We start from the raw sequence: 60,948 nt of genomic DNA, 5'->3' as shown, positions 1-60,948 counted from the left end.
AAATAGAACTTTTTATTAAGCGAAAAAAGGAAGCAGAACTACCCGAGATAGAAGGAGTGCGACGTAGGGAAGGAGACAGGAGGCGCGAAAAAAGGGGGCGGTTGTGCGTGCCGCGAGAGAGGAGACCAGGGACGGGGAGGAGCCCATCGATGGAGAAGGCGCCAGGATATGCGCAGAGAAAGTGCGCGTCGCCGAAGGAGGAGATCGTCGCAGAGAAGTGCACAACACGGGAGAAGATGAAAGCGGTCACAGATGAGGAGGGAGAGGCGCTGCAGCTCTTGATGGAGTGAAGATTTTACTAGTAATTTAAGATGGTATAAGATTTATTTTAGAATTTTAAATTCAAAATTTTAAATTCTAACTAATTTGATTTTTGGATGTGTATTTAAATTGTAATATATTAATAATTAAATATATTAAATCTGAAATAAAAATTTAAAATTTATATTTAAATTTTAAATTTTAGTTTTATTTAGTTTATATTTTAAATATGTATTTAATTTTAAAAAAATACTAAATCTATTTATAATTTTTAGATGTATTTATTTTTTTTAAATTATTGTAATAAAAAAACTGAATATTATACAATTTTTAAAAGATATCTAGTTAAATTGATCTTAATAATATCATAAGCTTCGCCGAAAGTATGGCGAACTTGGTTGAGTTTCCAAAAAAAAACGAAATTTAAAATTTAAAGTTAAAATAATTTATTTTTAAAAATAATATTTTATTTTACCGAACGCGCCGCCATAGCGGTTCGATTAGGCATCAAAACGCAAAGCTTCAAAACAAAGCATCGTTGCTCTTTCAAAATCCTCTTTTCACCGTTTCTCTCAGCTCCGAAACTCTAACCCTAGAGTCCGGAAGCTTCTCTTATGGCGTACCAAGCCCCCGATCACGAACCGGACTCCGATTCCAAGAAAGAAATCCGCCTCTACAACCCATACAAGGACCTCGGGATTCCAAATCGAAACCTCTACCAGCTCCCAACTTCGCCGGAGTACCTCTTCATCGAGGAGGCTGAACGTAAGCGTCGATCCTGGGGTGAGAACCTCACCTTCTACACTGGCTGCGGTTACCTCGGTGGCGCCATCGGCGGCGGCGCTCGAGGCCTAGTAGACGGCGTCAAATCCTTCGAGGCCGGCGACACGCTCAAGCTCCGGATCAACCGTATTCTGAATTCTTCCGGCCACACTGGACGTACTTGGGGGAACCGTCTCGGCATCATAGGGTTGCTCTATTCCGGGATTGAGAGCGCCATGATGGAGACGAGAGACACCGACGACGTGTGGAACAGCGTGGTGGCGGGGCTGGGCACCGGAGCGCTGTATAGGATTTCGGGAGGCGTGAGATCTGCGGCCGTGGCAGGCGCAGTTGGAGTAGTGGTGGCCGGAACTGTCGTGACGGTTAAGCAGGCTTTCAAACGCTACGCACATCTTGCGTGAGCCTTTAATTTTTTTTTTTCTTTATTTCATTTTGGGTTGCTTCTATCAATTTTGAGCGGTTAATTATTGAGATATATTCGTGTTTAAAAAAAAAATATAGATGATTACAGCAAAATGTGAGTTGCAACGGTGTTGCTGTTGAAAGACTGTTGATATCCTGAGTTTAATTTTTTCCAGCTTGATTAATAGCTAAGGCTAACCATATAATTTCTCGAATCATCTCTAATGAATAATATGGACGGCTGTAGAGCTGGATTATATATATATATATTAGCATAGAAAATTTGTCGTTTGTGTTGTGGGATTGTGCTTGTGTAGAGTATGATTTAGTTTCTCTGATGTTACTCTTAATGCATAAACTTTGAATTGTATGTCTTGATGGGCAGCAGCTAGGAAACAATGTTAATCCTTATTTTAGTATCTATTTAATTTAATAGGCAATTAAGTTTGCATTTAGGTGAATCGTGATTAGTTAGAATAAGGAAATGGTTCTCTATTATATATCGAGACGTTTTTGTTTGTAAGCGTTAACTAGTAGAATTTTAGAATTTTCATGTTTTAGGAACCATTTAACAGAGAAAATAATGTCGGCACATTTAGTGTTTTGCAGGACTTCAATATCCTTTTAATGTGATATTGTGCCCGAGTTTGGTCATCCATTTACAGATTCTATCTTATATCTAACTCTGTTAGATGTTTGAGCTCATGATTTGAGTGGTGCTAATTATTTTTGTGCAGCACTTGGAGAGCGCCTGTGTATTACTTTGTTAGTTGAACAAGTTTTCAGCTCAAACAGAAGCAATAAAAGTATTAACCAATGTAGATGATTGTTGTAGGATCTGATGGATACTCGGGAATTTTTCGTTTGCACGTATATGTTCTATATCTTGTGTCGGCAGTTTGGTTTCTGTTCATCCTCTTGCTATTTCATGATATTTGGTTGTTTCTGTTCATCCTCTTGCTAGTTCATGATATTTGGTTCTTGTTCTATCAGTTTGAATTCCAAAAATTTGTGTGTAAAGGAAAGCCCGTTTCCCATTTTCTCGGATTATCCTGAACCTTACCCAAGTTAGTTTGCTAGTTTTGTTTTAGCAGGTTCGTGCATAAACTTGGGGAAGTGTTTTCTTTTTTCTTTGATATTATGGTATATATGGTCATGTTTCCTTGTAGCTTAAAAAATAATCACAACGGTGGTTGATTATTAACAAATATTAGCAAAGACACAAGAAGAAGGTGAAAAATGTATTGTGTATATTTTTCGTTGCTATTCTTAAATTCTTGTATATATATATATCTAAAGGAATTTTATCTACAGCTCGTCGTATGTATCAAATCTTCCAAAATGCAAGAATCTTAATAGAATGATATTTACACTATGAGTCACTAATTCTAGAATAATGTAAAATAACGTGATAGAAATGAATTGAAGAAAAAGAATGCAGCTTATTTTGTGTGGGTTTGTTTGTCGTTTGATTTCTTTTGGGCCAACGGAGATGGTTGGTTCAATAATTATGTCAATTTGCATTTCTGACAACGTTCAACTTAAAATTGTCTCTAAATTTAATGTGGTTCGTCTTGAGATATTTTTGCGGTGAAATTATCTTAAAATTATTCCCGAAAATCACGCTGGACTTGTATTTTATCAATCTCGTCCCTCATCAATCTAAATCTTTTTATTCTCTTTGGTGTTGTTTTTATCACCACCATCACTACCACTATCACCTCTTGTAATTGCTACATAATATAGCCATTAGTTGTCCATCGTGGTTTCTTTTATACACGTCATTACTCTTTTCGCGAATATTCGTCAGAAAATATCTTAGAAACGATCGTTGTTAAGTTCAAGGATAATTTTGGAACAATTTTAAGTTTGGAGATGAATTTAAAGTTCAATTGCAAGTCAGAAACTATTTTAAGATTTAGCTCAATGAAAAATGAAACTTGAAACTTAACTGAGATTTGATTTGGCTACTTAAGTACATATACGACGTGGTTCTAGCATGCCATCAAGAATATTTAGTAGCACATTGTATTGGCGTTAAACTCGTGCCCTATATTTATTATGCGAGATCCGCAGCATAGTTTGTCTAGAACTATTGCACATTGCAGTATTTCCCACGAACAAATATTAAATTAAAAAAAAAAAAAAAAACTTAGAGGACACAGGAAACGCTCTGTTTAATGGTTATGGCAGAGAATTCAGTGTGTTAAAAACCTTAATTTCCCCATCTTAGTAAGGAAAATTCAAATTTACTTATATATACCGGTCAACAACTTTTGACATTGACCCCTGCCTTTTTACTTTTTCTTTTGCCTTGGTACGATTGTAAAGGATTATGAGGAAATATTATGGAGGTTGGTTTTACTTTTTACAAGAGCATGATTTCTGGATACAGCGTTTGAATGATTTCAATCATTCGCGGCTCCAGTTACACGTGCATCACGTAAAATGCAAAACGTAGCAAAGATCATTGTGAAGAGAACACGAAGATCAGCATATTGTCTGTATTCACACAATGAAAAGTTTTATTAAGAAATTCAACAGAGGATAATAAGTTGGGATCATACTGATACTGAGGTCTGAGGCCACCCAAAGAACGGGACAAAATTAACACCCAATATATATATTAAATGTGAATCTCTACGTAAAACAATTTTGCACTATGGGTTGGAAAACAATTCCCAATGAGAAATAGAATTGTTTATTATTGCATGCGTAGGGCATGGCAAGTGCTTCTTATCTTATCCTCTTATGCATCAAGTGTGTTTGACACCTAGCACTTGCATGCATGATCATTTCCCGCCATAAACACCAGTGCCTATCAATCTTGCTTTCCTCATCCTCCTCCTCCTTCTGAAATCTTCATACAGTTCAAACTTCAAAGATGTTTTCAGGGGTAGCCGGAATAATGCTCAACCGAGGCCACAAGATCAAAGGGACTGTGGTCTTGATGCGCAAGAATGTCCTGGACGTTGACACCTTTACTGATATTGCTGCCACCGCCAACATCGGAGGCCTCATTGGCACCGGCATCAACGTCATTGGCTCCACCGTTGACGCCCTCACCGCTTTCTTAGGCCGCAGTGTCTCCCTCCAGCTCATCAGTTCTGTTAGTCTCTGTGATGTGAAAGTACAATATACAAGGGGTATATATAGGTGCCAGAAGAATCAAAGTAATAAAGGTATAAAATCCTACAATTAATACACAGATATACTATAAAAATATAAACGATACTAACTGATCTAAAATGATTCTAATGATTCTCTAATGATTCTCTAATATCCCCCCTCAAACTCAAGTGGGAGCTAAGGATACCAACTTGAGTTTGGATAACAAAATCCGAAAACGAGTCGGGTGATGAGCTTTCGTGAAGATATCAGCAGTCTGATCCAGTGTTCCAACAGCAATGAGACGAACAGCATCAATAAGGATACGTTGCCTAACAAAGTGACAATTAATCTCAATGTGTTTGGTGCGTTCATGAAAGATATCATTATGAGCAATCTGAATAGCACTGCGGTTGTCACAAAAAACATCAGTAGGGGATGACTGAGGAGCACCCAAATCTTTGAGAAGCCAACGAATCGAGATAACCTCAGCAGTGGTGTCAGCGAGGGCACGGTACTCAGCTTCGGTGCTTGAGCGAGCAGTGAACGTTTGCTTCTTAGCACGCCAAGAAACAAACAGTAACCAGTAGTAGAACGACGATAAGTGGGATCACCAGCCCAATCAGCATCGGAGTATGCCTGAAGGGTCAAAGAGGAATGGGCAGAAAAATAAAGGCCATGAAATAAAGTGCCTTTGATGTAGCGAAGAATGCGAAGAACTGTCGCATAGTGAGTAGTACGAGGAGCTGACAAGAACTGGCTAAGTACATGAATGGGATAGGCAATGTCTGGTCGGGTGACAGTTAAGTAGACAAGTCCTCCAACTAGCTGTCAATAGAGAGTAGGATTATCCAAGACAGTGCCATCCATAGGAGTAAATCGAACATTAGGCTCAAGAGGAGTAGACTCAGTGCGACTATCGGTAATTCCGGCTCGAGCAAGGAGATCTGAAGCATATTTAGCTTGAGAGAGATAGATGGCATCATCGGTGGATATAACTTCTAGACTAAGAAAATAGCTGAGAGAACCAAGATCTTTCATCTCAAAAGTATGCTGAAGGGACGCCTTGAGATCAGAGATACCATCAGCATCATCTCCAGTAATGATCATGTCATCAACATACAGAAGTAGAAGAACAACTCCACGTTCACTTTTACGAATAAAGAGAGCATTCTCATGAGGACTGCAAGTGAAACCAAGACCGTATATGGTAGTGTTGAACTTGTCAAACCATTCACGAGGAGCTTGCTTAAGCCCATAGAGTGCCTTGCGAAGTAGACAAACTTTGCCAGAAGGACAAAGATAACCCGGAGGGGGTTTCATATAGACTTTCTGTTTCAAATCTCCATTAAGAAATGCATTCTTCACATCCATCTGACTGAGAGACCATCTTTTGACCGCAACAATGGCAAGAAGAGCTCGAACAGATGTGAGACGAGCAACAGGAGCAAAAGTCTCTTCATAGTCAATACCATACTCTTGCGTACAACCCTGAGCAACCAATCGTGCCTTATAACGGTCAATAGAACCATCAGAGCGAGTCTTGATCTTGTATACCCATCTGCTTCCCACAATTTCCTGATTTGAAGGAGAATCAACCAAGTCCCAAGTGTGTGCCTTTTCAAGTGCCTGTATTTCTTCCTGCATTGCTTGTTGCCAATTTGGATTTGTGGAGGCTTCTCTGAATGACTTAGGTTCATGTTGATGAAGAATAGTAGAAAAGCAATGATAATCAAGAAGATGAGGAGGTGGATTTCTCACCCTGGAACAGCGAGTGGAAGGAGGCGGCATGACGGTAGGAGTAGGAGCGTCGTCCGGTCCAGAATCATCGAGAGATGGAGAAGGCGGAAGAACAGGAGGCTGTGGAGGGTGACTCGAGATAGAATCTGTAGAATCATCACTAGGAAAAAGATCAACATTGGAGTTAGTGAAAAAAGGTGACTGAGTAGGAGGAATAGACTCAAAGGAGGAGAACCGAGAAAACATGTGATGCTCCCAGAAAACAACATGACGAGATATACAAATACGTTTAGAGAGAGGATCCCAACAACGATAACTCTTGTGTTCAGTGCCATAACCAAGGAAACAACACATACGAGCCCGAGGTTCAAGTTTAGTATGTTCATGAGGCTGAAGAAGAACAAAACAGACACAACCAAAAACTCGAAGAGAATTATAATCTGGGGAGGTACGATAAAGACGCTCAAAGGGAGTAACATTACCAAGAACAGAAGAAGGGATTTTATTGATAACATGAACAACAGTAAGAACAGCTTCACCCCAAGTACGCTCAGGACACGAAGAAGAAAGAAGCATTGCACGAACAGAGTCAAGAATGTGACGGTGTTTGTGTTCAACTCGGCCATTTTGTTGAGACGTACCAGGGCAAGAAAACTCAGACAAGGTACCCTGTTCTGCAAGAAAGGTTAAGAGTTTGGAATCACGGTATTCCATAGCATTATCACGGCGAAAACCTTAATGACCTTGGAAAACTGAGTTTTAATCATAGTGGCAAAGTTTATATAAATCTGAGGTAACTCATGGCGATTGGTCATCAAATAAACCCAAGTAAAACGTGAATAATCATCAATGAAAACAACAAAGTATCGAGCTCCTCCCATAGAAGCAGTGGGAGCGGGACCCCAAACATCAGAGTGAACGAGATCAAAAGGAGAGCAAGCAAGAGATGAATTATTGTGAAAAGATAAAGCAGGTTGTTTGACAGTTTGACAAGAAATGCAATCAAAAGATTCATTAGGAACCTGACCCAAAAACCTTGAGACACAAGAGGACGCAATTTTCCTAAGGAGCTGTGGGCAAGACGTTGATGCCATAAGTGAAGGGTAGATGGAGAAGAAGCAGCACATATATTTGGTATAGGAGGAATATAAAGATTCTCGACTTCAAACAACCTTCCAACCTTACGTCCAGTCCCGATGACTTGTCCCGTCCGACGATCCTGTACACGACAACCAGAGAGAGAAAAAGTGACATCAAAACCCAGATCAACAAGTTGACCAACAGAAATAAGATTAAAGCTTAAATTGGGAATAAAATAAGTATCAGGAAGATGAAGAGTCGACTGGGAGATAGAACCCTTGTGTGTTGCATGCAAGAGGGAACCATTAACAGTATTGACAGAAGGTCCATTTGTAGTGGTAGACAGAGACGAGAAGAGATTTCGCGACGGAGACATGTGATTAAAGCATCCCGAGTCAAAATACCATTTAGAATTATCTGGAGGAGTCGAAAGAGCAGCAGGGGTATTACCAGAAAGGGAGAGAAGTCGTTGAAGGAGAGACACAATATCAGATAGAGAGACAGAAGACGAGGTGAGAGGAGCAGAGGTGGTAGATTCAGGAGTAGCATGAACAACAGAAGCAGGCATACGACGTGGTGGGCGAGTAGGACAGGTAGTAAGCAAATGTCCCGAGAGCTTGCAATAATGGCAGAATAGTTGTGAACAATGGTAGCTAATATGACCTTTCTGATGGCATGTGCGACATTCAACAGAAGGACAGACGGAGAAGTGGTGCCCAAAACGGTTACAATTTCGACAGAATTTATCATTTTCATGTGTGGTAGCAAAAACAACTGACTTTTCCATAATAGTAGATATAGAGATCATGAAGAGGAGAGAAAAACTGCAACTTGTAAGCCGAAAATGAGAAAACGGAGGGCAAAATCGGAAAGAGCTCACCAAAAAACCTTAGGAATGGTCCCACTTGTCTGACACGTCAGCGACACGTCAGCGCCACGTCAGCAGGATCGTCAGTGCCACGTCAGCGATGTTACGACACGTGGCAGCACCTGAGAGGCGGAAGGAGACACGCTGGCGACGAGATGGCACGCGGGTCAACCGTCGGGTCGGGTCGGGCGCGCAGGTCGAGCTTGGGCGGGAGAGCAACGGCGTGACATGTGGCAGAAGCGGAGCCGTGGATCTGGAACGCTGATCCAACGGCGCTGGATGCGTCTGGAAGGAGAACGGATGAACGCGGATAGGCAACTTTGGGCGGCGCGTGGCGGCGCGTCCGGCGTCTTCTGGCGATGATTCCGGTGGCGTTGGAAAGCTTGCAACGAGGAGAAGGCGAGGGTAGCAGCGGTGACGAACCAAAGCGTCGTGAAGGACTCGAAAAGTGAGCACAAAGTATTGCCGATGAAACAAGATAAAGGAGCCAGAAACCAAATGTTTCTGAAAAAAAAAACAACCTAAACTCTTAATACCATGTTAGAAACAAGAGACCAAACTAAAGAAAGTGTTTTCTGTTTTATTCTGTGTAATGTGAAAGTACAATATACAAGGGGTATATATAGGTGCCAGAAGAATCAAAGTGATAAAGACATAGAATCCTACAATTAATACACAGATATACTATATAAATATAAACGATACTAACTGATCTAAAATGATTCTAATGATTCTCTAATGATTCTCTAACAAGTTCTACTCAATCCGATGGTAATAATCAATAACGAGAAACTCTTGAGACCTAGCAATTTTTTAAAAAATACGAGTGTAAACTGTATTGTTTTATGCGTATAAATTTTGGTAAATATAAGAGTAAATTATATGCAAAATTTTTGTAAATATGAAAATATGAGTACAAATTATGTGAAGTTGATGGCCGAGAGTCGTTAGATGGAAATTTAGTCAAACTAGTTAAATCATCTAATCGCAATCAATTTCACGTAAAGTCGACTATATCTGAGTTTTCACCATAAATTATTACTGGTAAAAAATAATAATATTTGCTGATCATATAACATTATTCATCATTCTGATACAGAGAATGGCAACGGAAAAGTTGTAAAGGATACATTTCTGGAAGGTATTATTGCGTCGTTACCAACCTTAGGAGCTGGAGAATCTGCATTCAGCATTCATTTTGAATGGGACGATAGCATGGAATCCCTGGTGCATTTTACATCAAGAACTATATGCAAGTTGAGTTTTTCCTCAAGACCTTAACTCTTGAAGATGTTCCAAACCAAGGAACCATCCATTTTGTTTGCAACTCTTGGGTTTACAACTCTAAACTCTACAAATCCCCACGCATTTTCTTCTCCAACAAGGTACCTATCTATTTAATCATCAATTATCAAATTAATTCTTGAACTAATGTAGATAAATGTATGGGGTGCAGCCATATCTTCCAAGTGAAACACCAGCTCCACTTGTTAAGTACAGAGAAGAAGACTTGAAGAATTTAAGAGGTGATGGAAAAGGGGAGCGTCAGGAGCATGAAAGAATTTATGATTATGATGTCTACAATGATTTGGGGAATCCGGATCGGAACGAAAACCATGCTCGCCCCATCCTTGGAGGTTCTACCACTTTCCCTTACCCTCGCAGGGGAAGAACTGGTAGATATCCTGCAAGAAATGGTTGGTATTATTCTTATTCTTGTTATGCATTTTGCTTTTGATTCAAATTTTAATGCCCTGCAATTTGTTAAATAAAGTAGACTATAAAACATTTCAGTACGATACTTGATCGCCACTCAAGAATTGTATTCATCATCAGTCATTTCACTGCATTAAGCTAGCAATTACTAGCTACTTCTCTGAAATTACGTATGATGTCTTCCTCAGTTTCAAAGATATTGAACTAGACATCTTACATTTGGAAGAGAGTTAGAGAAAATAAATACAAAGCTTATGTATATGAATTCAATTTGGTAAAAATAAAGGGGTAGGTGAGAATGATAGCAATTCCAATGAAGGGGATGATGCCAATCCTTTTCATTATTCTCCTGAATTTAAAGAGAGACTCCAACCCAATGATTTTATGGATTGGGTAAGTCTTTTAACCAAAAGCAAGTTGAGACATATATAAGAAGTAATTATCTACTTATATTAAAATATTAATATATATTATATTAAATATGTCAAATTATTCGATCGATATCAAATATTATTTTCGCATAAAAATATTTTTACTTAATAGTCTTTTTCATTTCCTTATCTTAAAATAAACTCGAGTCTTTTTTTTTTACCAAAGATAAGAGACTCGAATCCGTAACCTCCTAATTGAATATGGGGAGACTATGCCTTGCGCGACAATAAAATAGATATAATATTAATTTAAAATTTAATAATTATAAAATTAAATGATGTATTCATAAATTAGATTTTAAATAAAATTACAAAAATACTTAATTTAAATTTATTTATTCAATTTCATATTATTATTTTTATTCTTTTGAATAGTCACTATAATTTATTTTTTTTAAAATTATATCTAAATACTATAGTATAAAAAGATTAAAAATAAGTTCTATTAAGAGGCTATTTTGAACTCTGTTTAATATAGTATAAAAATTCAATTTTTTTAGAATAGTTATTATATGAATATAAATGGATATTTCAAAATTAGAGATATATATTTAGATTTAGATGTATACATATCTATGTTATTTCTTTTTCTTTTTTTTTTTGAAATAAAGAGAGTTCAACGCAATACAGTGGAGCAATGAGGGAAAACTACAAGCAGCAACTCACTACCCAACACCAACCCACCCCTAGTCATCTTCGACATGGCCATCAACAACTAAAGGGGTCACCACCACTCCAATCCTTAGAAACCTTAAACGACCTGGTCTCTACCATACTTGAGGCCTGATCTCGGAAGAGCCCCGCATTCCTTTCTAGCCAGATTGTCCAGATAATAGCAAAGAACTCAATGAACCAACTCTTTCTGTCATCCTTCCTTACTGATAATTGCGTCCAGCTTTCAAAGTGTTGTTTTAGCGTATCTGGAGTGCTCCACTAGTCCACTCCCTTCCAAAGGCACGCAGCCACGCACACCACACCTACCAAGTGATTTCACACCCAAGAAACAAGTGAAAAGTAGTTTTCACATACTTACAACAGAAAACACACATATTGTCGTTCTGGTTAATAACATGTAATCGACACAGTCTATCCTTGGTATTCACTCTGCCTATCAACACAAACCAAGAAAACAGCTCAATTTTCGGTGGGACGAACCCTTTCTAAACAACACTAGTGAAACTATAACTTGTAATTTTTTTCGATAGGACTTCCACCTACACCACCTGCACAAAAAAATTAGTTGAATAAACACCATTTTTTTTATTTATGATTGTTAAAGTAACAATTATAGTTACTGTTAATATATAAAAGATAATTGTAAAATTTAATTATCCTTATTAATGTCAATAACACTAATTCATTACATAATAAAATGATTAAAATGATTGAATATAAAAGACAATTGTAAAATTTAATTACCCTTATTAATGTCAATAACACTAATTTATTACATAATAAAAGGATTGAGAAGTATTTTAATTAGAAATGAAAGGATTAAAAGATAATTTTGTCACTTAAGCTGACATGTCATTATGGTAGAGAATTATGCTAAAAATTTGACTAAATCCCTATAATGGTCATTCAGATTCAGCCCGTGTACTGATTTAGCCCCTGAGATTCCAATTGCACTATTTATGTCCTCCAGATTGCGCTCCGGGCAACATAATGGTCCTTTGGTGAATTTCCGGCGTGACTCAGCGATGGCGTTGCTTGTGTGGCATAGCCACTGCCACGTTAGACGTCAGAGTGTACGTGGATTGTATTGTAAAATTCCCCAATGTAGTCCCTGTCTTCATTTTTAAACCCTAAAACTTTGTTGGCCTCTCCTCAATCTGGTTCTCTCCATCAACGTCTCCTTCTGCATCAACGTCTTCATTGAATTGATGTTTTTTATTCTAAAAATCCTTTCAAACATGAATCATTATCATAAAAACAGGAATCAGTAGTCAGAAAGAAGTATTAGCTCTAATCAAAACCACTGAGCTGGTTCATAGCAAAAGCATACATAGTTATTCCCAATCTCGGAGAAAAAATGAACATGCATAATTGAGAAATGAGTCTTACTGTTAGGTGCAAGTGTTAAATGTTGATGGAATTTTAGTCCTGCAACTGAGGGTTACAGCTTCTTACTCATTCATTAATGCCTTTGTGATGTGGAAGAAGAGGGTCATGGGAGATTTTCGTATTTTCTTTCAAATAATCTCTTGTAAAAGTATAGTTACATTCTTAGTAATAAAATTCAAATATCAATGCTTCGATTGGAATTAGGGATGAAAAAAGTATTTAAATTAGTGATTTTGAATCCCTCGTTTATTATAAGGGGCAAGGAGATATTTTTTGGAGGAAAGCTTAACCCAACTTTAAGATTACAAGATATATCTGTAGTTTCATTTTATTTAAATAATATATAAAACTATTTTAGAAAATACCTTTCAAATTAACTAAGAAAAAGAAAAAAGAAAAGCACATTTATCTTGTATCTTTTTGTCTACTCTAGCCTCTAGGTTTTATGCCTAAAATAAAAAACTCAGCCCAATACAAACAAAAGTGTAGTTGAACTTGAAAGTTGAAACCATAAGAAACTGATGGCAAGATTTAGCTAACAAAAAAAATATACCTCCATGATCCATTACCATAGCTAAAGGTACAAGAAGACTAGTTTGCATGGCAAAGATATAAAATCTAATCCTTAATCTCTAACTATTAGAACCATTTCTACTGTTCTTGAATAAGGGATAATAGAATGACTATGTCCTAAATTAAACTCTAGACTCAACACAAACTAAAGGGTAATTGGTGCAGTTCCTAAATTCTATGCTAATGTTTATGTTGTTGCTGTGGTGGTTGTGGCTGCTGAAACTGTTGCAAATGCTGAGGTTGATGGTTTTGGAATAGCTGCTGTTGATGCCGTTGCTTCCGTGAGCGAATTTGGAGTTGTTGTAACTGCTGGGCAGCTAAAATGGTGTGCATCGACTGATTTTTGGATTGGAATTGTTGTTCTCCTCCAACTGATGAAGCAAAGTTCATAGGTGCTCCTCCATTTGGCAAAGCTTGTCCGGTAAGGACTCTCAAATGCTGAATTTCCTCTTTTAATGCATCGTTAAGCGCTACATACGAAAATATAAATGAATTGATTCTTATAGCAACTGAGATATAAGATCAGATTCAAGATCAACTACCTTGGCACATTCAAAATTCAAATTTGACTTTCATGGAATGGTTTCTAAAGTGAAGACAATAGTATAACAAGTGTATCAACTTCAACAAAATTCCAATTTCCAAGTAGTAATACACAATACATCAAAATGTGCCATAATAAGTTAAGAAACATTATAAGGTTGTTTACAGCATGAGCTTACCATCTTGCAAGTGAACTTGTTGCTCTATCGATTGCACCCGCACTTTCAGCTCATTGTTTTCGGCATTCAATCCACCTGTATCCCTCTCCTCATAAGATACCAAAATGAATTGATTATTTTTCCTCCAAAAGAGCTTTTCAAACAGAAAGCGACATAGTAAATAATGACAATACACACCACTGAGAAGATAGAAGTTTAAACATATATAAATCACAGTCGCAAGTTGATACAAGTGGAGTAAAGTAGAAAATACTGTAAAATCAGATACAGATGATTAGCTAATACACATCTGCAAGATAGTTAATTGTGCAGACAAGGATGTTGCTTCTGATTGCAATGTTTGTACCCTCTTTTCAAGCTTGGTGATGTAGCGCATCTTCCTTTCTTTTGACCTAGCAGCAGACTGTCTATTTGCCCATAACTTCTTTCTGACTACTCATTCCTATTTTTATGATAATGATTCATGTTTGAAAGGATTTTTAGAATAAAAAATATCAATTCAATGAAGACGTTGATGCAGAAGGAGACGTTGATGGAGAGAACCAGATTGAGGGGAGGCCAACGAACTTTTAGGGTTTAAAAATGAAGACATGGACTACATTGGAGAATTTTACAATACAATCCATGTTATCTTTACACTCTGACGTCCAACGTGGCAGTGGCTACGCCACATAAGCAAGCCGTCGCTGAGTCACGCAGGAAATTCACCAAAGGACCATTATGTTGTCCGGAGCGCAATCTGGAGGACATAAATAGTGCAATTGGAATCTTAGGGGCTAAATCAGTGCACGGACTGAATCTGGGAGACCATTACTGAGATTTAGTCCTAAAAATTTAAAAAGTTAAGAATGAATGTAGAGGCTATCTTTAGCTGTGTTTTAAACTTTAACACATAGATAATAGAAGGAAAGAGTAAAAGATTAACTAGAGCAGAAAAATTTACATACCTGGACACCATCCCAAAGCTTTTCCAACCTGCTATCCATCACCAAAAGTTTGGAAAAATTTCAAGTGTACTAAAACATCAGTGTTCCAGTTGTTTTAACAGTTAATTTTAATTAATATATATTTTATATAATTTTTTATAATTCAAATCAACGGTTAAAATAACTGAAATATTGGTGTTTTCGGTATACTTGAAACTCTTCCCATAAGTTTAACAAGGTTTTCAGTACAAAAAGATGATGGCAAAGATTTCAAATGGCACACGCATTCCATTCAAAAAGTCTCAACTCTTCTGAAAGAGACTCAATACCTTGAGGAACACGCAACAGACATTCCCCGTACCTCGTCCAAGAACAACTAATTCTCAAAAACTGAATTTCCCACTCTTCTTTGCTTCTTCCATAAACTTTTAAAGCCAATGGATTGCCATTAGCATAGTTAACCAGCTTGATGGTTAGCTCAGCATGAGCTTGGTCTCTTTCAATGTCATGGTTTTGTTTGAAGGCATTCAAATTAAAAAGCTTGAGAGATTCATCATCATTCAATGGCTTAACCTCATGTATGTGATCAACTTGTTTAACAAGTAATACATGTTTATCCCTAGTTGTTACTCAAATCCTCTCCCACATAAATCTTGCAATTGGTCTGGATCATTGACATCATCAAGAACAAGAAGAATTCCCTTTCGACTAAGTCTTCTTTTGGCAAAATTGGTTATTCCATCAGGCATGATAAAAGGGTCTACATGTTTTTCCTCTAGTAGTTTAGAAAGAAGCTCTTTCTTCAAATGAGTCATGCCATATCTCTGAACTCTCTCCCTTACATTCTCCAAAAAAATATATACCTTGAAATTCTTGCTGAAAATCTTACTTGCAAGAGTTGTTTTACCTTTTGGATCATGAGTTCTAACAAATTCTTTTGGATCACATTGGTATGCTTGGTTCAACCTTTGCAACACACGTTTCACAATTTCTTCAATGAATTCAGCATCATTCCTGTGCATCCAAGCACCATGTAGAAGAAGCATAGTCTTGGGAGAATATGATCAAAGAGATTTGAGATTGTTCAATGGCTGTGAGGAGTGAGTGTGATATTTCAGTTCCTTCCCTCAGCATGTAATCTACATATGTTTCAATTTGCTTTTGATTGAAAGCCTTAGCCAAATGGCTAAGAACACATCATAAGTAATGGAAGGAAAAGAAGCCATTTTAGTTTCTTCTGCAATGAATAATAATGGTAATTGGATGCTGCAATATCATTATTTCTTAATTTCTCATACAAATTGATAAAAACTACTCCAAATAAGCTCAAATTTAGCACAACATTTTCTTACCAACTACATTTAAATATATCATCATTTTTGGTATTTTCATTTTAATTAATTTTTTCTTTAATTATTTGCAAACAATAAATTTTTACAGAAGTAGTAGTGAGCATTACTATCTACTATTCAATCATAATCCCCATAAGTACCCATAAATTTTTCTGTTTTGGTAACAACATATTATTTGGACGCAGGTTTCGGGGTCAGGGAAGAAACAGAGCAAGTTAAGGAATGCTGAGACCAATAGCAACACCACCACACCTACCGTCGCCTCTTCATCTCCGCCGCCAGATCCCTCCCTCCCCCCGCCACCACCAACACTCACACTCACCCCAATCCCCAACTCCCAATACCACCGCCTCCTCAACTTTCTCAAGACGCATCTTTCCCCACCTTTCACCCCGGAATCTCTCCTCCATTTCCTCAAATCCAAGCTCCATCACCACCCTTCCTTTTCCCACTACGACTTTCACGTCTTCACCTGGGCCTCCTTCGTCGACTCTTTCCGCCACACCCACTCCACTTTCCATTGGATGGCCCAAACCCTAGCTCTCTCCCACCGCGTCCACCACCTCCGCGTCCTCCTCGATTTCATCGCCTCCAACCCTTGTCCCTGCTCCGACTTCATCTTCTCCTGCCCCACACCGAATCCATCTTCCGCTTCGCCATCCACGCTTACTGCAAAGCCGGCAAATTGGACGAAGCTGTCTCCTCGTTCCGTTCCATGTGCAGGTTGATCGACGGTAGGCCTAATGTTGCAGTTTGTAATATCATAATTCATGGATTTTGTGAAATGGGGCATGCTTGATAGGGCTCTCGAGTTTTATGATGAGATTGTTAGGGTTAGGGTTAGGCCTGATCTGTTCACTTTTAACATTTTGATCAGTGGTTATTGTAGGAATTTGAAGTTTGGGTTGGCATTGGAGATGTTCAAGGAGATGAGAAAGATGGGCTGTGAGCCAAATGTGGTTACTTTCAACACTTTGATTAAGAAGATGTTTAGGGAGGGAAAGGTTGAAGAAGGGATTGGGATGGCTCATGAGATGATTGACTTGGGTTGCGAGTTCTCCAATGTCACTTTTGAGATTCTGGTTCGCGGGCTTGGCGAGAAAGGAAAGGTTTTGCAGGCATGTGAGCTGTTACTTGATTTCTCCAAAAGGGGAGTTTTGCCTAAAGGGTATGATTATTTTGATTTGGTCGATGCTCTGTGTGGGAATGGAGATGTTGATAGAGCACTGGGGCTAATTTATGAGTTGTGGGAGAAAGGATGTGTGCCGAGCTTGATTGCTTGCATTGTGATGATTGATGGGTTGAGAAGCTCAAGGAAGACTAAAGAAGCTTGGAGATTGGTGGAAAAGATGCTTAAAGAGGGTATGATACCAGATGTTATTACTTTCAATTGTGTGCTTCAGGATATTTGCAAGGTGCGACAAACAGAGGAAGCAAATAAATTAAGATTACTTGCTTTTAGCAAGGGTTTGGAACCGGATGACGTGACATATAAAATTTTGGTTAATGGATACACAGGAGAGGGCCAGAAAATAGAGGGAGAGTCAGTGGTGAATGAGATGTTGGATAGGGGATTCCTACCTGATCTTGCTTCATATAATGAATTGATGAATGCGCTATCCACTTGTCAACGACACTCCACCCACCATCAGGCTAATAAACTTGACCACACATAATACAAGTGTTCAAGGTTTAATTATAATTGAAGCCTAGGATAAGTGATTTATGGATGATTCAGAGCTCAATATGAAAAACCTTCAGATGATTATATTGTAAGATTATAGATTTAAATAGGATTGTATCAAAATTTGAAGCCTTACTTTCATGAAATATCAGTTGATCTTTGGTTGTTTCTCATGCACAGGTTATTTCGGGGCTTACACTGCAATGTCTAGTGCATCCTCCATGCTGACTTCTTTCAATGAGACCTGGGTGTGGTGAAAATGTAGCTGGATTCTGTAAGCTCCTTGATCAGTCATCTTCCGCTAATATGTTTTCAACATTTTATATATAGAAAGTTAGAAACAAAACAGAAAAAGTATCGAGATCTATGTATAGTTGTATACTACTAGAATTTCGTTTGTTAAAAGTGTAGTCGCTTCAGTTTGTATAAGGCACCTTCAATGGCTTACAACAAATGTATCAAGTGATATAGGCAAGAGCCAAGGAATGTCTTGGCAATGTAATTTTTGTTTCTACTTAAAACACCTAATATGTGCATATATGCATGTGTTTCCGACTGACATTTTAGATTGATCAAGTTTTGCAATTTTATTTTATGAAGCTCCTGAAGAATGATGCATGATGAATCAATTTAACTTTATCTTAAACAAACTTGATCAATTATCCAACAAGTTAAAATAGGACTATTGGTTACTAGTAACAGTTATTGTTAAAATGGGAGTACTGGTTACTGTGAAGTGTGAACATAAAAGATACTGTTATACAAATAATGAGTACATCAGCATGATTTTACTTTGTCAATTTTTTAAAGGGCGTAACGCAATGTATCTAAAGTCTAAACAAACCTCACTCTACTCACACTGCTACAATCTCCTCCAGCCTCAGCCTCTGTTCTGATCTTCATCATTTGTCTCCAACTTAATTAGATTGTACACAATTTTATTGTTACAATTTTCATTCGATTTCTCCTTAGTTTCTTGTCTCACCTAGGTCCTGTCATTTATATGTATGTTTGTTGATGAAGCAGATACTTGTGTGATCTTCGATCATTTTTGCAAGGAAGAGGATATGGCTGCGCATGCTTCTTCTGAGATTATTAAGTATGATGTCTTCCTCAGCTTCAGAGGCACAGACACTCGCCGTGGTTTTCTCAGCCATCTGCGCAAGGCTTTAGAGGACAAGCACATCAAGACATACGTGGATTACATGCTCAGAGAAGGAATTGAAATATTGCACTCACTCCTTGCAGCCATTGAACAATCAGAAATTGCTTTGATCATATTCTGCCAGGATTATGCATCTTCCCAATGGTGTTTGGAAGAACTAGCCAAAATATTGGAATGCAGGAAACAAAATGGTCAAATTATAATACCTATTTTCCATAATGTAGACCCATCATGGGTGCGCCGCCAAAAGGAAAGTTATCACCATGCGCTTGCTAATCATGAGGTGAGGTTTGCAGACAGGGTGCAAATCTGGAGAGATGCTCTCAAGGAAGCTGCCAACTTGTCTGGATTCCATTCACCGTCATCAAGCTTCAGGTCAGTGTTTCTTTTTCATAGATTATTTTGTTTCTTCTGCTACACTATTAGATTAGGGTATATTTTGATAAATGAGACTTTAATGGAAGGGATAAATACATTCTCTCATTAAACTAAACAATACAACAACAATACTAATAAGTTTGCCTCTTATACATTATGCAGGAACGATGCTGACCTTGTTGATGAAATTGTCAAAGTGTCTTACAAAGGTTAAACCAATCACCCCAAGGTGATTTGCAGGGTCTTGTTGGAATTCATGGACCAATTGAAAAGCTAGTATCGTTGTGCATGGAATCTGAAGCTGTTATTGTTGGCCTTTGGGGCATGGGCGGCGTTGGTAAGACAACTCTTGCGACTGCAGTTTTCAATAGATTGTGTGATGGATTTGAAGGATTTTGCTTTTTGAACAATGTAAGAGAAAGAGCTGAGAAATATGGTATAGATCATTTGAAGACAGAACTTCTTTCCAAACTGCTAAAGGAAGAAGATGCAAGTCCCTTTGTCACGCCTGGTGGGATAACTAATTTTGCCAAGAAAAGACTTAGTCGAACAAAGGTTCTTGTTGTTCTTGATGATGTCAATGATTCAGATCAAATGGAAGATTTATCTGGAGGACATACATGGTTTGAGGCAAGTAGCAGAATCATAGTGACAACAAGAGATAAGTATGTTCTTGCTACAGCTGATGCAGATCATATACATGAAGTTAAGACATTGAATCCTGATGAATCTCTTTGGCTTTTCAACTTGAATGCCTTTAAGCAAAACTGCGTTATAAAAGCATAACAAGTTGAGTTATCCAAGAGGGTGCTTAATTATTGCAAAGGCCTCCCTTTAGCATTAAAAATCTTGGGTTCCTTCCTTAAAGGGAAAAACTCAACAAGATTGGGAAAGTGAACTGGCCAAACTTGAAAAGATGCCTGATGAAAAAATCCAAAGTATATTGCGATTGAGTTAGATCGTAATGATTGGAATATATTTTTGGAACTTGCATGTTTCTTTGATACAAATACAGAAGAAGAGCAGATAAAATCTCTTCTTGATTGCTGTGGATACACAACTACTATCGGGTTGACAAATCTTTCTAATAAAGCTCTTATTTCCATTTCAAACAATTGTGTGTCAATGCATGACTTAATTCGAGAAATGGGTCGTGAAATTGTTCGCGAAGAATGTCTAGATGATCCAGGAAAACGCAGTAGACTATGGGATTCTTGTGATACCTATATAGTACTGAAATACAGTAAGGTAAGTGCAAGATTACCCAGATTGTAATTTTGTCCCATTTTGATATATATTACTTTTGACATACATACTATGCAGGGAACTCAAGCTATTCAAAGTATCACTTTAAACATGTATGAAATTGATACGATAAGGTTGCACCCTGAGACATTTGAAAGAATGCCAAAACTGAAGCTTGTTAGATTTCATGCACCCGATTTCTGAAGAAAGTTGTGTGCTCCAGAAGATATTACATCCCTGCCAAAGAAGTTAAGCTACTTTCATTGGGATGAGTTTCCTTTGAAATCTTTGCCGTCTTCTTTTGGTGTTGAGAGAATTGTTGAAATCATAATGCCCAATAGTGGATTCAAACGCTTTGGGAAGGTGAACAGGTATGGAAAGAGACAACATTGTTCTTCATTTATAATTCCAACAAGATTGTGAAATTATTTTGATGCCATACACATGCATGTATACCTACCTTTTAATGAGTTAATTTCAGAATCTTGTAAGTCTAAGGAAAGTGGATCTAGATGGTTCGTCAAGCCTAATGGAGCTCCCAGATTTATCAAAAGCTTCAAATCTTAGAGAAGTGAGTATCTCTGGTTGCAAGAGTCTGCGTCAAGTTCCTCCATCTGCTGTGTGTTCCCAGAAGCTGAAATACCTGAAAGTGAGCAACTGTGAGAGCCTTGAAAGGAAGAATTTCCTTTCTGCCCCCACTCCCCACAACACCCACTTCGCCCTTTTTGTGCATACGAGGGATTAGGGCAGACAAATTTGAAGGATTGGGAGAGGAAACGAAACGGCGTCGTTTTCGTCTCCAGGGACTTATATGTCTTGTTACGAAATGCTCCATGCCACCTGGCCTCCTTTACGGCCAGCTCAGCGCCAACTCTGTCAGTTCAGCTTTTTCCGTCTAGTGCAAACGGCTGAATTCAACGGAAGGACATAAATGTCCACGTTTTTAAGGTGTGAGGGACTTTAATGTATTTTCCATTCCTTGAGGACGAAAATGTCCGCGAAAAAAAGGTCAAGGACCTATTTGTCCTTTACTCAAAAGATAATTTAAGAACAATTAAAGATAAAAAAATAAAATAAATAAATACATAAATAAATAAATAAATAATGATAATATTCAAAATAATTTTCTAAAAATTATATAAATTAATGAGTTTAACTATTATATATATTTAAAATAATTCTATACATCTAAATTTTTTTGTTAATCAAGTTTAACTAAGTTAGTCTAATATAACAAGAATTAGTTATAATTAATATTATTCTAAATCTTGTTAAATAACTTAGTTGGACTTTATTCATAAAAAGATTTAAATATGGATCATTACTTATATGTTTATACATATATTATGCTAGTCAAACCCTAAATTAATTTAGTTTATAAAATATATTAACCTGAGTTAAATTAGTACTTTTATTAATATTTTGTTATTGGCTAATACATTTTATCTTAACATGAATGAACACGAGCAATTTTGCCTGAGTTTGTTTAAATACGAACACCATTAATTATAGTTATCATAACTTAAGCTATAAGTTAAGCTATAAGTTATACGAGACATGTAATAGCTCATTCATCTTACCTTGCAAAATCTTCATAAATTCTACAAATGTAACTTAGGATTAAAGTAGACATATATAATTTTATGGATTTGGTTTTGATGGATTCAAAATGATTAGACTATTAAATAATCTTAATATTAGAATATATTTTTTAATATTTTAATAATTATTAAATAATTTTTATTTAATTTTATTTATTAATTAATCTTTCATATATTATTTAATTTTAAAATTTATTTTATATTTTATAAATTATTATTTTATCTTAAAAATTTTATTTTTAAATTTTATAAATATTTATCTTCAATCTCTTTTCTAATTTTATTTTGATTTAGAAATTCTAATTTTATCTTTTTCAATTTTAAGATTACTAATTTCATAATCTATCATCAATTTATTTTTTAATTATCTAGTTTTATAATTGTAATCATTTATGAATTTTCTTTCATTGTGACTATCAATTTTGTTACAACGACGACCATGTTTATGAATAGGCAGATATGCGATCATCACAGTTGCATAAATCACAATCTGGCAAAAATTCAATCGATTTTTATATTGAAGTAATTAATTGGTTAGTGAACAGAAGTCCTTTACCGTTTACAATGTTCAAAAAATTAATCAATTTTTATATTTAGTTAATCAATTGGTTAGTGAAATTTTTTTTTTTTGCAATTGTTCGTAAAACAATAGATTTTATTTTATTCAAAAAATCGATTGATTAGTGAAAAAATATATTTTTTTACCGCAATCGATTGTTTTACTTTTTTATCCAATTGATTGTTTGAGAGGGATCTAATTAATTGGTTGAATTATCCAATTAATTAATTAAAAAATAATTAATTATACATACTCGGACTTTTTTTTTATATATACAAACAACTGATTGTTTGAAAGATTTATCTAAGACTTTATTCATCATATGGGTTTTATTATCATATTTGTTACAGCGTTATATAACCTAGTTTACTCAATCAATTTTTTTAATAGTCAATTTTAAGATGTCAGATATATTTAAGAAGGACAGTAATATAGATGAATAATACTAAAAAATGATATAGATGAATAATTTGAGGAGAATGATAATATTACTTTTTTTTTTCATATTGTTGTATAAATTACTTATACACATATTAATATATCACATAATTATTCTAAACAAAATATTATATTAAATTATTTTTATAAGAAAAAGAAATGCCCCGGACCAAGCAAGTTTATACGAGTTTAAGACAAACTTTCAGAAGCCATGTATATGCAGTAGAAATGTGCTTTAAAGAATATCCCAACTATATATCTGTCTATCAAATAATTTTTCAAATGATATTTATTAAAAATCAATTTTCTGACCTAACAATTTTTTGTTTCATCATTCGCATCAAAATTTAAGATTTAATTAGAGTGAGACCAGTGTCATGTGCAGATTTATAAATTAATTATACTATTTTGCAAAATATTTTTTAATTTATTTATTTATAAAAAACATAGATTTTTTACCAATAGTGTTATATAACATGAATGTTTGACCATCTCAAAAAATATAGTCACGTCCATACATTTATTCAATTGGAATTTTATACATGACTGTATATAACAACTATTAATGGATGAATAAAGCGGTTCATGCTTTAAAGATGCTATATAAAATATAAATAAATTATTTTAAATAAAATATAATTTGCAAGACATACCAATAGTATGAAATAGTTGTTCAAATAATAATAAATAGATAAAATATGATCTCAACATATAAATATTCAATAACCAAAATTCCTTCGTAACCTAAATCAGTGTATCTTCGTATCTAATTATTTATTATATAATCCAAAAAAAAATTAGTTTGAAAGTGTGTATGATTTTTTAGATTGTAAAACATTATAATCAATTATTTTACTTAACAATCATTGATCAAGTAATAATTGGAATAGAGAAAACATATTGCTTTCACTATTTCAATAGATTTTCTTAAAAACAATGGATTATTTTATCTATTAAATCTTAGGATAAGCAATATTCTTCTTAGCATTATATATGTAAATTATAATATATATAAATATCTTTTATTAAATAATTTATTTTTAATTTATTTATTTTAATTTTAGTTATAAATTTATTTATTATTAAATTAATTATATTTTTATTTAATAATAAAAATATACTCATTTATTTTTTTATAATTATATAATATCTATTAATATTATTTTTTAATAAATATTTGTAGTATATAATAGTATAATAGATATAAACTAATTAATAAATTATTAAAATTTAAAAATAATAATTATTTTAATATAATAACAAAATAAAAATATTTATGATAGAATAAAATTAATAAAATATTTATTGTTTATATTTTAGATATTTTTGAATAGATAAATATTTTTAAAATAATAATAAAAATATGTATTTTAAATTTTAATTTTTAATTTTTGATTATTTTTAATAGTGAAAAAAATCCTTCAAGAACCACATGTCCGGTTTGAAATCGACTAAGGTCCAAAACCCAAACCGACTTAACTGAACCGAACACCGATTAGGCATCAAAAGGCAAAGCTTGAAAACAAAGCATCGTTGCTCTTTCAAAATCCTCTTTTCACCTTTTCTCTCAGCTCCGAAACCCTAACCCTAGAGTCCGGAAGTCTCTGTTATGGCGTACCAGGCCCCTGATAATGAATCGGACACCGATTCCAAGAAAGAAATCCGCCTCTACAACCCATACAAGGACCTCGGGATTCCAAATCAAAACCTCTACCAGCTCCCATCCTCGCCGGAGTACCTCTTCATCGAGGAGGCTGAACGTAAGCGTCGATCCTGGGGTGAGAACCTCACCTTCTACACTGGCTGCGGTTACCTCGGTGGCGCCATCGGCGGCGGCGCTCGAGGCCTAGTAGACGGCGTCAAATCCTTCGAGGCCGGCGACACGCTCAAGCTCCGGATCAACCGTATTCTGAACTCTTCTGGCCACACTGGACGTACTTGGGGGAACCGTCTCGGCATCATAGGGTTGCTCTATTCCGGGATTGAGAGCGCGATGATGGAGACGAGAGACACCGACGACGTGTGGAACAGCGTGGTGGCGGGGCTCGGCACCGGAGCGCTGTATAGGATTTCGGGTGGCGTGAGATCTGCGGCCGTGGCCGGCGCAGTTGGAGTAGTGGTGGCCGGAACTGTCGTGACGGTTAAGCAGGCTTTCAAACGCTACGCACATCTTGCGTGAGCCTTTAAATTTTTTATCTTTATTTCATTTCGGGTTGCTTCTATCAATTTTGAGCGGTTAATTATTGAGATATATTCATATTTAAAAAAGAACATAGATGATTACAGCAAAACGTGAGCTGCAGCAGAGTTGCTGTTGATTGAAATTCTGAGTTTAATTTTTTTACAGCTTGATTAATAACTAAGGCTAACCATATAATTTGTCGAATCATCTCTAATGAATAATATGGACGGCTGTAGAGCTGGATTATATATATATATATATATATATATTAGCATAGAAAATTTGTATGTGTTGTGGGCTTGTGTTTGTGCAGAGTATGATTTAGTTTCTCTGATGTTACTCTTAATGCATAAACTTTGAATTGTATGTCTTGATGGGCAGCTAGGAAACAATGTTGATCCTTATTTTAGTATGTATTTAATTTAATAGGCAATAAAGTTTGCATTTAGGATAAATGGTTCTCGAGACGTTTTTTTTTTTCTTGTAAGTGTTAACTAGTAGAATTTTCATGTTTTAGGAACCATTTGACAAAGAAAATAATGTCAGCACATTTAGTGTTTTGCAGGACTTCAATATCCTTTTAATGTGATATTGTGCCTGAGTTTGCTCATGATTTGAGTGGTGCTAACTATTTTTGTGCGGCACTTGGAGAGCTCGTGTGTATTACTTTGAGTTTGCTCATGATTTGAGTGGTTCTATCATAACAAGTTTTCAGCTCAAACCGAAGCAATAAAAGTATTAACCAATGTCTTTGTAGATGATTGTTGTAGGTTCTGATGGATGGCTATACCTCTTATATATTGCTTCCTAAGTGCCTAGTAGCAGCACTCGGGAATTTTTTGTTTGCATGTATATGTTCTATATCTTGTGTCGGCAGTTTGGTTTCTGTTCATCCTCTTGCTATTTCATGATATTTGGTTGTTTCTGTTCATCCTCTTGCTAGTTTATGATATTTGGTTCTTATTCTATCAATTTGAATTCCAAAAATTTGTCTATAAAGGAAAGCCCGTTTCCCATTTTCTCGGATTATCCTGAACCTTAGACCCAAGTTAGTTTGCTAGTTTTGTTTTAGCAGGTTCGTGCATAAACTTGGGGAAGTGTTTTCTTTTTTCTTTGATATTATGGTATATATGGTCATGTTTCCTTGTAGCTTAGAAAGTAATCACAACGTTGGTTGATCATTAACAAATATTATGCAGAGACACAAGAAGAAGAAGGTGAAAATTGTATTGTGTATATTTTTCGTTGCTATTCTTAAATTCTTGTCATATATATATATATATATATATATAAAGGAATTTTACCTACAGCTCGTCGTATCTATCAAATCTTCCAAAATGCAAGAATTCTTAATAGAATGATATTTACACTATGAGTCACTAATTCTAGAAGAATGTAAAATAACGTGATAGAAATGAATCAAAGAAAAAGAATGCAGCTTATTTCGTGTGGGTTTGTTTGTCGATTGATTTTTTTTTGGGCCAACGGAGATGGTTGGTTCAATAATTTTAAAGAGTTCAATCTTAAAGTGATCCTTGAATTTAAAATTGAGTTTCAAATTCGTCCCTCAACTTAAAATTGTCTCAAAATTGTCTCTGAATTTAACAACATTTGTCTTTGAGATGTTTTCCGACAAAATTGTTTCAAAATTGTCTCCGAATTTAATGAGATATTTTCATGCGACGGATTGATGACGTGGTTGGACGAAAATTTTTGTATTCTCTTTAGCGTTCTTATCACTGTCATCACCGCCACTACTACTACCATCACCTCTTGTAATTGCTATGAAATATAGCCATCAGTTGTCCATCGGGGTTTCTTTTTATATATGTCATTATTCCCTTCATCAAAAAATGTCATTATTCCCTTCATCAAAAAATACTTTAGGAATAACCGTTGTTAAGTTTAAGGATAATTTTAGGATAGTTTTAAGTTGAGCGATGAATTTGTTAAGTTTAAGGATAATTTTAGGATAGTTTTAAGTTGAGCGATGAATTTGAGGCTGATTGTAAGTTTAGAAACAATTTTGCGATTTAACTCAACGGAAAATGAAACTTGAAGCTTAACTGAGATTTGATTTGGCTACTTAAATACTTATACGACGTGGTTCTAGCATGCCATCAGAATATTTAGTAGGCACATTGTATCGGCGTTAAACTGGTGCCCTATATTTGTTATGCGAGATCCTCAGCATAGCTTGTCTAGAACTATTGCACATTGCAGTATTTCCCACGAACAGATACTAAATTAAAAACAAAAAAACTTGAGGACACAGGAAACGCTCTGTTTAATGGTTATGGCAGAGAATTCAGTGTGTTAAAAACCTTATTTCCCCATCTTAGTAAGGAAAATTCAAATTTACTTATATATACCGGTCAACAACTTTTGACCCCTGCCTTTTACTTTTTCTTTTGCCTTGGTACCATTGTAAAGGAATATGAGGAAATATTATGGAGGTTAGTTTTACTTTTTACAAGAGCAAATTTTTCTGGATTCTCATTACAGCGTTTGAATGATTTCAACCATTTGCGGCTCCAGTTACACGTGCATCATGTAAAATGCAAAACGTAGCAAAGATCATTGTGAAGAGTACACGAAGATCAGCATATTGTCTGTATTCACACAAAATCAAGATCATGAAACACGGGACAAAATTAACATCCAATATATATAGTATTAAATGTGAATCTCTGCGTAAAACAATTTTGCACTATGGGTTGGAAAACAATTTCCAATGAGAAATAGAATTGTTTATTATTGCATGCGTTGGGCATGGCAAGTGCCTCTTATCTTATCCTCTTATGCATCAAGTGTGTTTGACACCTAGCACTTGCATGCATGATCATTTCCCGCCATAAATACCAGTGCCTAGTATCTTGCTTTCCTCATCCTCCTCCTTCTTCTGAAATCTTCATACAGTTCAAACTTCAAAGATGTTTTCAGGGGTAGCCGGAATACTCAACCGAGGCCACAAGATCAAAGGGACTGTGGTCTTGATGCGCAAGAATGTCCTGGACGTTGACACCTTTACTGATGTTGCTGCCACCGCCAACATCGGAGGCCTCATTGGCACCGGCATCAACGTCATTGGCTCCACCGTTGACGCCCTCACCGCCTTTTTAGGCCGCAGTGTCTCCCTCCAGCTCATCAGTTCTACTCAATCCGATGGTAATAATCAATAACGAGAAACTCTTGAGACCTAGTAATTTTTTAAAAAGTATGAGCGTAAATTGTATTGTTTTATGTATATAAATTTTGGTAAATATAAGAGTAAATTATATGCAAAATTTTTGTAAATATGAAAATATGAGTACAAATTATGTGAAGTTGACGGACTGAGAGCCGGAGTAAAATCATCTAACCGCTTTCAGCTATCAACTTCACGTGAAGTCGACTGCACCTGAGTTTCCACCACAAATTATTACTGATAAAAAATAATAATATTTGCTGATCATATAAAAGTGTTCGTCATTCTGATACAGAGAATGGCAACGGAAAAGTTGTAAAGGATACATTTCTGGAAGGTATTATTGCGTCGTTACCAACGTTAGGAGCTGGAGAATCTGCATTCAGCATTCATTTTGAATGGGACGATAGCATGGGAATCCCTGGTGCATTTTACATCAAGAACTATATGCAAGTTGAGTTTTTCCTCAAGACCTTAACTCTTGAAGATGTTCCAAACCAAGGAACCATCCATTTTGTTTGCAACTCTTGGGTTTACAACTCTAAACTCTACAAATCCCCCCGCATTTTCTTCTCCAACAAGGTACCTATGTATTTAATTATCAATTATCAAATTAATTAGATAATGATTATAGATGCAAGTTCTTGAACTAATGTTGATAAATGTATGGGGTGCAGCCATATCTTCCAAGTGAAACACCTGCTCCACTTGTTAAGTACAGAGAAGAAGACCTGAAAATTTTAAGAGGTGATGGAAAAGGGGAGCGTCAGGAGCATGAAAGAATTTATGATTATGATGTCTACAATGATTTGGGGAATCCGGATCGGAACGAAAACCATGCTCGCCCCATCCTTGGAGGTTCTACCACTTTCCCTTACCCTCGCAGGGGAAGAACTGGTAGATATCCTGCAAGAAATGGTTGGTATTATTCTTATTCTTGTTATGCATTTTGCTTTTGATTCAAATTTTAATGCCCTGCAATTTGTTAATACTTAACAGATCCTAACAGTGAGAAACCAGGGGATGTTTATGTTCCCAGAGATGAAAACTTTGGGCACCTGAAATCTTCGGACTTCCTTGCAAATTCAATAAAATTTTTGACTCGGTATGTGCTGCCAGCTTTTGAATCTGTGTTCGATTTGAATTTGACCCCAAATGAGTTTGATAGCTTCCAAGATGTTCGTGATCTCTATGAAGGCGGAATTAGGCTACCTACGGAAGTAATTAGCACAATTAGCCCCTTACCTGTCATCAAAGAACTCTTCCGTACCGATGGCGAACAAGTCCTCAAGTTTCCACCACCTCACATCATTCAAGGTCATAAATCAATGTATCTGTGAGAAAATCTCAAGCTTTTGTTGAAGTAATACTTGTTTTTTCTTATCTTCTTGTTGTTGAATGAGCAGTGAATAAATCTGCATGGATGACTGATGAAGAATTCGCAAGAGAAATGATTGCTGGTGTAAATCCTTGCATGATTCGTAGTCTTCAAGTAAGTTATTGAGTTGATGGTAATTGTAAGGAAGGATCACAATCTTTTCTTTATCTTCACTCACATAGTATCCTCTTATATAATGGTAGGAGTTTCCTCCGAAAAGCAATTTGGATCCCACAATCTATGGTGATCAAAACAGTAAGATACCTGCAGAAGTTCTTGATCTTGAAGGGTGCTCACTAGAAGAGGTGAATATATAGTTGTAGTTACAATATATTTGTTCTATTAATTTGAATCAAAGTGATTAAAATCAATTTCAACTTATGCAACAGGCAATTAATGGTCGGAGACTATTTATATTAGATTACCATGATGTGTTCATGCCATATGTGAGGCGAATAAATGAGACCCATGCAAAAGCATATGCCACTAGGACTATCCTTTTTCTGAAAGAGGATGGAACATTGAAGCCAGTGGCCATTGAATTAAGTTTGCCACATCCTGATGGAGATAAATCAGGTGCTATCAGTGAAGTTATCTTACCTGCAAAGGAAGGTGTTGAAAGCACAATTTGGCTACTAGCCAAAGCTTATGTCATAGTAAATGACTCATGCTACCATCAACTGATGAGCCATTGGTATAAACTAAAATTTTTTCATATTTCAATCACCACAATATAAATTTCCTAATTTTTCTTTTTTTGTGTGTGTTTATAGGTTGAATACTCATGCAGTTATTGAGCCATTTGTGATAGCAACAAATAGACAGCTAAGTGTGATTCACCCAATTTATAAACTTTTATCTCCACACTACCGTGACACTATGAACATCAATGCACTTGCTAGGCAGAATCTGATTAATTCTGATGGCATAATAGAAAGAACCTTCTTGCCCTCCAAGTTTTCTGTGGAGATGTCTTCAGCTGTTTATAAGAACTGGGTTTTCACTGATCAAGCACTACCTGCTGATCTCATCAAGAGGTAACATAAAACTCTTCATTCTATTATAAGCATGAACTTATCTAAGTAACATGTTTTATGTTTTGGATGATTTAGAGGAATGGCAGTGGAGGATTCATCTTCTCCTTATGGAATTCGTCTTGTAATAGAAGACTACCCTTATGCTGTTGATGGACTAGAGATATGGTTTGCCATTAAGGAATGGGTTCAAGATTATGTCTCATTGTACTATCCAACAGACAATGATCTCAAAAAAGACCCTGAACTCCAAAATTGGTGGAAAGAAGCTGTTGAGGTAGGTCATGGTGATTTGAAAGATAAGCCATGGTGGCCAAAGATGCAGACAGTTGAAGAGTTAGTTGAATCATGCACAACCATAATATGGACGGCGTCGGCGCTCCATGCAGCTGTTAATTTTGGACAGTATCCATATGGAGGGCTTATCCTGAACCGTCCAACACTTAGCAGAAGATTGCTTCCTGAACAAGGCACTGCAGAGTATGAAGAGATGGTGAAGAGTCACCAAAAGGCTTATCTGAGAACAATTACACCGAAATTAGAGACTCTTATTGACCTTACAACCATAGAAATCTTATCAAAGCATGCTTCTGATGAGGTGTATCTTGGAGAGAGGGATAATCCACATTGGACATTTGATTCAAGAGCATTAGAAGCATTTCAGAGATTTGGGAACAAACTGAGTGAGATTGAGGAGAAGCTAACAGAGAAGAACAAAGATGGGAGACTGAGTAATAGAATTGGGCCAGTTGAATTGCCATACACTCTGCTTCATCCTACTAGCAATGAAGGGTTGACTTTTAGAGGAGTTCCAAACAGCATCTCTATCTAAAATCTAAATGCAGGGAATAATATAATGAATTAATAATGTGTGGTTTCTTAGCTTTTTCAAGTCTTATATATCATGTGTATTTGTAATGTGCTACATTATATTTGAATAATCTGTTCTGGTTTTCACTTTTCAAATAATAATAAGAGATGACAGTTGTGTGTGTGGAAAATTCTGTCTTGTTTATGAGTTAGGACTTTCATCTGAGAAACTCCTACTATATGAATATGAAATCTAAATGTGATGATATATATTCTTTAGTGCTAAGTTGCTAATATCCCTTATGGAACTTGTGAAACAACAATGAACATAATTGATTATATTAAAACTGTAGATAATACAGGATAGATAGATAAGCCACAGAACTGATATATCAATTAAAACTTAAGCAATTCAAATTACATAAAACATTTTAATCACTTCAAAAGCATTATTATTATCTAGCTATTTCTTAGTACATACACAGATAGCAGGTATATATAGTACTAATGTAACCAATGATTGAGGCTCCCAAGTCCCAAACAATGATCAGAAAATATTAATGTGCTCATGATTGATGAATATTGAATAGTATGTAGATATAGATAGTAAATGAATAGCTCCAAATTCAAAATGCATGACGTGCACCGCATCCATCAGCCACATATATATAAACTCGTGTCATGCATATAAATAACATGCATGTTGTACTAAGCTATATATTGGTGGCTGCATATAGAAATGGTAGCGTATGGTATAAGTATACTGCTCTTCAAGATTGTATTATCGTGCAATTATTATGGCAATTCATCAGCTTAAGGATACGTGTAAGGTTTTACGTATATGCATATCTGCATGTTTCTATTGGCATTATTTTTTTTATTAATTTACATTTTTTAGACAAATAATTTTATGATATAATATAATATTAAAATTTTATAATTAAAATATTTAATATTTAATTTTTTTAATTATAATAAAAATTAATATAAAATGAATATAAAAAACTTATATAAAATTTATACATGTAATAGAAGCATATTAAAATCATAATACTTACGTGTTTCTTTCGTAACATATAGTATGATAAGAAGAATTTAGGGCAATTTATCCAAATAAATAAAGTAGATGAAATCTTTACTCAAATACACAAAACAGAAACATGTTACGTGCATGTGCAATTTTCCATTTCTATGTAATCCGTGGAAAGCAACCACGGTTTCTAATTTTTACATAAACCGTGGCTGCCTAGGACGGATTATGATTGTTTTGTGTTGTGTGTAAACCGTGGCAAATAGCCACGGATTACGAAGGGAAGAAGAAAGTCATAAACTGTGGCAGGCTTCCACGATTTATGAAGATGGCTAGATAGTGATAAAACTTTGTGGGAGGGAGAGGGAGAGGGACTGATATACTGATCAGTAGTCAGTACTATTCATTAGAAGAGTTTCAGAATTTGAGTGGAAAAAGAGAAAAAAAAAAAGACAAAATCTCAATCATATGATGAGTGAGTGGGTTCCTATTAAATTTTGTTTGCTTAATATAATGTGAAAGAACATAATTCTGATTGAAGTTTATTTGCATTAGCAGTTAGCACCATTAGCATGCTATATGCATGAGTTGAACTACACTTTCTTTACATACATAGAATAGAAGCCTTGAGGAATGGAATTTTTTTTTATGAAGTTTAAATACCAATGGCGTATTTATTGTCAATGAGGGCATGATTTGATTTTGAATTGGGATGAGTATTCTGCTTAATATAAACTCGTGTATAAAATAAAAATAGTAACTAAATAATGAATCTTTAAAGGATTATTGATTTAAAACTTTATTACTTGAATATGAAATATATTGTATATCAACTTCATATTTACAGAAGTTTAAATTCATATATTTTCTTCTCTAGTGATTTTTCAGAAGCATTTTAATTCAGTAAAATTAAAAATTTTAATTTTAAAATCCAAAAACTAAATCTTAAAGGTTTTAATTATTAACCCACACATCTAAAACCCTACAAGAGATCATATTTTGATTTAATATGTTAGATATATTTTTATTGAATAAGATCTAAAAAATTTAGCTTAATTATTCATTTTAATCATTTTAAAACCATTAATAAAAAAATAAGAAATATTAGATACGTTTTTAACTTTTTATCGAATAAGATATAAAAAAAATTAATCTTTTTTTTTCTCTTTTTCCACTCAAATTCTGAAACTCTTCTAATGGATAGTACTGACTACTGATCAGTATATCAGTCCCTCTCCCTCTCCCTCCCACAACGTTTTATCACCATCTAGTCATCTTCATAAACCGGGAGAGCCTGCCACGGTTTATTCTTTCTTTCGTAATCCGTGGCTACTTACCACGGTTTACACACAACACAAAACAATCATAATCCGTCCTAGGCAGCCACGGTTTATGTAAAAATTAGAAACCGTGGTTACTTCCCACGGATTACATAGAAATAAAAAATTACACATGCACATAACATGTTTCTGTTTTGTGTATTTGAGTAAAGATTTCATCTACTTTATTTATTTGGGTAAATTGCCCAAGAATTTAAGAATTTATATATCTGGCTCTTGAGGAGCTACGTTGAACAGAGTGCACATACTTAATTTCCAATCAACTGGCTGGTCTATATATAATTTAGATTCTTTAAATTAAATTGAGAAGATTAATAAAATAATAAAATAAAAAATTAATTATCATTAAATTTATAATTTTTATCATATATATGTGCATTTTATTATTTTAATTTAAGAATAATTTATTATTTATTTTATCATTTTATTAATTTTTTCACTTAACTGAAAATTTGGTTCAAATAAAATAGTAATCGTCCTCTGCTGAACTTTGCACTTAATTTGACCCAAACTTATTGAAAGCGTAGAAAATGTTTTCTTCATATCCAATATAGAATCCAATTTTAATTTGTAGAGACACCTACTCTACCGCTAAATTTTAATATGATCATAGTTTAATAACTCAAACTCTTTGTAATACCTACAAAATTAAAACTCATTTTTTAATGATAAAATACTCATATCACACTGCCCCAAAAAGATTTTCTTATAGGGTTTTGTGTTTTATTATTAATAAAGCTTCAAATAGTAATATTAATCCCTTTAATTAGTTGCAAATAATGCAAACACATACAACTTTTAATAGAATACTTATGTATGTTGATTAATAACTCTAGATATGGACTCATCAGAGATCATCTTCATCAAATGCAATCAAATTTTGCAAAAAAAGATTACTGCTGTAGCTTAAGTATTAATAGTGCAACCATTGCATTGATCAAACACAAACAACTTCTATTATTGTGTTTCCATTATGCAAACACATACAACTTTCTTATTAATTAGCATCAAATTAAAACTACTAAATACAAATGACAACACAAACATAGGTGGATGAAGCTAATAAGGAATCAGATTCCTTTTATTTAAAGACATCATCATAGACTCATTAGATAGAGATACTATTTGGAATTCCTCTGAAAGTCAACCCTTCCTCACTAGAAGGATAAAGCAAAGTGTAAGGCATCTTAGCTGGTCCAGAACGATTTTTCAATGATCCATCATTGTTCTTCTGCATCAATCTTTGTTCAGTCTCTGCAAGTTTCTTTCCAAATCTCTTAAAGGCATCTAATGCCTCAGTATCACAAGTCCAAAACTCACCATCATCCCTTTGTCCAAGGTAGGACTCATCAGAAGCATGCCTTGACAAAATTTCAATAACTGTAAGATCAATTAGTGTCTCTTTCTTCCCTGTGATTGTTTTCAAGAACTCCTTCTCATGATTCTTAGCCAATTCATCATACTCAGGAGACCCTTTCTCAGGCATGAATCTTCTGCTAAGTGTTGGACGGTTAAGAATGTAACCTCCATAAGGGTATTGGCCAAAATTAATAGCTGCATGAAGTGCTGAAGCAATCCATATGAGAGTGGTTGAAGCTTCAATCAACTCGTTTCGAGTTTCCATCTTTGGCCACCATGTCTCATTCTTCTTGTCACCATGACCTACCTCTACAAGCTCTTTCCACCATTCTTGGAGTTCAGTGTCTTGTTTTAGTGCATCATCTGAGTTGTAGTAAAAGAACACATACTCTTTAACCCATGATTTAATAGCATCCCATATTTCTAATCCATCAGAAGCATAAGGGTAATCCTCAATCACAAGGTGCACACCATGGGGAGAAGATGAATCCTTAACTGCCACTCCTCTGAGTCAAAAACAACAAACTAACAACCATTAGTATAAGATACTACCTGTCATATCAGTATTTAGCATAACAAATTAAGGGTAGAGACTAAAATATATAGACCATCATTAATTACCTCTTGATGAGATCATTAGGTAATGCTTGATCTAGAAAAACCCAATCCTTATAGAGTACAGCAGACATTTCCAAAGCATATCTACCCCACAAGAATGTTTGTTCTATAATACCATCTGCATTAATCAAGGCTTTCCGAGCAAGTGAATTTATATTCATGGTGTCACGGTAGTGTGGGGAAAGTAGTTTATTAATGGGGTGAACCACATTCAAATGCCTATTTGTTGCTATCACGAATGGTTCAACAACTGCATGAGTGTTTAACCTGCATATATGTCATTCATAAATTATTATGAATGTTAATAATTCATTTGAATATACATTAACTAATTAAGTTTATTGCATACCAATGACTAACAAGTTGGTGATAGCATGAGTCATTTACAACAACATATGCCTTGGCCAGTACCCAAATATAACCTTCAACTCCTTCATGTGCTGGTAGATAGACATCACTCACAGGACCATGCTCTTCTCCTTGAGGATGTGGCTTGCTTAGCTCAATGGCCAGTGGCTTTAAAGTTCCATCATCTTTCAAGAAGAAAATAGTCCTTGTAGCATAGGCCTTTGTCTTGCTTGAATTTATTCTTCTCAAATATGGAATCAAATAGTCATGGTGATCTAGAATGAACAATTTCTTTTTCTCAATAGCCTGAGTTTCACCCAAATTTAATTCATTAATTAATTGTTAATTGTTCATCACTACCACATATTAAAAAAAAAACAAATAGATTTCTATGATATATATTATTACCTGTTCTACAGTAAGCCCTTCTAAGTTAGGCTCTAAATGTTCTTTTTTCATTGTACTAGTATGATCACCATAGACTTTACTATCTAGCTTGCTACCTGGTGGAAACTCCTGCATACATGAAAATTAACCAAATCCAAGCTATAATTGAATGCAATTCCCTAAAAACTTATTACCACAAATTAATCGAATTACCTCAAGACTCTTAATGACATTAGGATTTACACCAGCTAGTGTTTCTCTAGAAAATTCTTCATCAGTCATCCATGCAGATTTATTCACTGTATCACATAATTTCAGTTTAAAATTATATTCACATTATTCGCCACATTAATATTGTTCAATGTATAAGATAATTGTAGCATAAATATAAATATATACCTTGCATGACTTTGGGTGGTGGATATTTAAGGAATTGTTCACCATCTGTTCGTAGAATTTCCTTGAGTACTGGCAAAGGGGAAAACTTGCTGAGAAAGTTTGTAGGTAGTGTAATTCCACCAGTATAGAGTTTATCCACTTCAGCAAAATCATCAAACTCAAGAGTTAAGATATTTGAATCAAATGCATCTGTGAGAACAGGCATCACATCTTGTGCTACAGATTTTAGTCCATAAGTTAGAAAATCTGATGACTTCAAGTGACCAAATGCTTCGTCCCTTGGTAGGTAAACAAAATCGCTCCGTTTCTCGCTCTTAGGATCTGTTTAATTAAGTTGAAAGCAAAATTAATTAGCACTAATAACACAAATTAAACATGTTACATGTGAATAAATCAATAATTGACCTTTGTTAGTGGTTGGTCTTCCTGTTCTTCCTCTACGAGGGTAAGGTAAAGTAGATCCTCCAAGAACAGGGCGAGCATATTTTTCATTGCTATCTGGATTCCCCAAATCATTGTAAACATCATAATCATAGATCCTATCATATTCTTTGCGCTCTCCTTTTCCATCTCCTCTTAAATTCTTCAATTCATCTTCCCTGTACTTTACAAGTGGTGCTGGCGTGTCACTTGGAAGATATGTCTGCATGGATGCATATTATGTTTCATTAATTACTTTAATTATTTGTTAATTAATAACTAGTTTAATTTAGTTTAATTACCTTGTTGGAAAAGAAAATGCGATCGGTTTTGTAGTTTTTAGCATTATAAATCCAGGAGTTGCAAACAAAGTGGATTTTGAGATTTGCATGGTTTGGAATGTCTTCAAGAGTCAAAGTAAGGAGGAAGAACTCAGTTTGCATGAAATTCTTGATGTAAAATGCTCCTGGAATTCCCATCTCACCATCATCCCATTCGAAATGAATAGTGAATGCAGATTGCCCTGCTCCCAATGTTGGCAACGAAGATATTATGCCTTCCAAAAACGTGCTCTTTCCAACTTTGCCCTTCCCATTCCCTACAATAATAAAACAAAAATAATCAGAATAACCATCCTCATCAAACTATTTTTTTTTTCTAAAATTCCAGCTGACAAAAAAAAGGTTATATTTCTTATATTTTTCTTCACACAATAATTTATGATTATATTTTTAATATATTTTTTTATATAATAGTATTTTTTAAATTTGTATAAAATTTGGTAAAAGTTCCGGACATAAAATTAATAAATAAAAGCCGTTGAATGAATCGATAGATTTACCTAAATTATTATTTAATAATAAAATTAAGGTTTGTACCTACCTGAGTTTTCAATACAAAATTTATATAAACTTTAACTTTTCTTTTGATCTGTTTTAAATAAAGAAGTATGATCTCTGAAGTCTGAACCTTTTGAGTAAAATAACATACTTTTATAAAAAGCTTAAGCTGAATCTAAAAGAAATCGACTATGTTAAATGTATATAGAATCAACTATCAGTATATAAATATATATTAATTTATATACCGTTAATTTTAGAGATAATTTTAGTATACGAATAATATTTAAAAAAAAAATAAAAGGGAGCAACATAACCATCTGGTTTGGTGGCACTAATGAGGTGGAGGGAGACAGAGCGGCCCAAGAAGGCCGTGAGATTATCGATGGTTGAGCCGACGAAGCCGAGGCCTTGGCCGATGAGTCCCTGAGCGCTGGTAAGGGAGTTGATGTCAAGGACGTTCTTGCGCATCAGCACCACCGTGCCCTTAATCTTGTGTCCCCTGTTCACCAGACTTGTCACTCCCGAAAACATCTTCGCAATTTGGCTAAGTAAACATTAACTAATTAATTAAGTAGCTTGTATTGCAAATAAGCAAGGAAATGTGGTACGGTATTTATAAGCTGCGTGTTTACGTTTTGAACGTAATACTCCATTATTATTATGTGCAAGGTGTCATGCAGCCACTGCAACTAACATGCAGAAATTTTTAATTATTTGCACACATGGTGAGACAATGTAGTGTGATGATTACACGTCTTAAGCATTCAACACTCGTCAACCAACCTCACAAACCACTACTGCATGCCAATGCCCACGTACCTATCTCACCGCATCCAATGCATGCAGTTGTATCGGAACTAGTACTTATGCTCTTCCAATTTATCACACAAAAATGAATGCCAGCCATATTGTGATGATGCAATGCACAGAAACTTTGGTTAATAATAAAAATGCCTTCATTATTTTTATTTTTTTTTTTCAACATGCTGATTTCGATATTTAAATCCATACGCATAGTATTGACTCACAGTATAATGTTAGGGTTAGAAGTTGGAACCATATTAATAATGATATGAATAATATAGAACAAATTTTCTAAAATTAATAAATTGACAAAAATTTAAAATAAAAAATAATTAATATTAAATTTACAACTTCTATATTTATAACTTCTATTATATGAGTGTTAGAAAATTATTTTAATTTTTTAATTTGTTTGTGGACAATACATATATTAATTGTAATTACAAATTATGTTATTTTAAATTAAATGACTTATATAATAGTGATCTCATTTATTGTTATAAATGCTAAATTGAATAAGTCATTATTACTTTTGATTTGAAATTAAATGAGAATAAAACCGGATATTATCTTTTGTTCTTTAGATAATTATCTTTTTGGATTTTAGATATATTATCTTTTGAACTTTAGATACTAATTTATTTGGATTTTAGGGTTTAATGGGTGTCATGCTCAAATATAAATAAGTTTTCAGGGTTTCGGTCCCCAATATACCAAAGCCGCCTTTGTTGCTCTTTCCCCATCAAAAGAGTTGCAGTTGTTGGGAATATAGAAGGTTTTGGTTGAGAAAGATCGAAAGAACACAAGATCCAAATCCTTCCATTTCTGCCTCTTATGAATAAAGGTATGCTTCCGCATTATGATATATTTTTTATGATATATTTTTTATGACTTAATATGAATTATCTAGGTTAATAAAATTATTTATTCCAACAATGATATAATAGAAGTTAGAGGATTAATAAAATTTATTATTTTTTATTAATAATTAGTTAATAATAGTAAAAATATGAATTGCCAATGAGTAATAGCTCAAATAGCATAGACTTTCCATACTCAATTAAGAGGTTGTGGGTTCTGAGTCTCCTATCTTTTCAAATTTTAAATGGCATAGTCTCCCTATACTTAATTAAGAGGTTGCGGATTCCAGTCTCCATATCTTCGATAAAAAAAAATATAGTAAAAATATGAGTTAAAAATATGTTTAGAATATTATACTAGAATTAGATTAACTAAAAATACTGATTAAAAACAACAAATACTCTTAAACATTTGGTACAGATCCAAATGATATATATCACACATTTTTAACAAATTGAATATTGGGCCAATATATTTGGGCCGGGTCATAGAAGTGTAATTGGGGCGGGAAAATAACAAAAAAGAAAAAAGGGAATTTCAAAAAACGAAGGTGCTGATAGACAGTTACAGTTTGGTTAGTTATTGTTGAGTATAGCGCCCGTCTCTTGAGATTCAATCTCTCACTCCCTGAGACTCATTGTGTGTATATAACTATATATAGCACTCCCTGAGACTCATTGTGTGTATATATAGCACTCAAACACACACACATTTCTTTCTCTCATCGTTTTCTCTCTCTCAGTATAGTTACTAGCAGCGAGTTTAAGAAATTAATTTTATATTTTTATTTTAAAATTATTAATTTAATAATAATTAAAAATAAATTATAAAAAATAAAATATTTTAAATTATTTAATATGTAAAATATTAAAATAAATAAATTTAAATTAAAAAATAAAATTAAAAATATATTAATTTGTTATTATGTGTAATAAAATTAATATAAAAATTTATTAATATTATTTAAAGATTAGTTATTTATAAATATTATTAAATTTATTTATTTTTTCAATTCTATTTAATTAAAAATAAATTTAAAAATTTATATTTAAAATATTTTTTATCTTTATTCATAATTCTAATAGATAAAAAATATATTTCTTCAATCTTATCTTGAACCTCTTTAATTATCTTTAATTTTATTATTTTTTAAGATTATTAATTTTTATTTTGATTATATTGTCTCATCATATTATACATTATTCTTTGTCTCATCATTATTATTATGGTGCCTTGTTTTATTTTTTTTTCTTCTTCTTCTATTCATCCCAATGGTAATTAATTATCACTGTACTATTATTCCAACTTTCATTTTTGTTTATCACTTTGATCCATAACTACCATTGTATTAACTTTCGAGTTATTAAAAATTTGCTAAAGGAATTTTTTTTTCTTAGATTTAGATATCTAGATGTATACCTATTATATAGATCCTTATTATTTGTCAGACTTACTTGTTAAGTCATATTTTATTGTTTTCACACAAAATTTAAGATATCAAGTATTCAGATTTTTTGTTAATCAAATTATAAAATTTGCCAACAATTATAAAAAAATAATATCAAATATTTTATATCTTCTTAAAAGAGTAATATTATATGGATTATGGACACTACTATTAACATATATAATTGAATATAAAAATATTATATTATTGGTAAATATCTTTCCTATTCTTAACACTTATTTGTAATAATTTTTAATATTTCTCTAGATTTAATATGTCAACTTGTATGTCTCTAACTAATAAAATTATTAAGATTTTCTTAAAATTTCATTTAATTTCAAAACAAAATTGTAATTTTTATATTTTTATTTTTTTTAATATTTTTAGAAAATTAATTTCTATGTTTTTTAAATTATAAATTTGAGATAAAAAATAAAAATTTTAATAAATAATAAATTATTAATAAATAAAAATAAAAATAAAAATTTTATAAGTTATATATTTTTTAATGTATAGAATAATAAATTTTAAATTAATTTAAGTATGATACTAAAATTATTATGTTGTTATTATACGTAACAATTAAGATAAAAATTTATAAATATTTATAAATTTATTTTTTTTAATCTTATTTAATTTGAAGTAGATATAAAAATTTAAATTTAAGGAACTCTTTTTTTTGCATAATTTTAATTGCTAATTTTTTTTAGTTTTATATTCAATATGTTAAATTATATTTTGTTCCATTATTTTTTAAAAAATTTTTATTTTCATTTTCATTATTTTTTATTATTCTTCATACACATATTTATTATTTTTTTTATTAAGTGAAATAAAGATAGGTAGAGAGTACTACACATGTACTCTATAGAACAGAAAAAAAGACAACATAAGTAGAAATTATGTGTAAAATAAAAAAGTAACTATACAAAGAACAAAAAAAAAATTTCAAAAAGCGAAAGGTGCTAATAGACGGTTACAGCTTCGATTAGTTATTGTTGAGTATAGCGCGCGTCTTTGAAATTCAATCTCTCACTCCCTCAAACTCATTGTGTATATATAGCACTCAAACACACACATTCCCTTCCCTCATCATTTTCTATCTCTCTCTTTCAGTAACTTCCACTTCAATCCCCTGTTATAAGTATGATAATACTTTCCTTTATCATTATATTTTATGCTACGTTTTACTTGATTTTGTTTATTGTACGTGCTTATAGCTAGTTCTACTCATAGATACTGGAAATTCAAGAATCGTGTTACGTACTATCCAAATTAGGGTTCTATTCATGATTACATCTGCTATAATGCAACAATTAAACATGATGAGTTTCCTTTTGTTTTGATTCCTGTATTTGAATAAATTTTATCCCGTGATTTTTTCTGTAGAAGTATTATTATCATACTTGACATGCATGTAAGGGAAATTTTTTGCCGCATTAACAATATGTATAGTATATACTGTATACTTTACTTCTTTAGCTTGTTTTTCTTGATTATTCCATGTGGATTTCACTACTATGATCTTTTGCATCCCCTAACTAAGTATATTAAATCATTATTCTAACTTAGTCAATGACAAAGAAGTCTTATGGCCCATAAATTCAGCTCAACAAAATTCATAAATTCAGTTTTAGTTTTAATTTTTATTATTTTATCTTATCTTATCTTTATTTTACCATCTTATCTTATTTTTACTTTTTTTTCGTAGACAATACTCTATATATATTTAGTTTTACTCTTATAATTCAATCAATCAAAAAATACATACTAAAATATTCTTTATCTTTGGGTACTCTTTTTGTACTCTTTGAATTTTGTCAAGGTACAACATTGTTGTAACTTGCATCACAAGGATGGATCCAAATAAGAAACTAGAGGAAGCAGCAGCAACTTCAGAAATGGATAAGGGCAAGATGGCAGCATCATCAGAAGAAGAACCAGTACCAACTTCAGACATGGATATATCAAAAGAAGAAGAATCATCAGAAGAAGAATCATCAGAAGAAGAAACTGCGGATGCTGCGGAAACCGAGGCCAGATTAATTGCTGAAGCAGTGTTCCAAGAAAAGGTGGCCGAATTAGGAGCCATACGTATGCAAGCACGAAATCTTGTTGAAGAATACAAAATAGGCTTAAAGGTTCTCACAGAGTTGCGGGATAAAAGTTAGTTTCCCGGATAATTAACCAACTACTCACTAATAAAAAACAAAGTTTAATTTCCATAACCATTAATTGTTCTTGTTCTCTTCATCATGTGGCAGCTTTGCGTGAGGCAATCAAATTCAACCGGCCTCCTCCGAAGGATGATAAAGACGGCGATGATAAAGATATAGATAAAGATAAGTAAATTTGTTTGTACTAAGGCTTCTACATACCTGATGAATTCTCTACAATTTTGATACATTACTTGGTCTACGCAATTTTTCACGGAATATCTCTCAGAAGTCTGAAGGATGATAATCATGAGATGAACATGATATATAGTAGTTAATGAATAAATAGTTCCATATGCATATTGGATTTCAATATTTCTAGCATAAATGAAACTTGATGGATGGAATAATGTTGCAATTGTACACTTTTATAGTTTTAGTTGATGAAGTCTTTAGCATGTCATTTGTTGTTTTATCTGCTGGGGCATCATTTATAGGGTAAATGGCAGTATTAAGCCAGCTTGCATCAGAATTTACATGATTAAATCAAACGAAAAAATAAGACATGGATCAACTAAAAGTATGTCTTTATATAATTTGAATCAAATCTATTGGAACTAAAAAGTTTAGTAATTCGAATCAACCATGTTCGAATTAGTGAGGGAGTTTGCAGTGTGAATAGTTCGAATCCCATTGATTCGATGCAAGGTGAAGTTCGAATCAAAATGATTCGAATTATTAATGGGGAGTTCGAATTTATCTTATTCGAATTATGTGTATGTAATTTGAATTAAGCCAATAATAATAATAATAATAATAATAAGGTTTAAATATACTTTATTATATTAGGTTAGATAAAAATTAAACTATTTAAATAAATAATTCAGTGTTTAGAAGTCAAGCATTACAATAACTTTTTGAAAAATATTTATCATATTATAAATTCATAATTATGTAAGTATGTGCAGGATTTATTTTTTAAATTATGTTTTTAATTTAAATGGCTTTCAATATTATTAGATTGTCCTATTTTTAAATCGGTCAATTCATTTTATATTTATATATTGTAATTATTTATTTTATAACGAGTACAACTGAAATTTTAATAACAATTATTAAATTAAACATTATTACAATGATTACTATAAAAATTTGTAATGTACTTGTTACTAACCTATCACATAATAAAAATTTTTAAACTTTATAAAATGCAATTTCTTTCGTAGACTTATATTATCGAACTAATACAAATTTGTAATGTACTAGTTGACGATGTCTTTTAAAATTTTAGTTGATGAAAATAATGTATATCATTTACATATACATTGTTATTATAATTGACTACATATAGAAGTTTGGGTAGTTAAAATACATATCCGAAAAGTTGAACAAAGTTTTAGGACTTAATTAGTAAAAATTAAACATGAATGGCCAATGGTGCAAGTATTCAAAGTTGAGGGAAAAAAATTGGTTCTGTCTCTCGGATAATCCGTCCACACTAAAATAAAAAGATGTAAAAAATAAAACGAAATACAAAGAGTAATTATTTCAAGCTCTAGTAACTTTATCCTCAAGCTTATTTCGGCAGTCTAACTAAAATAACAGTTGAAGCTTCTGATCACCTGCTCGGCTGCTCCAGACTTGAGCTAATCCAAAAGTACGTTATTCATTCGAAATGTTCTAGTCCTACCCCGACCATGTTGATTTGAATGCATGTATAATAAATTGCAGTGAAACCTTTTAATGTCCTCCCTATTTTTAAGCCTTAAACTACTTTTCTGTGATAAGTTGCTAATTAAAATAAATTATTATTATTGAAATTTGTCCAAGGTAAAATCATAAGGCATTTAACTTTGTTCCCCTATATTTTGTTCTGGTGAATAATTCTGACTTGCACTTTGTACATTTAACTTGAACCTTTTATTTTCTTTTAGGGTTCAATTAGATTATAGCTTAGCTTCTATTATGCTATGTGTTGATCTTTTTCTTTCTTGTTATACTGGTTTAATTTGTTGCTTAATATTCTCTTATTTGAGATTTTACAAAGAAAAATAATAGGTTGATAAACTACCTTATACATGACATTGCAGGTTCTGGAGTTTCTTTAAAAGAGTTGAGTATAGGTTTAGCTTGTTCTTTAAGGAAGCTTTTGAAAGGGTAAAATATAAGTATTGTTAATATGATTAATTCTTGCTGATGCTTTGGCTAAGTATGCAGCATCTAATTGCATATAGCAATTGAAATCAGTGGGGGAGTTTGAAATAAAATTTTGAGGGAACCAAAAATTTAATATAAAAATTTAATAATAATATTTATATTAAAATAAAATTTATAAATAAAATTATTTTTTAAATTTGTTACTAATAAAATAATAAATATAAAATGGTTTATAATGATACTCTTCGAATTTTTAGTGACTTGAAATTTTCAATAATTGAATGAGAATTAAACTTTTTAGTAATTTATAATATTTATTAAATTCTTTTTATCAATTTATATAAATATAATAATATCAATATTTATTGAATATTCTAATATTTTTTATCATATAAAAAATTAAATTAAATAAACAGTAAAATATACAATAATATTAAATTAAATAAATAAAAAATATCTAATTTTTTATATTTTTAATTTTTTTTGTTAGATAAATTTTTGTGTTGTGAATGCCAACAAATGTCTATCCACTTCCGTTTAAATTCAACATATTTTTAATATTTAAAACTAAAAATTATTGTGTAATAAAAACAAGAGATGAATATTAAATTTAGATGTTTTAAGGCATAATAAAATATTTGAGTCAACTGAATTAGTTTTTATTTTTTAAAAAAATACTACTATTTTTTTTTATAAAAAATTTGGTGATCTCTATTATCTCAACTAAACTCTACCCGTGTAAAAAAATTTAATAGTGTTGTTACAATGACACGTAGTGCCTCGTGTTTGGTGTATTTTCTTTTTTTTTCTTCTTATCGTTTGACACTCAAAAAAATTATATATCATTTCCTTTATTTATAGCTAGTTGCTCGATCTACTCTTTTAGAAGCATGTTTTCTTAATTAGTCATTATTATTTGTTAGTTGTACTTTTCCTTCTTCATTCAAGACAACATAGATTTAGTTTAGTAATCAATTTATTTTGGTGCCATCTACTGTAAAGATGCATCTTTACAGGTTTTTGTCTTTTATGGCAAAAAAGCGTCTCACTAAAAAGTGTTGCTTAAAAAAAAAAGTGTTACCCTTAATCGTTAACTTGGCTCTGATACCAATTTTTACCATTTTTATCTAATTTTTTACTAGTCCTTGATGTATATTGTGATTTCATTTTTATAGTTTTCAATCTTGTTTTAGTTTATAATATTCTTTTTTGCATGAATTATTGTATATAAAATCTTTTATCTGTTTGTCTTTTCCTTTAATATAATTTCTCAAATCCTCAAAAACTTCTTTTATTTCTACACTTTCTGTTGTTTCTAAATACCTTCTTAATTTTTCGACTTCATTCTCCATTTTTTCTTTCAACAGTTTTAATTCTTTTAAGTCATAATATGGTTTTCCAGACATTTATAAATTTTTTAAATTTAATTCCAACTTGTTTATATTTATTCTTATTTCTATCCTTTTTATTATAAGGTCATCAATTTCGATCTGAAGGTTATTTAATTCCCTTTTATACTCTTTTATTTTACTTTTTAATTTTTCAGCCCTTTTTCTTTTTATTTTATTTTCTGGTTTTTCAATCTTTTTATGCTTTATTATTTATTTTAAAATTTCTGCAAACTCTATCATCGATTCATCACTATTTTCTATAGATTCTATTAATTTTTCTAGCTCTTCAACTTCTCTTCTTAACTTGTCATAGATTATTTTTAGAGCTTCAAATGCTCTTTGATTTATTTCAGAAAACTGTAAATAATTCAAACGATTTTCTCTTTCAAAGAGCTCTTGTTTCTTGTCTTGATAAGTTACATATATTTCTTCTTTATTTATTGTCATAATTTAGTGTTTAGGGTTTCATTTAATTTTTCGACCTTTTTTGTTAATTCTTTTATTTCAGAATTTTCTTCTTTAATCTTTAACTTAGATAAACTTAAAGGGCTATTAATTTTAGATTCTCTTATTTGAAAATTCGATGAAAATAATTTTCCTGATGGTTCTTTTAATAATAGAACTGGGTTTTCAATAGCTTTATATTTTGGTATTTCTGTTTTTACAATTTTCTGAAATAATTCATCGACATAAATTCTTTCTCTGTTTTTAAATATTATATTATGATGGCTATTTGTTAAAGCATAATTTATTGCATATGTAATTGAAAATGGTTCATCATCTTGTTCCATTAGATTCTTTCTGTGAAATTTATAAGCCAAACTTATAGATCTTCCAAGATTTTCAGTTGATAAAGGTATAGCATATCCAAGATGGGCATTGAATTTAACATTTACGTTTGCCAAGTTTCCATGAACAATTCCAATTATTTGATCTATTGGGTCATCAGTAATTCTTTTGTCACAGATTGCTAAGCTTATTGGTGAATTAATTCCTTTCATATATGTAGATTTGATTAAGACTTGTATAGTACTAATATGAATCCATCCAATTTTAGATCTTTTTTGTTGATCCTTAATTTTTTCAATCTGTTTACTTAATTCTTCATCATTTATCAAAGCTATTTCAAGTTCTCCATTGGCGGATTTTATCTTTATAGGGGCTTCAAGTTGAATTTTTCCATAGTATATTATATTTTTTCTATTAAAAACTTCTTTTAAAAGGTTTTGTTTATTAAAATTTTCATTTGATTTGAGATTTAATTCTGTTTTTAGAACAGCCTGTTTTTTATTATCTAATAAAGCAGTTAATCTATAATAATCAGATTCTTCTGTTAATTCTAAACTTTCTAAATAATTCATAAATGAAAGACTAGGATGAAGATGTACCTTTCTGGAGAAAAACTTCCTTTATTTAGTATATTTTACATAAGGTGTTTTTATCTCCAGAGGGGAGATTGTAAATACTAACTCCAGAGGAGAGTTTAGAACTATTTTTCCTAAAGGAATTCTTCCTCAAACCATAGAATCGCCTCGGCAGCTTCTTCCTTGCTCTCCTAGCATGTGAGTACTCTTTGCCTCCTGCTTTCTATTTTCTGATACTTCTACAATTGCCTAAGCAACCTATTTATAATAGTTGGGTTTGATGGACAATTCCCATCCTTACCCTTCTTATAACGTCATTGCTTACGTCATTGTTTGCTTATCTTGCACCAGCTACATCGTTGGTGCTTTATGACCTAAGTGCTTACGTCACTATGCAATAATATTGAGAGATGCTTCAGATGTGTTGTCCTCCTCTTTTATCATGTGACCCTCAGATGCATTGTCCTCTTCTTTCATCATGTGAGTTGATTCCGTTTCATTATTGCTTTCTTCAGATAACTATGAGGCACATAGCTGGCATTTGTGGTCTTCTCTGTCTTTTATCAAATAGCAGAGATTCCTCTTTATCCCTTCAGGGAGCTTTTCTAAAAGTCTGGATAAGTTGTAGAATGCTGATTCAAATTCCACCAAGAGTCTCATCTCTCTTTCTTCAATTTCATTTCTTTTGCTGGACACAAGCAAAGTATTTCTACTTTTATAATTAATCCTTGTGTGAGATTCCTTCGTTATTTTTTGAGTTCTTTCAAAGACCCTTGCTAATGTGCTGGCTAGCCTTCCTTCATGACTGTAAATTGTTAAGTCTTGAATCTGATCAATTGGTTGAAAATTTCCTGGGAAGACGGACATGAATATTACTTGGTGTGCTGGAACTAAGCATTCTTCTTCTTTATTAAAAATAGGTTGACTGTTTGTAAATTTTAGGGATATATCCCTTGGATTTACATTGTCAATCATATTTTTAAATCTCTTTACTGCATCAACGAATCCTGCAGGAAACTCACTAATAATTTTTAGATCATTAAAAATTAAAATTGTATCAATTAATCCATATTGGAAAAACTGATAGGTATCAGATGGGGAAGCATCTGGAAATATAACCAGCTTTGTTAGCTGTTCTTTGGCAATAGGATAATATCCCAAAATTGCCCTTTTTTCTTCAGTCCAATTCAGGACTATATTAAGGGTTTCTCTGAGATTTGATCTGCAGACCCTTTTCTTTTCCTTTATTTCAGCCCTTGTAGGGATGTTTCTTATTATCCCTGTTCTCTGGGTTTGGATTGGAGCTTTATCTGCTCTTTTTAAGGTTTGTTCTGGATGAAGAGCTTCATATTCCCTGAATGATTCCTTTGCTTCTTCCAGTGTTAGAAACCCTCCTTTATGAATTATCCTTGATTGATGTGTGAATGGTGCTGCTTTTTCCCAGGCATCATATACTCCTTTCATGGGGCCATTATAAATTACATAATATTTTTTATCTTGGGTGGATTTTTTAATAATTTTAGCAATTGTTTTATTTTCCGAAATTTTTTCTTCACCTGATTTGTCCACCACGCTTGGCTGGCTGAACTCTGATGGTGTTGTTTGTTGTGTTGATTTCATTGCTTCAATGGCCTTCTTGAGGGATTGGATCTGTGTCCTTATTTGCTAACAATGCTTGCATTTTTCGAGTTCTTGCTCATATTTTTTAATTTCTTGATCTAATGCGTTGTAGACGAACTCCATTCTCTTGTTAATGTATCTGCAATAACATTTTTGTCACCCTTAATATATTCAATTTTTATTGGATATTGTAACAAAAATAATTGCCATCTTACCAATCGTCCATGATTATAATCAACTTTTAAATTATATCGTATAAAATCTGTTAAGTAACTTGAATCTGTCCTTAATGTAAATTCTCTGGTTAGTAAATCAATTTTCCATTTCTTAAGAGATTTAATTGCTGCTAGAGTTTCCTTTTCATGAGTGGTATATCTTTGTTCTGTTGGAGTAAAAGTCCCTGAAATATACCTGTAAAGTAATTCCTTTGGGGAATATTTAGAATCTAGTGATTCTTTTTCTTGTTCTAAACTTTTTATAGCTTTCTTAGCTTTTAGACATCCTGACCAGGTTATGTCTGAAGCATCTGTTTCTACTATTAAGTAGTCATTTTCTTCTGGAATATAAAGTTCTGGAAGTTTTTCACATAATTTTTTAATCTTTTGAATTTGCATACTGTCTTTTTCGTCCCATTTCCATTCTTTTTTAGTACTTATTTTTGGAAATAAGCTTTTAGTGTATTCTGTTATATTCTTTAAAAATCCTTGATCAGAAATATAATTTATACACCCTAAAAATCTTTGTAATTGTTTTCTATCTTCTATTTTACTAGGAAATAAATTTACCTTTTCTAGGACATTTGGCTGTAGTTTTAGCTTTCCTTGAGTGGATAGAATTAACCCAAGAAACTCTATTTCTTGTTTTGCTATTCTTGCTTTCTTTTTGCTAAGAACTAATCCTTTTTTTTTACATCTTTCTAAAACTATTAATAATTTTTGAAGATGATCTTCTTTATCCTGTTTTGTAAAAATTAGTATATCATCAATGTACACTAAAACAAATTTATTTAACTCTTTTAGATTTTCTTCCATAAATCTTTGATAAATACCTGGGGCTTGTTTTAATCCGAATGGTAATACATTCCATTCATAGAGCAACACACTTGTTGATTCTTTTGTTGGGCAAGTAAAAGCAGTTAATTTCTTTGTTTCTTCGTCTAAACGAAGTTGCCAATATCCTGATTTTGCATCAAGAGATGAAAACCAAGTTGCTCCTTTGATTTTTTCTAAAATAGAATCTTTTCTTGGAAGCTTATGAGCATCACCAATAGTTGCTTCATTCATCTTCTTATAGTTAATAACCATTCTTTGTTTTCCCTTTTTAATTTCATTATTGTTTTCGACATAAAAGGCTGGAGCCGCATGAGGACTTTTACTTAATCTTATAATTCCTTTTTCCAAAAGATCTCTACATTCTAATGAAAACTCTTCTCTATCTCTTGCGGAATAAGGAATTTTATTTGGAACATTTATCTCTTTTGTAGGATCTTTTAATTTAATACTTACTAATTCGTTATTTGTATTTTTAATATCTAAAGGATTTTCAGCACAGATTTCATCCAAGAGTTCTTCTATCTTTATTTCAAGATTATTCTTTGGGATATTTATCTGAAAGTATAGATTTAAATAACATGTTTCTAAAATAGAGAATATTTTAAATTTTAAGATCTTATCTATAGTAGTAGTCGGTATTTTTATACGTTTTGATTTTTGATTTATTGAAGAATCGTGTGGAGCTTTTAAAACTATATATGTTAATTCTTGAATGAATGGATGATATAGCTTTAAAAAGTTATTTCCTATGATAAAATCCATTCCAGAGTCTAACATATATATAGATGGAACAATGAACCTATAATTTTGAATAAAAATTTCAACCATTTCTGTTTTTTGGTCAATTTTATGTATTGATTTGTCAGCTATTCTAACTCTTAATGGTTTCTTTAATTTTTTCCAATCAAGTTTTATATTTGAACTAGCAAAGCATTGTGTTGCTCCAGAATCTATGAAAGCATTTATAAACTTTTCTGTTATTTTTATAGTAATAAATGTAGCATTATTACTCAGTCTCTGAGTCTGTTTCCGAGACATATTCAAAAATATAGTCTAAGTTATCATCAGATTCTTCTAATGGTTCCATGAAACAAGATTTAGCAATTTCTATTTGTTTAGTAAGATCCTTTTTATCCTTCTTTTTCGGGCATTCATTTGCATAATGTCCTTCTTCTTGGCAATACCAACATTTACAATTTTCTTTTTTATTCGGGCAATAGTTATTTCTTTGTCTTTTGTTTTTATTGTTATTTTCCTTTCTAAAATATCTCTTTTTTCTTCAGTTTGGATAGTATTTTCTTTTTCTAAATTGATATTTTCTTTTTCTTTGAAAATTTTTATTAAGACCATATTTTTGAGGTATCTCCTCATTATCCTGACAGCAAATTTTAATTATATTTGCAAATCTTTTTTGAGTTGCTTCTTGCATACAACGTTCTTTTATTTCCTCTCTTATTGCAGAGGTTGCTCCACCAAAATTATTTTCAATTGTTCCTCTATTTATTTCTCTTATAAATCTTCCTATTATAAATTCATTAGCAGGATATGGAAGTTTTGTTATATACATACTAAGATAATGATTTTTATCTTCTTCTTTTAATTTGTAATAATGTATTCTATATTCACATATATAAGACTCCACATTACATAAATCATATATCTGAATATTAGCTAAATGGTTTTTCGCTTCTTGATATTCTTTATTATAGACTTCTTATCTATGATCTATAATATTTTTTCCAAAAAATTCTTTATATAGAATCATCATTATATACAATATCTTATCATAAGCTGATGTTTTTGTTTCTAATTCTTCTATTACTTGATTTTCTATTGATGTCATATAATCTCTTATAGTTCCTTTAGTATGAAATCCTATGTAATTCCAAATGTCTCTTCCAGACAATTCACTAAGTTTTGGATTAGTAAAGGCTTCTAATAAGAAGGAATTCAACCAGTTTTCGAAAATTTCTTTTTCATTCTTTTTACAATCTAAATCGAGCATTCTATTTCCTTCCATTTCCTGGATTTTAGGGATGTATTTTGATGGTATTTTTGTATATTTTGAATCTTTATTTATAAACCCTTTTTTAAAGGCATAATTATCAAAAACTGTTTCCCATTTAAATTGAGATTGATTATCTTTAGATGTTCCAGCTTCATTTTTTACTTGTATTGGAATTGCTGGTTCTTCGTCACTTGAGTAATCTAGGATGTGTTCTTCATTTTCTATATTTTCAGAATTTACTAATTCTTCTTCTATTTGAAATCCCTGTTCCATAACATTATTTTCTTGAGCCATTTTTAATTGTTTAAAAAGCATTGTAACTTCTTCTAATTTTTCTTCAATATTCATAATTTTAGTGGTGGTTTTACTTTTAAATCTGTTATGTTGATTATATTTTGGAAATTTTTTTCTTCCTTATTTCTTTGAAATTTTATGGATACTAATATTTCTTCAAGCATGTCTACTATAGAATTTAATTGTGGGTTAAAGGTATGATAAAGATGTGGTGAATCATTTCCATGGTAACATTTTTTAGAAATTCCGTGTGAGAAATAAGTTTTTTCAGGTTTTTGGAGTCCTTCAATAAAACTTATAGTAAAATAAAGATTTTGAGAAAAATCATTTTGTATTGATTTTAAGAATTCGGTGTCATTACAGTTAACATTAGTTAAAATCATTAATTTTTGATCTATTAATTTTGATAACTTAATTATTTCTTCTCTTAAATCTTTTAATTTACTTTTTTCCATTAGGTGACACTTTTCTTTACGAAGAGTTATGGTTTTAAATGAAAAGTGTGGCTTTAAGATGTATGGTATGAATTTTGCCACATAAGCACATCTATAAATTTATATATGTACCCTATATTTCACCATTTATTTTTATCCCTTCTTATGTTGATTATTGTAAAATTACATATAGGTATATAACATTATTGTTTTTCATATTCAATTTATCAGGTCATATCTTCTTTTGAAAGATAAAATGAACATATCTTTTAATTTGTTGTTAGTCTTATCTTATATCTATTTTAAATTTAATTAATCATATCTCACATTTTATATATAAATATAACAAGAAGAAGAATCTAATTTCCATGTATTTGTTTTTAGTTATATATTGTCACATTATTAAAAACAACTATTTGTTTACATTGAATTCTTTTAGTTCTTTTTTACATAAATTCTCAAAAAGATCGAAGAAAAATAATTACAACAAAAACATACAAAAATTTAATGTTGTTTGGTACATTCTCTTTTTAACATTTAAAACTAAATTAGAGAATCAAAGTTATAATCTAAATAAAATTCGTAATTGATTAATTACGGATTTTAATGCATTTTTCTTTTATTTAGAACGCAACATCAGATATATCGTTTTCAGTTTAATTAATCTAATTCAAAAATATCACAATTTTGTTACCTAATTTCAAATAACATATTTTAGAAAATCTATTTTATTTTAAATTTATTGATAATTTTATTTTGTAAATTTATAGTTACTTCTCAATTATTTATCATCATCATCACTGAAGCCAACTTGAGTTAAACAAAAGGAATAAAAAAATATTAAAAATACATGCAAATGATGAATACTATAATTAGGTAGTAAATAAAAAAATAATATATTAAGACGGTTATAGTTTCGGTTAGTAAATTTTTTATCATTTTATCATTCTATTTTTTATTATTAAATTTGTATTTAACTGTGTTATGAAATTCAGTTTTAATTTTGTTTTTTTCATATATAATTTTATAGCTTGCTATTATTTTCATAGTTAATTATAACAAGTTCTTGACCTCAATAAAGGAGAAGAGAGTTTTAATAGAAATAAAAAAAAACAGCAACAAAATATATATTGACACACATTTTATATTTATTTTTTATTTTCACCTACTATATCACACACAATATTAGTGATTAGATTATATAAAATCAACATTCAATATTGGAAGTATTTGTTATCATCATTATTTTAATATTCATTCTCTTCTATAAAAAAAAATTATTTTTTGAGTTATTTATCCAAACGCTACAACTTTAAAATAAGTACTTTTATAACTAAAAATACAAACACAAAATAATTTATTTATAAGCTACTATTAATAAAAGTTCTTATCCTTTAAGCTCTTTTTTCAAAAGAACTTGAGCTTGTTTGGGTGAGTTTTTAAGAAAAGATTTTCTTTCGAGTTATCTTTTTTTTAAAAGATCTTATGGAAAAGTAAAAGTAATTTTATGTTTGGGTATCTCATGCAAAAAATCTTTTTATCTATCAATTATGTTTGAGTATAACAATATAAAAGTACTTTTTGTTTATTTATTACATGAAAAATATCTTTTTTTTAAGAGAAAAATTTTTTTAAAAAAAGATGTAAATTACAACTTTTCAAAAAAGATGTTTTTTTTTTATTTTTCATGTACTTTTATTTTTACTACTAAAAATTTGTCAAACACATTAAAAAAAAATTCATTGAAAAAAAAAATTATCAAAATAATAACGCCTAACAAACACTTATTTAAATTATTTATCCAAACTAACCTTAGTTAGTTACTTATTGTGAATATGGCTGAACTCTGCGCTTTGCACTATTGACATCAACAGTGAATAGTAGAATACACATTCAACATTGATCTTTTTTCTTTCTTGTAATACTGGTTTAATTTTCTGTCTAATATTCCTTTATTTGAGAGTTTGCAAAGAAGAATAATATAGGGTTTAATTTCCATCTATATGATAATTAAATTGTATGTTTTAATTTCCATTACCGTAATAATAATTTCTTGAGTGGCAGGATCTTCTTCAAGTAAGAAGGGGTGATGATGATAAAGATAATAAGGGCAATAAGGGAAAAGATAAATAGATTCATTCCACTTCAATTGTTAAGGCTTCTCTATATGTGATCTAAGATTTCTAAAATCTTCTCTGAAAGGAAAATATATTTTTGTATCTGTTATATACTATATGATCCAAGTGAACACAATATACACTATAAAGTAATTGTAGTTAATGAATGAATAGTACACCATACATGGATGCATCTTGGAATTTCAAACTCAACTTTTGGAATAATATTGTCTTTGTTGTTCTCTTAGCTAGTATTTGATTGCATAGTTTATATTATTGGAGCTAAATATATATATTGGAACTTGCATAGACTAATTATTAATTAGATATTTTATCTTTCTTTCTCTATGTTGATTATAAATTACTTAAGATATATATAACATTATTTTTTGTATCCAATTTATCAAGTTATATCTTCTTCTTTTGAAAAAGAAAATAAAATAATATCTTTTGTTATTAATTATATCTTATATCTTATATCTTTTTATATATCTTTTTTGACTTTAATCTTATTAATTTATTATATGTCTCATGTCTAATCTATAAATATAACAATAAAAAGAATCTAATTGTATTCAATCATATATTGTTTTATTATAATCATCTAGAGGTGTATATATTTGATTGGAAGATCATATAATTATTTTTTAATATCAAAATTAAACATCTAGAAAAAAAAAGTATACAAGGGTCAAAAGAATACTATAAAAGCTGATTAGCTGAATATACAAAAAGCCTAAAAACAAAAAAGACATTCACTCTGATCTCTGTGTTCTCTTCCGCTTTCTTCCTTAACTCCACGGCCGCAGATCCGAGGAGTTTGGGAAACCCCTCTCTCACTCTTTCAATCTTCATTCTTCTCTCTGTTCTATTCATCTGACGCTTCTGTTTTTTCAACACTATCATCAGGTAAATCAACTCTCGTTTTTTATCAATCCGCGTTTTTAATGATTGTTTGTTTCTTTGTAATCGTGGCCGAAGCTTAATCCGATTTCTTTTTTTTTCTTCCGAAAGTTATTGTCTTTTGACCAATCCACATCCCATTGTTCATTCTCCTATTTGCTCTTCTCTTGCGATTACTAGTTATTTTTTATATAATACTGGAATTTATTGTCAAAAGTTTATTCTTTTTAAGATTTATTGCATGCCCAGATTAGATTTTTTAAGATTTAGAATGTAATCTATGTCGTAGCCATTACTTGGAACGGATTAGTTATGCTTTTTTTTTTTTTTTTTTTGCAGTGATGGCGGGTTTGGCTCCTGAAGGAACACAATTTGATGCTCGGCAATATGATTCTAAGATGAATGATTTGTAAGTCTTTGTTCTTCTACTTTTCATGCAATATACTGTATATATTTTTTCACTCTATGCTAAAGGTTGAATTTTCATGTACTTGTCTGTAATTTTGATGTCTTTCAAATTAACTACAGGCTTTCTGCCGATGGGCAAGAATTCTTCACCTCATATGATGAAGTCTATGATAGTTTTGATGCAATGGGATTACAAGAAAATCTTCTCAGAGGCATATATGCTTATGGTATAGTAGCAGATGAATGTTCCTTTGTTACTTCCTTTAAGTTCTTATTTTATACTGGTCTATCAATGTCTTAATTACTGTCTTATTTTAAGATCTGATGCATTGTTGTTGTGCTCTGCAATATTTAACCCATTGAAATTATATTCTAAAATTTGTTTCAATGTCATGCTTAACTCTTAGACAAAATCATGAGTGATATGTTTTTTTTCTAAAAGGTTTTGAGAGGCCTTCTGCAATACAGCAAAGGGGAATTGTTCCTTTCTGCAAAGGTCTAGATGTGATTCAGCAGGCTCAATCTGGAACCGGCAAGACAGCAACATTCTGTTCCGGAATTTTGCAGCAGCTTGATTATGGAGTGGTTCAGTGTCAGGCTTTGGTTTTGGCACCAACAAGGGAGCTGGCACAGCAAATTGAGAAGGTTATGCGAGCACTTGGTGATTACCTTGGTGTCAAGGTTCATGCTTGTGTTGGTGGGACAAGTGTTCGCGAGGATCAGCGCATTCTCCAGGCCGGTGTCCACACTGTTGTTGGCACTCCCGGCCGTGTTTTTGACATGCTGCGGAGACAGTCTCTTCGCCCAGATTACATAAAGATGTTTGTTTTGGATGAGGCAGATGAAATGCTTTCTCGTGGTTTCAAAGACCAGGTTTGCGCTTAATTTGTTTCAAGACTTTAAAGTGCATGTTTTTTTAAGGCTGCATTTTGTTCTGTTTCAAAACAGAACAAGACAGGATATTGAGAACATGAGACAAAGAGAGACACACAAATTAATGTTTTTGTATTTTGTTTGATGGTAAAATAAGTAACAGATAGAATAAATTCTGAATTATACAAAGGTACACTAATTAAGTGTATCATGATACAATGTTAGTGTCCATGATTTCGTGTCTTTATGTCTTTGTTTCAGTATCTCGTGCTTATAAACAAACGCATGCATTATATTTCTCTTTCTATAAGATATCTAAAATCTTGTTCTTTGATGATTGAAAAATGCAGATCTATGACATCTTCCAGCTTCTACCATCCAAAATTCAGGTTGGAGTGTTTTCTGCTACCATGCCACCAGAAGCCCTTGAGATTACAAGGAAGTTCATGAATAAGCCAGTGAGAATCCTGGTTAAGCGAGATGAATTGACCCTTGAAGGTATCAAGCAGTTTTATGTGAATGTTGAGAAGGAAGAATGGAAGCTAGAGACACTCTGCGACCTTTATGAGACTCTGGCCATCACACAGAGTGTCATCTTTGTGAACACAAGGCGCAAGGTGGATTGGCTCACTGACAAGATGAGAAGCAACGATCACACCGTTTCGGCCACACACGGCGACATGGATCAAAACACTCGCGACATCATTATGCGCGAATTCCGGTCAGGCTCATCGAGAGTTCTCATCACCACTGATTTATTGGCTAGAGGCATAGATGTGCAGCAAGTGTCTCTGGTTATAAACTATGATCTGCCAACTCAACCTGAGAACTATCTTCACCGCATAGGAAGGAGTGGAAGGTTTGGAAGGAAAGGTGTTGCTATAAACTTTGTGACTTTGGATGATGCAAGGATGCTTTCTGATATTCAGAAGTTCTACAATGTCAATGTAGAAGAGTTGCCATCAAATGTTGCTGATCTCCTCTGATAACTTCATTTTTTTCTTCTTAACTCATCAGATCTTTTATTTTTATAAGAGTTTCTTTTATTGTTTTTTTTTTTACAAGAAAAAATTTTGTCTAGAGTTCATAAATATCTTGTTCTATTTATATACCGGATTCTATAATTTTTTGTTCTATTATTTTATTATAATGGTGTTTTATCTTGTCTGTCTTTTTTTTTGTCTTTTATGATTTTGGACTAAGAATTTCAAATTCACTCATTTCGTAAGTTGGGAAAGGTGGGTGAGACAAGTGACGTTAAGTCATGGTTAAAAAGTTACATGTCAACATAGATTCAAACATGTTGGGATTAGAGATTTTTATAGAATAAGAAACTTGAGTGACATATTTCAAAAGGTGAACATTAAATCAAAAGCCGAAAGACAGTTTAAATAAAAGGAGAACTTGGGAATAATTGATAGAAGTAATGCGTATGTAATAATTAGCTTAATTTGTACATAGACTACAATGCCGGAGAGAATTAACTAAAGAAAATTTTACTCTCCTTTCTGGATTGAGACTAGTAAGAACAATCTTAAAAAACCCTATTAACATGAGAATCTAGTTATTGAAGAAAAAAAAAAAGACTTTCAAGTTTGATGATTATCTAAGAAAATTATTCGATATGCCGATTAAGAGAAGGAAATTATTACCGAACTTTATATTATTAATTTATTATCATGCCTGTAAGTAACTCTCAAAGTCTCTACATAGTATATAACTAGAAAAATGTCTTACGATGTAAACGATCACCAATCAGTTGGTTAATCATTTGACGACTTTCTCATTATTGGTGCCTGATGATGTTTTTTTTTTCCAAATTCATGGATCAACGTAATTGTTCAATCATGTACTTATAATAAAAATCAATAAATAATGTAAAATACATATATATATATATATTAAAATACACATATATAAAAAAAAAAAGCCAGATGGGTTCCCTCATTCTCTGCTTGGAGCCTTGGACTCTTGTAGATGAATCTGCTGAAGGATACCTCTAGGTTCCATCTTCCAGACATTTTAAAATATCCAAATTTGAGATAACAACGATAAATTATTTTTAATATTTATAATTTATGAACACAGTAAAATTTAAAAAACAAAAGCAAAAGCATGAGACATTGAGCTAGACAACATAATAGAAAAGACGAAAGGACGTTAAAGGACAGGTGAAGTAAAACAAAGAAAATACAAACAGTATTAACAGAAGCCTTTCTTTATGGGCAAACTTTGCCGGGAACCCAACTAGTATCTTTGTTGTATACTTACTTATAGTGACGACTCCAAACATGTTGCAGCTTTCCATAAACAATATGCATTCGGTATTTCATGAAAGAGTGTAAATCTTTCAAGAATGTACTAATAAGATAGATGATTGAGAGTAACAGCTTTTACTACTTTACCCTCTCCTCATTGAGATTCAGGTTCTCAAATCCTCTGAGAGTTGACTCAAAATTCCTTATGTTTGATGTGGCTATGCCAGAAGGTGCCCGGGTGTGCTCAGAAGAGATGATAGGTGAATTCTTCTGGGCACCAGATATTTTCCGGAGTGCTCCTGGATTTGCATCCAGGGTCTGAGAACGGGAGTGTTCAGTACCACTGCCAACTACCGCTTCACGACCGCCTG

General features: G+C 32.4%; 9 protein-coding genes and 1 pseudogene across 18 annotated transcripts in view; 8 read left to right on the top strand and 2 right to left on the bottom strand.

The window, feature by feature from the left end:
* The first annotated feature begins 761 nt into the window (after positions 1 to 761).
* Positions 762 to 2,710, top strand: LOC107614210 (mitochondrial import inner membrane translocase subunit TIM23-1-like). Of its 2 annotated transcripts, XM_088496000.1 has the most exons (2): positions 762 to 1,441; positions 2,184 to 2,710. In XM_088496000.1, exons 1-2 carry the CDS (start codon positions 876 to 878, stop codon positions 2,218 to 2,220), a joined length of 603 nt encoding a protein of 200 aa, XP_088352126.1. In that variant the 5' UTR covers positions 762 to 875; the 3' UTR covers positions 2,221 to 2,710. The 2 variants fall into 2 exon arrangements, with proteins under 2 accessions (XP_088352126.1, XP_016171924.1); XM_016316438.3 differs by lacking the exon at positions 2,184 to 2,710 and having other exon boundaries at positions 763 to 1,737.
* A 1,578-nt stretch (positions 2,711 to 4,288) lies between these two features.
* Positions 4,289 to 9,995, top strand: LOC107612514 (seed linoleate 9S-lipoxygenase-2-like; annotated as a pseudogene). Its single transcript, XR_015895937.1, has 3 exons — positions 4,289 to 4,628; positions 9,342 to 9,627; positions 9,699 to 9,995. The product of XR_015895937.1 is annotated as a seed linoleate 9S-lipoxygenase-2-like (transcript).
* Positions 9,996 to 16,124: 6,129 nt separating this feature from the next.
* On the top strand, positions 16,125 to 21,600 carry LOC107610280 (TMV resistance protein N). Of its 8 annotated transcripts, none has more exons than XM_088495997.1 (6): positions 16,904 to 17,798; positions 17,891 to 17,984; positions 18,737 to 19,250; positions 19,416 to 20,501; positions 20,577 to 20,869; positions 20,980 to 21,600. In XM_088495997.1, exons 2-4 carry the CDS (start codon positions 17,948 to 17,950, stop codon positions 19,465 to 19,467), a joined length of 603 nt encoding a protein of 200 aa, XP_088352123.1. In that variant the 5' UTR covers positions 16,904 to 17,798; positions 17,891 to 17,947; the 3' UTR covers positions 19,468 to 20,501; positions 20,577 to 20,869; positions 20,980 to 21,600. The 8 variants fall into 8 exon arrangements, with proteins under 8 accessions (XP_088352120.1, XP_088352121.1, XP_088352119.1 ...); XM_088495996.1 differs by having other exon boundaries at positions 18,734 to 19,250; XM_021108511.2 differs by having other exon boundaries at positions 20,577 to 21,600.
* Positions 19,468 to 20,365, top strand: LOC107610282 (Disease resistance protein (TIR-NBS class)). Its single transcript, XM_016312348.2, is given in 1 exon segment — positions 19,468 to 20,365. A coding segment is annotated over 1 exon segment (609 nt). The 5' UTR covers positions 19,468 to 19,541; the 3' UTR covers positions 20,151 to 20,365.
* A 3,018-nt stretch (positions 21,601 to 24,618) lies between the features above and the next one.
* Positions 24,619 to 25,480, top strand: LOC107612515 (mitochondrial import inner membrane translocase subunit TIM23-1). The gene has a single exon (XM_016314209.3). The coding sequence runs from the start codon at positions 24,706 to 24,708 to the stop codon at positions 25,273 to 25,275; it is 570 nt and encodes a 189-aa protein (XP_016169695.1). The 5' UTR covers positions 24,619 to 24,705; the 3' UTR covers positions 25,276 to 25,480.
* A 2,685-nt stretch (positions 25,481 to 28,165) lies between these two features.
* On the top strand, positions 28,166 to 31,878 carry LOC107612513 (seed linoleate 9S-lipoxygenase-2). The gene is made up of 9 exons (XM_016314206.3): positions 28,166 to 28,446; positions 28,761 to 29,047; positions 29,143 to 29,383; positions 29,465 to 29,782; positions 29,872 to 29,957; positions 30,047 to 30,148; positions 30,233 to 30,537; positions 30,617 to 30,880; positions 30,956 to 31,878. Exons 1-9 carry the CDS (start codon positions 28,212 to 28,214, stop codon positions 31,707 to 31,709), a joined length of 2,592 nt encoding a protein of 863 aa, XP_016169692.1. The 5' UTR covers positions 28,166 to 28,211; the 3' UTR covers positions 31,710 to 31,878.
* Positions 31,879 to 34,990: 3,112 nt separating this feature from the next.
* LOC107613293 (linoleate 9S-lipoxygenase) lies at positions 34,991 to 39,015 on the bottom strand. The gene is made up of 9 exons (XM_016315234.3): positions 38,745 to 39,015; positions 37,891 to 38,186; positions 37,574 to 37,811; positions 37,169 to 37,489; positions 36,983 to 37,068; positions 36,791 to 36,898; positions 36,384 to 36,688; positions 36,038 to 36,301; positions 34,991 to 35,922 (listed from the first exon to the last, which is right to left on the bottom strand). The coding sequence occupies exons 1-9, from the start codon at positions 38,959 to 38,961 to the stop codon at positions 35,166 to 35,168; spliced, it is 2,592 nt and encodes an 863-aa protein (XP_016170720.1). The 5' UTR covers positions 38,962 to 39,015; the 3' UTR covers positions 34,991 to 35,165.
* Positions 39,016 to 43,398: 4,383 nt separating this feature from the next.
* LOC148546986 (uncharacterized) lies at positions 43,399 to 43,892 on the top strand. Its single transcript, XM_088496001.1, has 2 exons — positions 43,399 to 43,708; positions 43,807 to 43,892. The coding sequence occupies exons 1-2, from the start codon at positions 43,399 to 43,401 to the stop codon at positions 43,890 to 43,892; spliced, it is 396 nt and encodes a 131-aa protein (XP_088352127.1).
* Positions 43,893 to 56,848: 12,956 nt separating this feature from the next.
* On the top strand, positions 56,849 to 59,486 carry LOC107612857 (eukaryotic initiation factor 4A-8). The gene is made up of 5 exons (XM_088495999.1): positions 56,849 to 57,044; positions 57,378 to 57,447; positions 57,567 to 57,673; positions 57,889 to 58,319; positions 58,670 to 59,486. The coding sequence occupies exons 2-5, from the start codon at positions 57,380 to 57,382 to the stop codon at positions 59,303 to 59,305; spliced, it is 1,242 nt and encodes a 413-aa protein (XP_088352125.1). The 5' UTR covers positions 56,849 to 57,044; positions 57,378 to 57,379; the 3' UTR covers positions 59,306 to 59,486.
* An 869-nt stretch (positions 59,487 to 60,355) lies between these two features.
* LOC107612856 (casein kinase 1-like protein 2) overlaps positions 60,356 to 60,948 on the bottom strand; it is a 4,676-nt gene continuing 4,083 nt past the window's right edge. Inside the window, exon 14 of the mRNA XM_016314617.3 lies at positions 60,356 to 60,948. This exon is cut by the window's right edge and continues 55 nt beyond it. Coding sequence (XP_016170103.1) covers positions 60,716 to 60,948 — 233 coding nt within the window. The 3' untranslated portion in view covers positions 60,356 to 60,715.

The sequence above is a fragment of the Arachis ipaensis genome, chromosome B8, assembly GCF_059453495.1.
Source record: "Arachis ipaensis isolate K30076 ecotype BB chromosome B8, ASM5945349v1, whole genome shotgun sequence".
Classification (NCBI taxonomy): Eukaryota; Viridiplantae; Streptophyta; class Magnoliopsida; order Fabales; family Fabaceae; genus Arachis; species Arachis ipaensis.
Note: the sequence above shows the minus strand (reverse complement) of the source record. Positions and strands in the feature narration are given on the sequence as shown.

Bases quoted from the DNA above. Each gene is read 5' to 3' on its own strand.
- LOC107614210 (XM_088496000.1), top strand. From the start codon at position 876: ATGGCGTACCAAGCCCCCGATCACGAACCGGACTCCGATTCCAAGAAA. The intron at 1,442-2,183 runs GTGAGCCTTTAA...ATTTTTGTGCAG, and splicing joins AAACGCTACGCACATCTTGC to CACTTGGAGAGCGCCTGTGT.
- LOC107612515 (XM_016314209.3), top strand. From the start codon at position 24,706: ATGGCGTACCAGGCCCCTGATAATGAATCGGACACCGATTCCAAGAAA.
- LOC148546986 (XM_088496001.1), top strand. From the start codon at position 43,399: ATGGATCCAAATAAGAAACTAGAGGAAGCAGCAGCAACTTCAGAAATG. The intron at 43,709-43,806 runs GTTAGTTTCCCG...ATCATGTGGCAG, and splicing joins CACAGAGTTGCGGGATAAAA to CTTTGCGTGAGGCAATCAAA.
- LOC107612857 (XM_088495999.1), top strand. From the start codon at position 57,380: ATGGCGGGTTTGGCTCCTGAAGGAACACAATTTGATGCTCGGCAATAT. The intron at 57,448-57,566 runs GTAAGTCTTTGT...AATTAACTACAG, and splicing joins GATTCTAAGATGAATGATTT to GCTTTCTGCCGATGGGCAAG. The intron at 57,674-57,888 runs GTATAGTAGCAG...TTTTTCTAAAAG, and splicing joins CAGAGGCATATATGCTTATG to GTTTTGAGAGGCCTTCTGCA.
- LOC107613293 (XM_016315234.3), bottom strand. From the start codon at position 38,961: ATGTTTTCGGGAGTGACAAGTCTGGTGAACAGGGGACACAAGATTAAG. The intron at 36,899-36,982 runs GTAATTCGATTA...TCATGTATGCAG, and splicing joins ATGTCATTAAGAGTCTTGAG to GAGTTTCCACCAGGTAGCAA. The intron at 36,689-36,790 runs GTAATAATATAT...GGTGAAACTCAG, and splicing joins AAGGGCTTACTGTAGAACAG to GCTATTGAGAAAAAGAAATT.
- LOC107612513 (XM_016314206.3), top strand. From the start codon at position 28,212: ATGTTTTCAGGGGTAGCCGGAATACTCAACCGAGGCCACAAGATCAAA. The intron at 29,384-29,464 runs GTTGGTATTATT...AATACTTAACAG, and splicing joins TAGATATCCTGCAAGAAATG to ATCCTAACAGTGAGAAACCA. The intron at 29,958-30,046 runs GTAAGTTATTGA...ATATAATGGTAG, and splicing joins GCATGATTCGTAGTCTTCAA to GAGTTTCCTCCGAAAAGCAA.
- LOC107610280 (XM_088495993.1), top strand. From the start codon at position 16,818: ATGCTTGATAGGGCTCTCGAGTTTTATGATGAGATTGTTAGGGTTAGG.